Source organism: Paroedura picta, chromosome 2 (genome assembly GCF_049243985.1).
Source record: "Paroedura picta isolate Pp20150507F chromosome 2, Ppicta_v3.0, whole genome shotgun sequence".
Lineage (NCBI taxonomy): Eukaryota > Metazoa > Chordata > Lepidosauria > Squamata > Gekkonidae > Paroedura > Paroedura picta.
The window spans coordinates 80,737,580-80,809,668 of record NC_135370.1 but is presented as its reverse complement, the minus strand read 5'-3'; the positions used below and the strand labels follow the sequence as shown (position 1 = coordinate 80,809,668).

The 72,089-nt window shown below is 44.7% G+C and overlaps 1 protein-coding gene across 1 annotated transcript; it reads left to right on the top strand.

Moving 5' to 3' along the window:
- Positions 1–31,470: 31,470 nt before the first annotated feature.
- LOC143828738 (acyl-CoA (8-3)-desaturase-like) lies at positions 31,471–59,982 on the top strand. The gene is made up of 12 exons (XM_077318990.1): positions 31,471–31,692; positions 37,596–37,706; positions 41,047–41,244; positions 41,605–41,706; positions 45,633–45,761; positions 50,517–50,574; positions 52,669–52,745; positions 54,880–54,977; positions 56,928–57,024; positions 59,149–59,228; positions 59,432–59,557; positions 59,714–59,982. Exons 1-12 carry the CDS (start codon positions 31,471–31,473, stop codon positions 59,763–59,765), a joined length of 1,350 nt encoding a protein of 449 aa, XP_077175105.1. The 3' UTR covers positions 59,766–59,982.
- Positions 59,983–72,089: the final 12,107 nt, after the last annotated feature.

The window sequence follows — 72,089 nt, the reverse complement described above, 5'->3', positions numbered from 1 at the left end:
ACCTACAAAGGACAAATCCCAGTCTGTCACCAACAGAGAAAGAAATGATTGACTTGCAGGGTGATGGTGGTGGTGAGGCCTCCTCCCCTTCTACATATCAAGATTCAATCATCAGAAAGGCCAAAGCTGAGAGTTAGCTAAGATTGGCCAGGGAAGCCCATTGTAACAAGAAACAATTCTTCAGTTATGTGAGGAGCAAACCTAAAGTAAAGGAGGCAATAGGCCCACTGTTGGAAACTACAGACCAGTGAGTCTGACCTCTGTTGTGGGGAAGATAATGGAGCAGATATTAAAGGGAGCAATCTGCAAACATCTGGAGGACAATTTGGTGATTCAAGGAAGTCAGCATGGATTTGTCTCCAACAGGTCCTGCCAGACCAACCTGGTTTCCTTTTTTGACCAAGTAATAGGTTTGCTGGATCGTGGAAATTCGGTTGATGTCATTTACTTGGATTTTAGTAAAGCTTTTGACAAGGTTCCCCATGATGTTCTGATGGATAAGTTGATAGACTGCAATCTGGATTTTGAGATGGTTAAGTGGATAGGGAATTGGTTAGAGAACCGCACTCAAAGAGTTGTTGTCAATGGTGTTTCATCAGACTGGAGAGAGGTGAGTAGCAGGGTACCTCAGGGCTTGGTGCTCGGCCCAGTACTTTTTAACATATTTATTAATGACCTAGAAGAGGGGGTGGAGGGAATACTCATCAAGTTTGCAGATGACACCAAATTGGAAGGACTGGCAAATACTCTGGAAGATAGAGACAGAGTCCAACGAGATCTGAACACAATGGAAAAATGGGCAAATGAGAACAAGATGCAATTTAATAAAGATAAGTGTAAAGTTCTGCATCTGGGTCAGAAAAATGAAAAGCATGCCTACTGGACGGGGGATACGCTTCTAGGTAACACTGTGTGTGAACGAGACCTTGGGGTACTTGTGGATTGTAAACTAAACATGAGCAGGCAGTGTGATGCAGCGGTAAAAAAGGCAAATGCCATTTTGGGCTGTATCAACAGGGGCATCACATCAAAATCACAAGATGCCATCGTCCCATTGTATATGGCACTGGTCAGACCACACCTGGAGTACTGTGTGCAGTTCTGGAGGCCTCACTTCAAGAAGGACATAGATAAAATTGAAAGGGTATAGAGGAGAGCGACGAAGATGATCTGGGGCCAAGGGACCAAGCCCTATGAAGATAGGTTGAGGGACTTGGGAATGTTCAGCCTGGAGAAAAGGAGGTTGAGAGGGGACACGATAGCCCTCTTTAAGTATTTGAAAGGTTGTCACTTGGAGGAGGGCAGGATGCTGTTTCCGTTGGCTGCAGAGGAGAGGACACGCAGTAATGGGTTTAAACTTCAAGTACAATGATATACTTTCACTGGCTGATGTGCCATGGGGTTGCCTGGTACACCATCCCCTGCAAGAGGACAGTGAGTGTTACCCTCCATGCACCAAGCTTTCCAAAGCACAAGGCAAACTGTCCACCTAATGGCAGACCTCTGGAGAGGCCAGTACTACAACTAGCTCTCCCTCACTGCCCACTGGTGGCAACCAAAATAACTTGGTAGTGGGATCACAGCTGTGCTCCGGGAGGTGAAAGGCCTACTGCCACCTGGCTGCAAGATAGTTCTCATTCATGGACAGGGGATGGATGTGTGCCACAGAGCAGCAAACATTGAGGTAAAGATACAAATTAGCCTGAGGGAGTGGTTGCGCAGCAGGCATATCACCTGGTCATGGATTCTTGAGCCAATAAGTGGACACCAGTGAGGGGCATGCCTCAGTAACATCATTTGACTAGTGCACTGGCTGCATCTGGTGGTGAGGGATGCACTGGGGCTGCGGAGCACTGCTAAAGGAGAATGGGAGCCACCACCCTTGAGATTAGGGCCTACTGGAGAACTGCTAGTTCTGGCTGGCCACTTCTCTCACAGCATCAAGACCAGGTGTCTGCTTTGAGATAGAGGGGATGAAGAGAAGCAGAAACACTGGCTCATCCAAGGCATGGCCACCCAATGTCCAGCTATGCCATGATTGCACATTTGGTGGAGTAGAGGAACATGTTGCAGGATGTTATCTTCTCCATGACAATCTAGCACGGGGAAGAGGAACTCAACATCACTCCAGCATCTGGCTGACACTCTGCTAAATAGAGCAAGTCCTAAAGCAATTCCAGGACCTTCTCTGTACCCATCTGGCCAGCCTGGGGCAAGTTATCCCTATCATTTGTGGGCTAGAGTGAGTGCTGGACTCCATGATGCATCCCAACCCTGAGGAGATACCAGGTTGCCCCACAGGTCAGGGTCTTGCCAGACAGCTTGCAGTGAGCATCAAAAAGATTATAAATCCTCTCTGTGAGGAGTGGGAGTACAAGCTGGCCTGCATGTCTGGCCCTGCATAACACACAGCCCACTAATTCTGACTCCCTTGAGTACTGGGTGTGCAAGGCTGTCAAATAGCCAGATCTTGCTAGCATGACCATCAATCTCCTTTTCTGCCCTCCTGCCAGCAAGCAGAGCAAGCAGGTATTTACCTGACTGGGAGACATCCTCGGCCACCAGCGATTCTGCCTAGACTCACAAGTGTAGATGAGTTGTATTTTCTGAAGGTCAACCTCCCTGTGCTAGGCCACCATGCTTTTGACCTGGCAGAGTAAGATAATGGCTTTTGGTTGTCCTCTGCATGTCCCCTCATTGCTTTTCCCATTTACTAGAGGCAAACCCCATTGTACCCAGGAATACAACAGGCACTAGGCTGCACAACTGCAGTGTGGCTTACCTAGAGTCTGGCTACATGGCAAAATCTCCTGCTCACCCTTGGACTCTTGAGGCCCCACCTCCAAACCTCAAGAAGCATTCCTGACCCAGGGGTCACCAACCTCCAGCTGTGGCCTGGAAATCTCCTGGAATTGGACTATAGAGATCAGCTCCCTAAAGAAAAAGGGCTGTTTTGGTGGTGGTGGTGGGGGGACTCCAGGCTCCTGGAGATGAAAAGGATTACTTGGGAGGAAGGAAACTCTATGGAAGAAAGCTTGCAGGATGGGTGAGATTGGGACCTGGGGATCTGCTAGGATTGCAGGTTATTTCCAGGCAACAGATCAGTCCCCCTGGAGAAAACCCCTGGCTTTGGATCCCATGGAGGTGCAGGAGCCTGGCCTGGAGGTGCGAGGCTCCAGGTGGGAAACAAAGAGAAATGCTAGGTGGCGCTAATCACTAAAGCTCAAGTTGACAACTTACTCCCTACCCAATTGGCCCTCCCGGGGGTGTCACAAATAAGGAGAATGCTCTCTGCCAATAAGGGCCAATCAGCTCAAATTGCATGCAGATAACTCACTTCCTATGTTATTGCCCACCCCCGGAAATATTCCACCAATAAGAGACGGCTCTGAACCAGGAATGGCCGCCCTGGTAATTTAGCTCCAATCAGTGGGGAGCCCTTGGCCAGGAAGGACTAATAAGTAATCAGCTCTCGGCCTCCAACTTTCTGCCAGTTCAGAAATTGGCTGGGTGGAAGAGGAGGTAGCCTCAGAGCATGACCTGGTGCCAGTAAGTTGCCGTAGCCTCCTGGCCTCTTTCAACTCAGAGAATATGGGGGGGGGGGGGAGCGAGCTGCCTCCTGAGGAAGCCTATATGTGTCTGCTGGGGGGAGGGTGGCTGCAGGAGGCCCAGAAATGGCTCCCTGCTGGTCCTCTGAGACCCAGGGCATTCAGGAAAAGCCTCTACCCTAGGAACTCTTCAGTAAGACATAGCCCCTGCCCTAGGAACATTTATTCATGAGTAAGTCATGGTCCTCAGCCAGGAATGGCTTGCTCTGGTAATTTAGCTGCTGGTAGTTTAGCTTGGTGTAATGGTTAGGAGTGCGGACTTCTAATCTGGTGAGCCAGGTTTGATTCTGCAATGCCCCACATGCAGCCAGCTGGGTGACCTTGTACTTGCCACACCACTGATAAAGCTGTTCTGACCGAACAGTACTATCAGGGCTCTCTCAGCCTCACTTACCCCACAGGGTGTTGTGGGGAGAGGAAAGGGAAGGAGATTGTATGCCATTTTGAGACTCCCTCAGGTAGAGAAAAGCAGCATATAAGAACCAACTATTCTTCTTCTTCAAGAGGGAGACCTCAGCCAGGACAAGCTAATAAGGGATCAGCTCTTTGCCTCCAACTTCCTGACCATTTTTAGAAGTAGAGCTGGCCTCAGAGCCTGGAGGTGAGTATTCATTGCAGAGTCACTCCTTCAAAACAGCCGGGGGGGGGGGGGGTGATCTCTATAGTCTGCAGATGACTTTCAATTCCAGGAAATTTCCAGGCCACACCTGGAGGTTGGTGACCTCTGGGTCAGGAATGTTCCTTGAAATTTGGAGGTAGGGTCTCAATGAGGAGTGGGCAGGAGCTCTTGCCATGTAGCCAACCCCCAGGAAGGCCACAGTGCAGGTGTGCATCCTAGTGCCAATTGTTTCCCTGCATGTAACTGGCTTTGCCTCAAGTTCATTTATATTCTGCCCTTCCATGAAGGCTTAGAGTGATTACCAGGTCCACACCATTGAGGCACTGGTAAGAATATGCAGTGCTTCTATGAGATCCTTTGTAGTGGAAACAAGGAAACAACCACAGGTGTAAAGCCCCATGCATCCTCACCTTTGATAGCTTGGGGTTTTTAAGGCAGAATGCCATCAAACGGTGCTTGCTTCAGTACTTGGTGGCTCCCCTTCTCATCTGAGGGGGCCAATTTTCCAATCTATTCAGATTTCTGACCTAATTTTCCAATTTATCCAGATTAGAGTGGGTACTTATTAAATTTGCAGATGCTACTGAACTGGGAGGGGTAGCAAACACAACAGAAGATAGAATCAGAATGCAGGATAATCTTGATAGGCTCAAGAAGTGGGCTAAACAAAATTATGGCCTTCCTCATAAGAGTATGGTTCACTGACATACAATGCCACTCATCCCCCTTATTTTGTCTATTCATCTTTACACCGCTCCATGGGAGGGGTATAAATAAAACGCTAAGGGCTATGTGGGAGGGGTCGGTCCGGAGTGGGGGGGCAATGATTGGCCCCTTGCCCCCGAACTGACAAGTGGAGGGCTTCGCACCAGCCTTCCTTCCTTCCTTCCTTCCTTCCTTCCTTCCTTCCTTCCTTCCTTCCTTCCTTCCTTCCTTCCTTCCTTCCTTCCTTCCTTCCTTCCTTCCTTCCTCTAATTCTCTATCTACTTCCTGCCTCTCTCTCTCTCTCCCTCTCACTTGCTCTCTTTGGCCCTTCCTGTCTTTCTGCCTTTCTACCTTTCTCCCTTCCTTTCTTTCTGCCTTCTACCCATCCCTTCGCCAACCCCTTGCCCTTCTTTCTCACTCCTATCCCCTCTTCTACCTTCCTTTACTACGTACTTCCTCCCTATCCACTAGCGCCCACTGTATTTATCTACAGCGGGCTTACTTTCTAGTCCTATATAAATTATACCCCACAATTCTAATCATGAGACTTGTTCCACCAAGTGTTGGTGATGTCCAATATCATATTTGTTCTGCTGTAGTAATTCTAATTCATCTGACTCATTACCCATAGATCTGCTTATTTAAATTTATTCTCCCTGTACTATGAGGTTCTTGAATTCCTCACTCTGGTATAACTGCCAATACTGGATTATTATCTTTCCCACTATAAAAGATACTGCTCTCAAAAATGTTGCCTTCCTCCCCTGCCTCACTCAGTTTAACTCTCCTAATTACATTTGTTTGTTTCTTCAGAAAAATGTTTCTACCAGCTACTGTGAGGTGAACCCCATCCTTTGCCAGAAATCCACAGGGCTGGAACCACTGGCCATGATCATCAAAGCCAAATTGCTCTTGATGGCACCACTCACACAGCCACCTGCTCACCTCCATAATCCATGACTTACAACCAGGAGGAGGAATGAAATGACTACATTTGCATTAAGATGTTTCAGTTTTCTACCCAGCTCCTTATAATCCTTTGATTTCTTGAAAGCTATGCCTAACCATGTCATTAATTCCTATGTGAATCAAAAGGACAGATGATCTTCAGTACACTTAATAATTCTCAGCAACCTCTCAGTTACATCATGAACTTTTGGATCAGGGACACAATACATCTCCTAGGACATTTTAACAGACCTACAAATTATTGCCTCTGATCCTTTCAGCAGGTAATCTCTCACCACTATCATCAGTCTCCTCTGAGGTTTAGCAAGTGGCATGCCATGCCCACGCTGCCATAGACATTTGGTCCTTGTAGTGATACATTTAACTCATTCAAGATGGCAAAGATGTCAACCAAGTAAGCTATTTTCTGCAATTCACTTTTATCACTGAAAAGTGCTTCGCACTGCAGTCTTGCTTTCTGATTAAGAACATTTTGAGTTCATCATGAAGTTAAAAAAAAAAGGTTTAAAACTTTTCCTCTTGACCACCCTCTCACTTCAGTGTGAAATAGCAGAGCATTGCTCAGTGCATTCAACTCATTGCACAGTTGTAAAAACAGTCAATTGTTTAAACTGCTCACCTTCACAAAATTGACAGCACTTATGATGCTTTTCATTACTTCTTGCAACTCTTGTGGAAGCATCTTTGTTGCTAATATTTGCCAATGAAGCATACAGTGAGTTCCGATGACTTCTAGTGACTCATTCATAACCAAACGTTGAAATCCAGATTGACATCCCAGCATGGCTGGGGCACCATCTGTGCAAACACCACAAATCTTTTCCCAAGAGATCACATGCTCTTCCAGAAATGAACCTACTGTGTCAAACACTTCACATGCAGTGGTTGTTGTTTCAAGAGGTTTGCAAAAAAGAAACTCATCTTTAAAGGCACCATCATGAATATACCTCACGTAAACCAGTAACTGTGCACAGTTTGCAACGTCTGTAGATTCATTAAGCTGGATACTGAATATTGGAAGTGGAGCAGATTCAATATCCTGGATTACCTGATCATGAATATCAGCAGACATGTCATCTATTCTTCCTCAGACAGTGTCATTAGAGAGAGAAATTCCACTCAATTTCCCAACAAATTCATCACCAATCATAATCTGAACAATGTCTTTGGTCGCTGGCAACAGTAAATTCTCAACAATGGTGTGAGGTTTCATAGCTCCGGCGATTCTGAGTGCCACCGCATACGAAGCTTCAACAGCTGCAATGTTTTGTTTTTGGTACTTGCCACCAGTGTCAAGTCTGGCTTTCTTGAGTCCATCAGCTTTGCCTCTAAAATAGTTGGTATCCTTCTTGGCAAAGCTCGGATGCTTTCAAAATGGTGTTTTAGTTTGTTCGGCTTCATAGATTCAGTTGAAAGGACTTTACAACAAATGAGACATTACGGTTTCCCAATTCCTGCTGTAATTATTGAGGTAAAACTGTACCGTAAAAAATCCTCACAGTATTTTATTTTCCTAATGTACTTCTCATGATCCATTGTACTGGGATGGTATGCTAATGAAAATAATATATAACAATAGCTTTAATAATAATACAAAAGATGATACATGGCATAGTTCATACCATAGTTCAGAACTCAGTTCATGGAAGTATCCTATGATTTACCATTCTCTGTGTTGTTTTTTTCACATGCCCGTTATTATCACCAGGGGGCAGTATTCACATCAGTCACAGCTGAATACAAAAGACCGATCAGCATCCATATATAGTTCCCAGGTTTTTGTTTTTTTTGCAGTAGTTGATGATATACACCACTTCAATGGTGTTGCTGCAAAAGATCAACATGGCTATTTCTCTGAAATGTCACTTTGTATTTGGAATTTAAGGTACCATCATGCTCTCCTGATATCATCATTTACAATTCCATATGCCTAAGCTTAATGAGAAATCCTCAACCTCAGACATGGCATATATACAGGTTAAGAATGTGAATTAGGGAATGCATGTTTTAACTATAACATTGACTATTAACCCAAAATTTCAGCCTGGTGTCTCCTGTTTAGTAATGCAGATCTGAACCACAGATAAAATGGGACAAAAGTGTCAGAATTTGGGTATCTGTGACTCTGCTATTATTTTATGTCCCATGTGCAAGATGTAGGCACCATGTTTGAGGGGCCACAAAAGTCAGCTCCACGAATTGATTTTTGTTCCAGGTGAGCCCTCCTTATAGAAGGCAAACCACTGGTGACCTGGAAATGAAATTTATGGTGACCCAACAACCATTCTGAGTTGGAAACCTGTTTAAACCCAAATTATTTGTTTGTGTTTTCCCCTATAGTTCAGGAATAGGGCAGTAAGTTTGATTAAATATGAAATAACACTCAGGGTTGCCTGATCTCATCAGAACTCAGCCAGGGAATTGCAAACCACCTCTGAACATTTCTTGCCCTGAAAATACCACCTGCAGGGTTGCCATCACTCTGCTATGCGGGGGATGGGGAATAGAAAGCACTTTCCATATAAACTAACACTCGGGGTCATCTTGAGTAAAAGGTGGGGTAGAAAAAAAGGTGGGGTACATTTGAAATTTTAGTTATATTACATTGGATAATTTGTTAAAAACTTACAGTTTTAAGGAGTTGTTGACCTTGAATTTCAAGAAAATGTTTGTGTAACATTCGCACCCTGCCTCGAGTCCTCGCTAACACGCTGGTTTGGAGGCTCTGCGCCTGCGTGAGCAGAGGACTTCTGGAAATGGCTGGGTGGGGCATGTTGCTCTGCTCCCCCTCCCCTTCCTTCTCCCCCTCCCTTTCCTTCCCCTCCACGCTTGACAAAGGCGCACAGGCCAGCACCTGTGCACCTGCACCACCGCTGCTCTTCTTCACCCTCTCCTTCCTCCCCCTCCCATTCTGTGCCACACTCGACAAAGATGCAGCCACCACCACACTTCTCCACAGCATTCTCTTCCCTCTGCAGCGCAGTGGCGTCCAGGAGAAGTGCGCTATGGCACTGCCGCCGTCACAGCCAATGGCCCTGCGACCCCCGGGAATGGGTTCATCAACCCCACTTGGGGTCATCTCCAAAGTTGAGAAGTGCTGGTATAAAAGAAGGTTTCATGTACAACACAAGCTTTGTAAACACATGTGAATTTATGAATATTGTTTTAACATTAATGATTAAGGAATGTTATTGGTGGGAGTTTTTGTTTAATCACAGTTATGGAATACTAGGAATTAAGCCCATTGTAGTGATAATACAATGGGCGCTAGCAGGTGCTCCACGTTGTGGGGTGACACTGGCAGGGGTCCGTGGAAGCAGCCCTGTACCGTGCAGCAGCGGCAGGCCCCTCGAGTGGGTAGAAAGGGAGAGGGGTGGCAGAGGTGCCGCATCGGCAGCGGCGCGTAGTGTGGGACGCATCCCGGAGGCAAAGGGAGGAAGACGCAAGGGCAGCGTGAGGGTAGGGAGCTTACCGTTGTGAGCGGCCATTTTGGAGGGTGGGCGGCGGCTTGGCTGTGTCGTAGTCGTGGCGGTGGGCAGCAACAAGAGGTAAGAAGGGAGGCCGTGGGCTGCTGGGCCGGCTCGTCGGGGGCGTCCTGATGTCTCCGGGGAAGGTGGAGGGCGGGTGGCGGCTCGTCAGCGGGTAGTTCATCTTTGGCCGCTCCTTCCGCGGCTCGGCGGCGGCCTGGCGATGTTGGCAGGGATGTTGGAGCGGGGTGGGCGGGACGTGGGAGGGCTCCCCGGCCCTGCGGCGAACTCGGCAGCGAAGTTTGAGGACGGGTAATGGCTGGTGGGGGGGTTGTTGGTATTCACCGCCATTTTGGAGGGCGGGCCGGTCATTCCTTGGCTCAATGGCGGGCTCTCGATGTCGGAGCGGGGTGCGCGGCTCATTGGCGGGCTCTTGGGCTGCGCGGTGATGTTGGAGGGTGGTGCACAGTGGCGGCGAGCGCGGCTTGAGGCGGCGAGGCAGGAGTGAGGACCATAGTCAGGGAAGGGCATTCGCTGGGCGGCGGGGAAGCATTTTTCCCCGAGCCCAGGGAAGTGGGGCAAGGTTCCTCCCTGGCAGCCATCCGGGCAGGATGGCGGCTCGGGAGGAGTGGAGTCTGTGGCATGGCATTTGGGGAACGGGCTTTGCGCGCCTCCCAATTGGACACTTGGCCCTGGAGTGCCATTCAGAGGAGCGAATCAGGAGCCGCTTTGCGGCTCCTGATTCACTCCTCCGAGTTTTTATCCCAGACAGAGCCCACCCTAACTGCTCCCCACCATCCCTTACTTTTTTTATTTAATTCGCTCCACAGGAGCAGTTTAAAGATGTTCAGTCATGGAACATTTTAACTAGCAAGAAAGCCCATTGCAACCAGGAATGCAATTTGCGCTAGGACCCAGGGGACACTGGGAGATGCAGATCTTTCTTTCTTTCTCTCTCCCTCTCCCTCTCCCCCCCCTCTCTCTCTCCCTCTTGCTGAGGGTCTCTCCATGTGCCTCGCAGCAGAAAGCATAGCTGGTAATTAGGGCTAGTTTGTAGGAGGGAACTAGCCCTAGGGCTTGTGTGCAGTTTGGAGCAGCTCTCTGTCTCTGTATTCTCTCTCTCTCCATCGAAGCAGGGGCAGCTCTCTCTGTGTCTCTTTCTCCATGGCAGCAGGAGACATTGTAGGTAATTAGGGCTTGTGCTTATGAGGGAAGCAGGGATGGTCAGCAGCTTGGAGCAGCATTCTCTATGTCTCTCTATGCTTCCCTCACAGCAGGAGTGATAGAATGAGGGCTCATGTTCGGTCTCTCTGTCTCTGGTGCATCTGAGAGGAACGCGGCTAGCGACCAGGGAGGGAAGGAGGGAGCTGTAGGGGCAGGGCCAATCAAGGGGCAGCCAGGACACGTTCCACCCCCCAGGCTGTTTCACAAATATATAGAGGAACCATGGATAAGGATTGATAATTGTATACACAGGACCAAAACTGTGTTTTGTGTAAACAAGTATGAACTCCAGACTTTGTTCTGGTTGTGCTCCAGATTATTTGGCTCTTTACATATAAAAGTCTTGAGAATTTTGTTCCATTAAAAGTGCTTTATTGGACTGTAGTTTGGTTGCACCTATTTTTTCAGTTTTAGCCTACATGTGGGGCCCCTGGAAATACAGCTCATCTCGAGAGTATAGAGACCTGGTTCGCTGGAGAAAATGAATGCTTTGGAGGGTCATCTCGATGCCCATGTACCCCATGGAGGCCCCTGACTTCCCCAGGCTCCATTCCCTAACATCCAGGAGTTTCCCAACCTGGATCTGGTAACCCTATCCTCTCATCCCCTGCTAATGGCCATGGGGACCTGGCAAGTCTAATCAGTAACCATCTCTGCCTTCTCAAAGATCTGGCTTGTTTGGATACTCTGGTAAATCCCTAACTCATTAGGGTGTTAGTTGCCTGGTGTAAAATCCTTCTTCCCCCTTTTCTTGTCCATCTGCTTAAGACCTTTAAGGCATATTAAAATGTATATCTCATTGTTTCAGCAGACATTGCCCAGCAGACTCTCACCCGTTCCCATTGCCTTTCTCTAGTATCAATATCACATTTCTGATTACTATATCCTGATAGTTTATTTGCAGTAGTTTTCAAAACACTGCTTGTTGGATCTCTGTTTTCTGGGGAGTCCTTGCCAATGTGTTTTCAACATGAAGCAGCAAAATTACACATCTCCTACAGGCTTGTGGTTTGTTGTTTCTGGTTAAATGGCTTTTCTTTGGTTCAGCTTTGCATCAGGCCTTTCCTAATCTTACAGACTGATCCTATACACAACTCAGATATTTATTCTTCAAAACTGCAAGCATAATTCAGCAAGCTGCATTTACATGAAGTGAAACTGTCAGTGTTCATTCTGGATGTTTTTTGTCGATTATTGTATTACTGGGTTGTTGATTATTGTATCAGTATTTCTTGTCCATTTTAATGGGAGTTTTTATTGGACGCCTGTAACCCATCATGAGCCTGCTTGGGAGTGGCGGGTAACAAACAACAACAACAACAATAATAGGCACTCAAAATTTCAGGGAAGACTGGCCACATAGTGTAAAATTAGGGCATTTTTGGGGAAGAGACTGAACTTTAAAATAGAGCACACATGTAGTGTCTAATAAATCACATAGGTCTTCTACTTGCTATAACCTTGAACATGCCCTGAAAATTAGCGGACACCAGACAGATTGCAGCAGAAATTTAGGGGGAGTTCGTGCCCTAGAGCAGTGGTCCCCACCCTTTTTATCACCGGGGACTGGTCAATGCTTGACAATTTTACTGAGGCCCGGGGGTGGGGTAGTCTTTTGCCGAGAGATGTCGCCGCCACCTAAGCCCCTGCTCCACTTGCTTTGCTGCTGGCACCCCTGACTTCCTGCCATCCGCTGGGGGGCGCTGCCAGCAGCAGGTGTGCAATGCCAGGTCGAGGGGGAGCCCCAGCCATGGCGGCCGGTGGCAGAGTGGCAGGGCAGCCCCCGAGGCAGCAACCAGGGAGGAGGACGAGGAGGAGCTGCAGCCCGGTACCCACTGATCCACGGACTGGTACCGGTCCCTGGACCGGGGTAGGGGAACACTGCCCTAGAGCCAAGAAAGAAGATGTCTTCTCTTGTATCACTTGGTGGTTTATGTAAACTATATGGATCCTCATAGGAAGGGTGACTTGCTGAAAGGTAGTAAGGTGGATAGGGAACTGGTCAGAGAACCGTTCTCAAAGAGTTGTTGTCAATGGTGTTTCATCAAACTGGAGGGAGGTGAGTAGTGGGGTACCTCAGGGCTTGGTGCTCGGTCCAGCACTTTTTAAACATATTTATTAATGATCTAGATGAGGGGGTGGAGGGACTACTCATCAAGTTTGCAGATGATACCACATTGGGAGGACTGGCAAATACTCCAGAAGATAGAGACAGAGTTTAACGAGATCTGAACACAATGGAAAAATGGGCAAATGAGAAGATGCAATTTAATAAAGATAAGTGTAAAGTTCTGCATCTGGGTCAAAAAAATGAAAAGCATGCCTACTGGATGGGGGATACGCTTCTAGGTAAGACTGTACTTGTGGATTGTAAGCTAAACATGAGCAGGCAGTGTGATGCAGCGGTAAAAAAGGCGAATGCCATTTTGGGCTGTATCAACAGGGGCATCACATCAAAAGCACAAGATGTCATAGTCCCATTGTATAGGGCACTGGACAGACCACACCTGGAATACTGTGTGCAGTTCTGGAGGCCTCACTTCAAGAAGGGCGTGGATAAATTTGAAAGGGTTCAGAGGAGAGCGACGAGGATGATCTGGAGCCAAGGGACCAAGCCCTATGAAGATATGTTGAGGGTCTTGGGAATGTTCAGCCTGGAGAAAAGAAGGTTGAGAGGGGACATGATAACCCTCTTTAAATATTTGAAAGGTTGTCACTTGGAGGAGGGCAGGATGCTGTTCCAATTGGCTGCAGAGGACAGGACACGCAGTAGTGGGTTTAAACTACAACGGTATAGGCTAGATATCAGGGGGGGGAAATTTCACAGTCAGAGTAGTTCAGCAGTGGAATAGGCTGCCTGAGGAGGTGGTGAGCTCCCCCTCACTGGCAGTCTTCAAGCAAAGGTTGGATACACCCTTTTCTTGGATGCTTTAGGATGCTTAGGGCTGATCCTGCGTTGAGCAGGGGGTTGGACTAGATGGCCTGTATGGCCTCTTCCAACTCTATGATTCTGTGAATTTCAGCCAAAGAGTTCTTCCCCTGCTTATGTTGTAAAAGATAGACTTCAAACCAAAAGAGAGAATCTCTTGTCAGAAACTGAGAGGGAAGGCTCATACATGGTGTCCAGTAATCACCTCTGTGAAGTACAACCTTCCTTTCTGAGGAAGTCGCATACTTGTGATTGTTTGGATGTGCTTGGTTTCCTCCTGTTTAAATGGCTACTCACGTAGTAGTGGCTCAAAGGAAAACATATTTTGGCAGCCTGCAGCTGCTAAAGTTGCCTGTTCAAAAGCCCTGACACTGTCCCATAATGCAAAAATTATTTCAATGAGAGGGCACCTAGTATACAGTGTGCCTTGTGTGCATTATTCTTGCCTTCATCATTTTGTCTGCACATCAAACAACTCCATGATGTCAGCCGGACTAATCACTAGCTGATTCTTCCCCTTACAAATTCTTCCTGTTGTGAAATCAAGGAAAAGCATTTCTGGCATATACTCAACAATTGAAAAGGGAATTTGTAGAGGGAAAGTTGTGAATAATAGATTCACGTGTAAACAGTTTAATCCCTACATTGAAAAAGGACACTTTATTCATAGCTGCATGGAAGGGATTTGAACCTCTATGGCCAGTCTCCCTAATGTGCCACCTCCTCCCCCTGCACGATCTTCTTACCCGCTCCCACCATCTCTGCTCACCTCCGCTGCCCCGAACAAGCTCTCCCTCCTCCCCCACTACTATCTGGTAGTGTCCAGTTGCCACCCTTCCCCATCCCAGACAGGGCCCACCTCAAGGGCCCTTACTGCTTTATTTATACCGCTCCCATGGAGCGGTTTAAAGATGATGTTGTGTTCATATTATATTCCCTCTATTACATAATAATAATAATAATAATAATAATAATAATAATAATAATAATAATAGCTGGGTTTTTAATACCCCACTTTTCACTCCCCCAAACAGTCCCAAAGCAGATTACAAGCAAGTTTTCTTTCCTTTCCCCACAGCAAACACCTTGGGTTGTAATCAGGGCTGAGGGAGCTCTAAGAGAACTGCTCTGCAAGAACAGATCTAAGAGAACTATGACTAGCCATGGGTCACCTTAGTGGTTGCATGTGGAGGAGTGAGGATTCCTCCAAATTATCCACCACACAATGCTGAGTCTCATAAAGTGTGCTTATTTTACCAGGCTTAGAAAAAGTTGGGGAGCATGCAGATTACCTTCATTTGCTTATTTTTTCCACATGATAGGTCTTGTGACTATGATTTTATTATGTATGCAACTCCTTTTCTATAAGGCATAATTATATGATACCATTTGTGGTGCCGCTGTGTGAGTGAGTAATTCCGACTGTGAGCCTGGGAACTCTTTCAGAGGCACTGAAAAGTTAACCTACAAACTGAAAGGAAGATGACTTCATTGTCATTTTGCAGGCCCTCTCCAGACCATAACCAGAGACCATAACCAGATGCTATTTCATCCTTGCATGGGAAGGAGCTACATCTAAGAGGTATCTCTAGGCACAGTGTGTGATTACAATGGACTCCCACATTGCTGTGGACAAGTTTGAATCATTCTCGAGTTTTACACAATCACATCTTATTTCTTTATGAGTTCTAAAGTTAATATTCTTGCAAAGCTCCAAGGGGTAGTGAGAGAAGGAGAGGAGTAGGAAGCTAGAGGAGTTGCTACTTGCAATAGCTAATTATTCACCTAACTACAATCTTGTTTGCAACAGTAATTTTAAAGACAGAAACAGCAATGAAAGATAAGCATACATAGCTGCTTTTTAATAACTTTTTAATTGCATAATTCATCAACCAAAGTAAAAAAATTCTACTAAATTAGTAACACACATTTTAATATGAAAACTAAAATATGTACAAATGCGGTGCAGCCTGTAATGACTTGAGACAAGTGAACAGTATGGTTCAAAACACAGTATTTTTATTAGTTTCCCAGAAAGACAACCACAACAAAAGACTCCTGCTTCTACATGCACACACATAAAATAGCTAACCTATGCCTACTGACATAAGTCAATCAACTATGGCAACCTCAACAGCCCAATAACATATTCTTCCCCCTAACCCTTGGCCCTAACATACTCCTGCAAGTGTTTCAGCAGACTCTGTTATATTGTGGATGACCTGGCATTGCTGTTGGACCTTCTGATGGCTCAGACACTTCTTGTTCCATCTCACAGTCCAGGTCAGTACCCACTAGCACTTCTTCCTGATCTGGGACACCTGATTCCCCTTGCTCCACTACTGGTGCCGCACCCACAAGACTCTCATCCCCAGATCCAAGGACTGTTGGTGGAAATCACAGCTTATCCATATGTCGACAACATACCCAAACATCTTTAGTCTCTACCCTTGATGACAATGACCCTGTGACTTGTATAACAACAGCTGGGACCCAGCCCATAATTTTGGGTGTAGTTTGGTGTAGTGGTTAGGAGTGCAGACTTCTAATTTCGTGAGCCGGGTTCCATTCTGCAGTCTCCCACATGCAGCCAGCTGGGTGACCTTCGGCTCGCCAAAGCTGTTCTGACCGAGCCGTGATATCAGGGCTCTCTTAGCCTCTTTAGAATCTACCAGCCAGTGGCTCAAAGTTGCCCCCTACCCATAAGATGAAGCATCAACCAAAAATTAACAGGCACACTTTGATGAGACTCAGCCTTGTGTGGATTCACATACGCAACACAAGGTCTATTCTGGAATTCTGGATGAGCTTCAGGAACATGTCTGGAACCTGTAACAGGGAATAAACAGAAGGAAGAGATACTATAACACACAAAATATCACAGCAATGGAAGGAAGATGTATCTCCAAAATAAACCTGGCAGAGACGGTGGTAACACAAGTTTGTCATTTGACTGTCACACATTGCAGAGTTGCCAAACTCTAGTTGGGGCCTGGAGAATGATTTCACTTATTTTGTGAACAGAACAGCAAAGGGAGCCTTGGGTGGTATCTTCTCCCACTGGAAGAAAGCAGCCAACATTCAGGAGTGCAGAATACTGCCCCTGCTTCTCGCCCCTGTTCTGAACAGACCTATACATACATTGTAGGCTGGCTGGCTCCCTGAACTTCTTCAGCAAAGGGAGCTTGGGTGGCATCTTCTTCCCCTCCCCCCATATCCCCATGCTGTCTCGCTTTCCCCAATTGGCTTGCAAACCAGGGGATGCATACAAGGAAATTTTTGCAACCCTTAAGATAAGGTGACCAGATATTGGCCCTGCAAGACAGGATGCACTGCCGTGGCCTTCTTTCTCAAGCACGCCGAAATCTCCAAGGACTTCCCAAGATTAAGTTTTCAATTCTGTTTCCTCACAAATGAGCTAAGAAGTGCTACTAAGAAAAAATCTAAGAGTCAGACTAGATAAACTTGATCACAGATCTCAAAACACTGTTAAAATCAAGTTCCAAGCCATGTCTCCAGCCATGCTGTCATCTTGAAATGGTTGCAAGTCATTTCACCATGCTGGTTCCCATCCTTGGAAGCAGAGGAACTGAACCTGCATGCTGAAATGGCTTATAGCCATTTTAAACTGACAGCAGGGCCTTTGGAGCCATCTGATATAAGCCTATAATGGCTGCCAGCTAAACCTTGAACCAGACAAAAGTTTGTGAACAGTTCAGGGGGCACAAACTAGGACATATTAATGCGAAAATTTGGTTCATGATCTGATTTGAATTCATCCAGTCTTTAATTTTTGCCCCTGGCAAGCAACACAACTCTTGGGTTAGGGGGTTGGGCCCAGCCACATGGCGATCCATTCCTCTTAATAAGGAGTCTCCAATTACAAGTACTCTCCTTTTTTTCTCAACTCCATTTCCTTCTATCCCCGTGGCCTCTTTGTCTTAGACTTTGTTTTGGGACCTCTTCCCTCGTTGGCACTTGCACCTCCTCGGAAAGGGCCTGAAATCTATTCTGGAGCGCCAAAGGCCCCGAGAACCGTCTCACTCTACACCTTTGAGTCTTTTTTCTAACTGTCTCCTTAAGACAGAGGCTCCTTAAGGAGGTCAATCCCCATATCCTCTTCAGGACCAGTTGTATCCTCTTTATTCAGAGTTGCACAGCTCCTGTCTATGAACTTCTCCCCTTTCTTAATTTATTTCAGAGTAATAATCCTCTCTTCTAAGCCCCTAATACTTTCCTCCAAAAGTCTTACCAGTTTACACTTGAGCCAGATGTAGTCCATCTTGTCTTCAGGGAGGAAGGCAATCATGTCACACTCATTGCAGATGATGGGATGAGTGTCCTGGTCCATCATAACTTCTAGGCAATGCAACTACTAGGAAAATATAATCTACAGATTCTAATTGCTAGGCCAAGAGCCCTTTTGCTCACGCCTCTGGTGAGGAGCAGACCTTTTTAATCCTCCCAGCAGAGCAGAGGGCGGACCCCTGCTTCCTCCTCAATCACCACAACAATAGCCTCACCTGGTCAGCAGCAGCTCCCCACATGCTCCCAGCTTTCTGAGTTCTGCCTCTGGTGAGGAGCAGCCTTTTTTAATTCTCCCAGCAGAGCAGAGGGCGGGCCCCTGCTTCCTCCTCAATCACCACAACAATAGGCTCACCTGGTCAGCAGCAGCTCTCCCCAGCAGCTTTCTCCATGTGCTCCCAGCTGTCAGAACTCCAGTATGCATACTTCTCATCTTTGTGATCCAGATGTTGTTATATTCTCTCTCCTGCCGGAGCCAGGAGAATTGATGTAGAGGTTTGTAAGTTTCAACCCCCCCCCCCTCTTCCAGATAAGGCTCTGGCATTTCCTGCATTTCTCTGAAGTTTCTCTCACCTCCTCAGCCAGGTTTATTGCTCCAAGAGGAAGGTGACCAGATGTCCCGCAAATGGAGGGACTGCCCCGGGATCACCCCAAAAGTCCCACATTCCACCACATCTCCAAATTGTCCCATGGCGTCTGGCAGCATCGAGCCCAAGATGGTGCTCGGCGTTCTCCATGCTCCTGATTGATTGGCTCCACGTCCCGCCCGGCCGCACCTCGCCTGCCTTTTCCTGGCTGTTTTCTGCTGCTGGGCTCACCCCCATTATTTCTGAAGATACTATTGTGTAAAATGAATATTTCCCCCAAAAAAAACCTCTCAAAATTCATGATATGAAGCAGGAAACACCTATTTTTAATTGAATTATAGCCCCTGGAAATAAATTATTGTGAAAACATGTCCTTAGCATGCTCAAAGTATGAATATTTTCTTATATGTAAGAGAAGAAAGGTAAGCTATGAGTCTTTTTGAAGGACAGAGTGCAAAGCCATTTCTAAAAATGTATGACCAGCAAGAGATGTTCATGAAAATTTCTTGTTGTTATAGAGTCAGGTTTATTTGTGTCTGGGAACATATCAAAGGAACATCACTAGTGACCCAGCTATTAAAGAATGATTTATTTAAAACATTTCTGTTCCACCCATCAACCAGGATCTAGTTCCCAGAACAGCCAACTATGGGGGAGTGGATGAAAGCCAACCCAAAACCTAAAATATAAAAACAAAAACATTTCTAAAGCACAAATACAGCCCACAAAAGCAGCAAAAATGCCATGTATTCACAGCAAATCAACAGAACTAAAACCCAGAAAAATAAATGATCAGCATTCCCCCCCCCCTCCAGGCTATTTAAGGTGTACTGGTTGGGGGCTGGGTGACCAGCCACGGCTCCCCAGGCACGCTTGTGGAAGCCATGTGGTTGCACAAACAAAGGATCCTCAGGCAGGTAAAGAAATTAAGTATCTACCTGAAACTGTCTGTGGAGTTGCTTGATATCGCTGTTCAGTGCTTTGTAGTTTAAAGAATAAGGGTTTTTTTATTAGAGTAAGTTAGCTAATTAGATCTAGAGACATGGCTGGAGGTTGGCAACCTCCCAGTGTATAGAATCATAGAATCATAGAGTTGGAAGGGGCCATACAGGCCATCTAGTCCAACCCCCTGCTCTACGCAGGATCAGCCCTAAGCATCCTAAAGCATCCAAGAAAAGTGTGCATCCAACCTTTGCTTGAAGACTGCCAGTGAGGGGGAACTCACAACCTCCTTAGGCAGCCTATTCCACTGCTGAACTACTCTGACTGTGAAATTTTTTTCCTGATATCTAGCCTATATCATTGTACTTGAAGTTTAAACCCATACATGCGTGTCCTCTCCTCTGCAGCCAACAGAAACAGCATCCTGCCCTCCTCCAAGTGACAACCTTTCAAATACTTAAAGAGGGCTATCATGTCCCCTCTCAGCCTCCTTTTCTCCAGGCTGAACATTCCCAAGTCCCTCAACCTATCTTCATAGGGCTTGGTCCCTTGGCCCCAGATCATCTTCGTCGCTCTCTTCTGTACCCTTTCAATTTTATCTACGTCATTCTTGAAGTGAGGCCTCCAGAACTGCACACAGTACTCCAGGTGTGGTCTGACCAGTGCCGTATACAATGGGACTATGACATCTTGTGATTTTGATGTGATGCCCCTGTTGATACAGCCCAAAATGGCATTCGCCTTTTTTACCGCTGCATCACACTGCTGCTCATGTTTAGTTTACAATTCACAAGTACCACAAGGTCACACACAGTGTTACCTAGAAGCATATCCCCCATCCAGTAGGCATGCTTTTCATTTTTCTGACCCAGATGCAGAACTTTATACTTATCTTTATTAAATTGCAGCTTGTTCTCATTGGCCCATTTTTACATTGTGTTCAGATCTTGTTGAACTCTGTCTCTATCTTCCGGAGTATTTGCCAGTCCTCCCAATTTGGTGTCATCTGCAAACTTGATGAGTAGTCCCTCCACCCCCTCATCTAGATCATTAATAAATATGTTAAAAAGTAAGGGGCCGAGCACCGAGCCCTGAGGTACCCCGCTTGAGTACAGTTCTCTAACCAATTCCCTATCCACTTAACTATCTGAAAATCCAGATTGCTGTTCTTCAACTTATCCATCAGTACATCATGGGGAACCTTGTCAAAAGCTTTACTAAAATCCAAGTAAATCCTACCGAATTTCCACGATCCAGCAAACCTGTTACTTGGTCAAAAAAGGAAACCAGGTTGGTCTGGCAGGACCTGTTGGAGACAAATCCATGCTGACTTCCTTGGATCACCAAATTGTCCTCCAGATGTTTGCAGATTGCTCCCTTTAATATCTGCTCCATTATCTTCCCCACAACAGAGGTCAGAGTTTCCCGGGTCATCCTTCCTCCCTTTTTTGAAGATCGGAATAATGTTTGCTCTCTTCCAGTCCTCCGGGACATCTCCAGTCCTTAAAGAGGTCCCGAAGATGATGGACAAGGGCTGTGCAAGTTCTCTGGAAAGTTCTTTGAGCACTCTTGGGTGCATTTCATCCGGCCCAGGGGATTTGAACTCATCCAGTGCAGCTAAATGCCTCTCAACAACCTCTCTATTCATGTTAACCTGCCACCCAGACACTATCCTTTGGCTACTGCCATCTCTAGATGTGCCTAAATCCTTTGACCTGTGGGAAAAAACAGATGTAAAATAGGCACTAAGCCTTTCTGCTTTCTCTGCATCCTCTGTTAGAGTTTGTCCATCCGCCTCCTTTACTTTACTTTTGCTTCTCACATAACTGAAAAATCTTTTCTTGTTACAATGGGCTTCCCTGGCCAATCTTAGCTCACTCTCAGCTTTGGCCTTTCTGATGATTGATCTACAGTGCCTAGTAACCTGTAGGTACTCTTCTTTAGAGCTCTGTCCTCCCCTCCATTTCCTGGACATTTTCCTTTTCTTTCTTAGTTCCGCTTGAAGTTCTCTGTTCATCCAAATAGGCTTCTTAGAGCTCCTGCAGTGTTTTCGTCTTTCTGGGATAGTCATTGATTGAGCATGCAATAGCTCTTGTTTGAGTAGCACCCCCCCCCCTTCACATGCTCCCTTCCCTTCCAGCATTCTCGTCCATGGTATGACACTCATCATGTCTCTGAGTTTATTAAAGTTTGCCCTACGAAAATCCAACATCCGCGTCTGGCTACAAGCTTCCTTGGCTCCCCATCTCAAAAGGAATTCTATGAGGACATGGTCACTTCCCCCTAGGGTCCCCACCTCCTTCACCTCATCCGCCAACTCTTGCCTGTTGGTCAGTATTAAGTCCAGTATGGCTGAACCTCTTGTGGGTTCATCTACCATTTGATAAATGAAATTGTCAGCCAGGCAGGTCAGAAAGTTGCATGACTGAGGACGCTTTGCAGAGTTTGTTTCCCAGCACACATCTCGGAAATTGAAGTCACCCATGATGACAAGGTCCTGCCGCTTGGATATTTTTTCAAGCTGCTCACAACGTGCAGCATCCACATCCTCTTGTTGGTCAGGCGGTCGGTAGCAGACACCAACCACCACACTGTTTGTTTTCCCCTCGCTTATTTTCAGCCAGATGCTTTCCACTGTAGATATGCTCTCCTTCAGTAGAATTTCCTGACAGGTAAGCCCTTTCCTCACATACAGTGCCACTCCTCCACCTCTTCGATCTATTCTGTTTTTTTCTGAACAGTTCATATCCATCCACCATTACATTCCAGTCATGAGAATCATTCCACCAAGTTTCTGTGATGCCTACTAGATCATACCTGTCCATCAGCATGAGAAGTTCCAGCTCTTCCTTCTTATTGTCCATGCTTCGGACGTTAGTATAAAGCCATCTGAATCCTTTTACTTTTGGTTCCCTATGAGCTGGCCTTGCCGGTTGGGCTGCCCCCAATCGTTCTCCTTCCTTACACTCCCTATGTTGATCATCTCCTTCCCCTTGTGGCTTCAGTTTAAAGCTCTCCTGATGAGTCTCCCCAGGTTCCTGCCAAACACATTCTTCCCCAGCTTCGATAAGTGCAGTCCATCAGGTGCTAGTAGGCCTTCCTCAAGAAAGCTTATCCCATGGTCCCAAATCTCTCCTGCTGGCACCAACTACGCAGCCACTGATTCACATCCATTATCTTTCTCTCCCGACGCGTTCCTCTTCCCTTGACAGGCAAGATTGAAGAGAATACCATTTGTGCCCCCATTTGCTTGAGCTTCCTCCCCAGATCTTGATAGTCTTTTTAAATAGGAGCGATGGTATTTGCGGACATGTCATTTGTTCCCACGTGGACCATCACAAATGGGTAGCGATCCGTAGATTTGAGGAGTTTGGGTAGCCGTTCTGAAACGTCTTTAATTTTCGCCCCTGGCAAGCAACACACCTCTCGGGTTAGGGGGTCGGGCCCAGCCACATGGCCATCCATTCCTCTTAGCAGGGAGTCTCCAATTACCAGTACTCTTTTTTTTTCTTCTCAACTCCATTTCCTTCTATCCCAGTGGCCTCTTCCCTTTGTCTTAGACTTTGTTTTGGGATCTCTTCCCTCGTTGACCCTTGTACCTCCTCTGCAAGGGCCTGAAATCTATTCTGGAGCTCCAAAGGCCCTGAGAACTGTCTCGCTCTACGCCGTTGACTCTTTTTCCGAACTGTCTGCAGAGGCTTCATAGTGAGGTCAATCTCCGTATCCTCTTCAGGACTGGTTGTATCCAAGCTGTGCAGGCCTGAGGTTATTCCGGACCTCCAGGCCAGGCCTGTATGTTGGCAACCCCCGATCAATGGTGGCCCTCTTTATGAATCTTAAAATCTGGTCACTTTATCCAAGAGGCCTCTCCCATCCCCACTGTGAGGTCGCTGTGAAAACTCTCTCTCTTATCTTCCTGAGGTCTTGGGTTGTTTAATGGAGGCTAGGAATTTAATGCCGAAATCAACAGTAAGGGCAGACCAGATATCTCCAACTCTTTGCACCTTTTTAGATCAATGTTTTTTTCTTATGTGAACCCCTCTTCCCCCCTGAATCACCCCCTTATGGGGGCCACCCCTCTTCATCTCTACCAATTGATCCCCTGTGCCTGCCATGCTGTGTTTTGTATCATCTTATGGAACCTTTCAATAAAGACTAGCTTCTTAGCACCACCTGTGACGGGAGCAGTTGTATTTGAGAGGATCCTTCTGATCAAGCAGAGTCAGCCACGCTTCGTAACAGATGTAGATATCTTCCCATCTCCTTATTTAATTTTATCTTGTTCTCATTTGCCCTCTTTTCTAACTTGTTTAGATTTCGTTGAGGTCTCCATCTTCTGGGGTGTTCGCTACTCCTCCTAATTTGGTGTCATCTGCAAATTTAATGATGAATCCCATTTAGTCTACAGAACATCATGGGAAACCTTGTCAAAAGCTTCATCTACCATAACCAAGTATGAGTGTAGTGGCACCTTTAAGACCAACAAAATTTAATTCAGGGTATAGGCTTTTGTATGCATGCACACTTTTTCAGCGACCATAGTAATTGTGAAATTTGCCTTCAGGATGTCCTACTATGCAAGAGTGACTTCCTTGAGTTTGGATTCAGCTGTGTTGGCCCTAAGTAGCAGACCAAATTGTGAGTCCAAAGGCACCTACAAAGTTTTAATCAAGTTGTGAACTTTCTTGTGCATGCCTCAGACAATGGAACACATTTTTGGACCCTATGGCAGAAACATTCTATGTAGAGATCCATTGTAGATTGGGTCCATCTGGAGTAGTCCATGTGGAGTCACTTTTCTTGTAGTGTTGTCTTGTTGGTATGTGATGGTCAGCATCCTGTTCATCAGTGGGTTGGAGGGATGGTAGTTGTTCCCCAGTAGATTCTGTTATGTAGATGTTGTCTGTTCTTGCTTGTTCTGTTCACGTGTATCAATGGGACTAGAATGTTTTGTAAGTATGTATGTAATGTAATTTAGAATCTAACTCTCTGATCTTCAGACAGGAGAACAAACACAGTGGGGCTTCTCACTTGTGGCAGTTCTACCCTGAGGTATTAGGACTCACATTTCACTGTTGCCTGAAATAGATCCCTCGAGCGGAATTATAAGGAATTATTATTGTCAATTGAATATTCATTGACTATATTGGCAAGAGGCTGGATAATTGCAGGATTTTTAACCAATGTTTACAGGGTCCTTTCCCCAGGTAGAAACTCTTTTAAATAAAGGATGACAACTCAACTTTCACTCAAGGGGATATATTGGAGTATACACTCAAAGCACACAAGAGCAAACATACAAGTTCTTAAGAAATAAAATGGAGGAAATGGGGGGACTGACATGTGACCAGCAGTGTGACGTGGAGGGAGATGTCAGGACCCAGCAAAGAGTACACGTTTGCTAGCATACCGCAATGGGGCTGAAAGCCTACTTTTATTGCCAAAAATATATCCTGAGGCTAAGAGCTATGTGCTGAAAGCCCAAACAATAGGTTGATGGGTTTGTTACTGGGAACTGGAAGTCTCCCAAGGAGAGACAAGATCTGTTAAGTATTGGCAAAGATATGAAATCTGAATGCCTGCATATGCTGATAGACCCAACGTATTTGAAAGGGAGCGAGGGGAATCACTAGCAGGAAGCAGTGATTAATTATCTTGATGGCCCATTAATGCAGATGTGTTGGGAGGGTGGAGTATATGCCAGCCTTGTGAACACCCTAGTCTTTTGGATGAAATTGCTTGTCCCAGCATGTTCCATCTTGTTTGGCTCAATCTCCATTCTCTGAGCACAGCTACAAGGGATGCCTCTGGGGGGCAATCCAGGCTGTCCTTCTAACTATTAAAAGAGAGGAGAGTCAGAAAATCACCTTTTGTGATTTTGTAAGTATCACCTTTTGTGATTTTCTTGTTCTGCTCAGCCAACCCCTCTCCCTAAAGACTCTTGTCTTGGTCTGGCAGTTTGGGCTTAAAGTCTTTCTACCCTGTTGGTTTAAGCAAATTAGATAACCATCACAAGCCAAATATATTGCAACAGCACAGGCATGTCAGGAGGATGTTTGCATTTGCCAGTTGTTAGATTTGGGATTAGATGCACCTATGTTAATCTATATTAATCTATGAAGAAAATTGGAGATGTATAAAACTGACATAGACTGAAAGGATTAATCCCAAAGGACACACATATTCTGAGAAAGATAAAAAAGAAATAAATTACTAACATGGAGTACTGTCCAACTGGGAAAAATGACTGCAGACACATGTGCTAAACCATTGCCCAATCGTGCCACTGGAATGTCCCAATAAAGATTTTTTTAATTTATTATTAGACTTATATACTACCCCTCCCAGCCAGCCAGGTGCATATTGTGGAACAATACTGTTACCCAACCTGCACCCAGAGAGATATCTTTTCAAAGAGTTCCTGAAAGGAATAACACAGGTCCTTGTAGATCTGTGTATACCAGGATGAATCTCAGTGGATTATTTATACAAAATAAAGTGAATTATGTATACAAAATACAATTAAGAATAAGAGAGTGATTGTAAACAAAGACAATTTTATTGCACAGTATACAAAATTAAAATATGATGCTTTCCACTGTCTGAGAACTGTTCATCTATTTGTTGTATCCCCCTCCTAAGCCTTCACAGAGTCATTCTCTGCTGCCTGAGAAGGCTGGGGGGGGGGAGTGCACCAAGCCAGCTCTCCACTGCATGGGAAGGCTCTGTAGGGGAAAGATTAAAAGGGCACACTAAACAGCTGATCCTGGTAGATCAGCTATTTGAGCCCTTTCCCAGCTGAGCTTTCCTAGTCTGTCAAGAGTTCCCGGGAAGAATTCGGGGGGAGGGGGGTTAAACTGCCAGTTTAAACTGGCAGAATCATTGCCAAATCATGATTCAGATGCTGTTGATTCATCTGGTTTGAAGTACAGGGATGGGCAATTCAGCTTGGATACATCTGAAAAGTTTCCGAATCAGCTTCAATCAATCAATCTTTATTTAAATGGTCACCGACCAGCTTGGTTGTAGTGGTTAGGAGTGCAAACTTTTAATCTGGTGAGGCGGGTTTGATTCTGCACTCCCCCATGTGCAACCAGCTGGGTGACCATAGGCTCGCCATAGCACTGATAAAGCTGGTCTGACTGAGCAGTAATATCGGGGCTCTCTCACCTACCTCACAGGGTGTCTGTTGTGGGGAGAGGAAAGGGAAGGTGATTGTAAGCTGCTTCTTCTGCTTCCTCTTCTGCTTTTTCCTCTTCCTCTTCTTTTCTTCTTCTTTCTTCCTCTTGTTCTTATCCTTCTTCTTCTTCATCATCTCTTTCTCCCTCGTCGTCTTTGTCTTCTTCTTCTTCATTCAGATTTTATGGGGAAATCACCCTACCATAAGACGATGGACTTTACAGATGGCAGAACAAAACTTTGCTTAGACACAGGATTTATCAATTTAAGATGGATATCATTGTAAAAAGGACCGCATAATAGAACATGTTCTATGGATTCTAATTTCCTATTTCTGCATGGACATAATCTCTCTGGGAAAGGGAGTTTTTAATACTGGCCTTCAAGAATGGCCGATGGCAATGCAGAGCATCTTGAGAGCATAAAAACCAAGTATGAGTGTAGTGGCACCTTTAAGACCAACAAAATTTAATTCAGGGTATAGGCTTTTGTATGCATGCACACTTTTTCAGCGACCATAGTAATTGTGAAATTTGCCTTCAGGATGTCCTACTATGCAAGAGTGACTTCCTTGAGTTTGGATTCAGCATAAAAACTCTTCTAAGACTATGATGTGATGCCCCTGTTGATACAGCCCAAAATGGCATTCGACTATTAATCTCTAGGATTAAGAGGTATGCTGTCGGTGCCAGAATATATAGAGATTTATCAGAGGATAGAAAGGTAGGGGACCTTTCTACATTTGCTTGGCATCCAATATCCATAACTCTCAATTTAACCAATTGCTTTACCCCAACTCATGAAGAGATTGAGGAGGAAACCCCAACCTCTTGTTTTTAGTGGCCAGTTTCCATGATGACTGAAAGTCGTCCCTTAAAATCAAGGGTGACAGGCTATGCAATTTGTTACTCTGTCTGTGACATAGGAGGATAGAAGAAATCATAAACCTTTCCTCTACCTTCAACATCCCAGTTACAAGGTGCAGCAGGGAGTTTGGCACACAACAAGGGAGTTGCAATAATGCCCTAAGAAATTTGGCTGGCACTCTTTCCAGAAGAGAAATACGTCTAAGATCGGTCCCATAAAAAAGAAGGGCCAGAGTTTTGACAAAAAGTAATTTCAGCTCTGCAGGTACAAAGAACCCTCACTTGGTATGGAAAAATTAATTATAGTATCAGCAGGCCAATGACTTAATGCAGCAGTGTGCTGTGCAGTGTGCTATGTGCAAGCCTGGCTCCTGAAGCTTGCAAAACTATTCCCAAGTATCTGAATTTAGTGACAAACCTCTTGAATGCTCTATTTAACCCTATTGGCATTCTTGACAGAATAACAGCATCAACAGCATATGAAGTCAGGGTATATGGCAGTGTGCTAATTTAGGCAGATAAAGACCAGTGTCCTGAAAGCAGTGCACCATATTGCTGATGTAATATATGAACAATAAGGGAGCAAGGAGACATCTTTGTTTAACTCCTTTGTATAGAGCTAGAAAGGTATTTCTGTTTACTGGATCTCACCTTAAGAGCAGTTCTCTCATGCACCCAAATCAGCATTGATTCAAGTAGCAAACACAACTGAAGACAGCAACAGAATACAAGATGATCTTGAAAGGCTCGAGAAGTGGACTAAACTGAATAAAATGAAGTTAAATAGGGACAAATGTAAAGTTCTGTATTAAGGTAGGAAAAACCAAATACACCAATATAAGATGGGGGAGACTTGTCTTGGCAGTAGCATGTGCAAAAAGGATCTAGGAGTCTTAGTAGACCATACATTGAACATGAGTCAGCAGTGTGACTCGGTGGCTAAAAAGGCAAATGGGATTTTGGGCTGTATCAAACACAGTATCGTGCCAGATCATGGGAGGTGATGGTACCACTGTACTCTGCTCTGGTTCGGCCTCACTTGGAGTACTGTGTTCAGTTTTGGGCACCCCAGTTGAAGAGGGATGTAGACAAACTGGAGCGTGTCCAAAGGAGGGCAACAAAGATGGTGAAGGGTTTGGCGACCAAGACGTATGAAGAAAGGTTAGGGGAGCTTGGTCTGTTTAGCCTAGAGAGGAGACGACTGAGAGGGGATTTGATAACCATCTTCAAGTATTTAAAAGGCTGCCATATAGAGGATGGAACACAGTTGTTCTTTCTTGCCCCAGAGGAACGGACCAGAACCAATGGGATGAAATTAATTCAAAAGAAATTCTGTCTAAACATCCGGAAGAAGTTCCTGACAGTTACAGCGGTTTCTCAGTGGAACAGGCTTCCTCGGGAGGTGGTGGATTCTCCATCTTTGGAAATTTTTAAACAGAGACTGGATAGCCATCTGACGGAGAGGCTGATTCTGTGATGGCTCAAGGGGTGGTAGGTTACAGTAGATGAGCGATAGGGATTTGAGTGTTCTGCATAGTACTGGGGTTGGACTAGATGACCCATGATGTCCCTTCCAAATCTATTATTCTATGATTCTATGATTCTAAGTACTTTTCAGCTTATCTGAACCACATCACCCACCCCTAGACTGCTCCACTACCAGGCCAAACAAAAGTCCTCCAGTACAACTTTCTGAAAACCTCCTTTTAGGTAAGGTGTGAACAGCCTAACTTACTTCACAGGGTTGTTGTGGAAATAAAACCCAAAATAAGTGGCTTTGTGTTGGCTTTATGTTTATTACCTAGAAGTAATAAACATTTGTCTCCTAGAATTTCAGGAGTGTTTTGGATTTCAGACGAGTGCAGTGGTGGGAAGGAGAGGCAACTGGCACCATCAAACAACTGATTGGAAGTTTATGTGCCTTATAAAATTTATATGTCTTTTATTTTGGCAAACCACCTCTGCTCTTCGCTTGCCTTAAATACCATGCTTCAAGTCACCATACATCAGTTTATTTTCTATAGGAAGAACTTGCCATATTATGGAGTCCAGGTCTACTCTCATAGAATACAAAGACCTTTAAAGTGATAGGAGGTGCTGACTAACAGTTAATGGTCAGATAGTCCTGATTTCTTGATTCCAGGGGTCTGGTCTACCTCTCATGCCCGTTTAAAATTTAAATGTAAAGGGACTATACTATAGTATTCCCATCATTATGAATGGGTGTGGAAGTTGGATAATGAATAAAGTTGACAGGAAGATACAGGGATGTTTTGGTATTTGGACAAAAATTCTCAGTATGACTTCTATCATTGAGTCACTTCTGGTGTGTCCTGGATGTGAGGCTGATGGCAATACTTTTCTTTACTCCTTGCAAGTCGCCCCAACTGGTTGTCATGTAGTACCTGACAACCCTAGGTTAGAGAATCAGTCTTTCAATGTAAAAGAGGATTATAAACTTTCTGTCTCATGAACATTAATGGTCCTATACAGTTTGGGAATATTCCATTGACAATGGAAACAAAATAAGAATAATTTTATATATTATTGAGAAATTGCTTTAGAAATACATCTATAGTATACTCTATAGTATACATCTATAGAAGAACTCCTATTATCTTTAACCGCTCCTCGCTGAGCAGATAAAATAAAACAGTAAGGGCTCTGTCGGCAGGCACTGTCTGGGATGAGGAAGGGTGCCAGTTGGCCCGTTCCTGCAGACTGATAATCAGAGGGCCCTCTGATTGGGCCCTCTGATTGTCAGTCCGGTGACAAGGGACCAATTGCGAGCCACACACAATGTGGCTCGCAATTGATCCCTTGCCACCGGACTGACCACTCGGGAGGCGCTTCGCACCTCCCGATCCGCCCCCCTCCGAGCTTCGACACAGCCGGCCGACCGCCGCCATTGCTGAGTCTCCAGTCAGACTGGGAGATGCCCCACCCATCACTTCCATTGCCTGAAGTTGGCAGTCTTTAAGCAAAGGTTGGATATACACTTTTCTTGGATGCTTTAGGATGCTTAGGGCTGATCCTGTGTTGAGCAGGGGGTTGGACTAGATGGCCTGTATGGCCTCTTCCAACTCTATGATTCTATGAAAAACATTGGTGCAAAAGTGGTATAAGGAAAAAAATGGGGGGGAGGGGATGAAATTGGTCCAGCACTCTCTTACAAATGAGGTTGTCTGTAAGGTCAGGGAAAACGGATACACAAAGAAGCCAGGTAGCAACAAAAACACCATGTGACAGGTGGACAGTGAACAGAAGTGATTTCTATCAGCAGAGCTGATTTCCCTTCCATTCCACTATAGCATCAAATGTCCCCCCTCGCCTGAGCATGGGTAGTATGCATGGGAATTCAGAATTCTGCAATGGAAACAGGTAAAAAATCACCCATTTCCATGAATGTAAAAGTTTTGCAGGATCCCATCATAGTAGAGAGATCCAGGCAGTATAGTCATGGGGGCCCTTGAATAAAGCAAACCTGTTCCCAGAGCCTTCTAAAACAGCACCTAAGGGAACCCATCACAAGATGCAGAAGGCCATGACCTCCTGACTCTCAATGATTCTGCACTGCCGCAATCTCTAGGCTATCAAATTAACTTTCTGTAGTCTTAACATTACACAATTTTAATCTTGGGTACAAATGTTTACACACAGCTATAACAAATGAAGAAGATAATATCACTTAAAACCATCCCTCTGCTGAAGTGGTGATGTGTTTCTTGCACAATGCATATCCCCAGGTAATAGATGGTATTTATCAACTCATTTATTTTTGAGTTCATTGAAAAATCTTAATTAATTGAGAAACCTGTTTGCCCTACTGTAAGGTCTGGCAAGAAGCATGAACAGACACGACTGAGATATGATTCCAAAAGGGCTGGTGTGAGAATAAAGCTGAGAGGAAGGCAGTGTTGAAAGTGAACGCCCAGAGGAACATAATGGTAAGGGTGGTTATGGTTATAACATAGTTTTACCAAGTCTATATAAAGGACATGAAATTGGATGGAAAGGCACCCTTGTCTTGGAAAGGGTGACAGCAGGAATCCGAGTTCTAGGTGCTCATAATGCCTCCACAGTCAGGCAGTAGCCAGTTAAATCCAGAACCAAGTCCAGATAACCCACAGCTTTTCACCTGGGAAGAGGTCAGTCTCCACTCAGGTCAGAAGAACTCCAAGCAAGAAAAATGGTTGGTCATCAACAGGAAAATCTACGACATCAGCCAATTCTGTTGGCAACACCCTGGAGGCACTCGTGTCATCAGCCACTATGCAGGACAGGATGCTACGGTGAGATCTTTTTATGGGACAAGGATCCTTGAGAAGAACTATAGCTCCCTGAGACTGATTATGCATGGGGCAGGTAATCTGGGGTGGCGGCAGCAGGGCAGCCCCAATTGTGAATGATGCTGCCGCTATCCCAACCCTGGCCTGGCGCAGTGCCTGCAATATGTGAATGCAGGAACTCCTGCATCACCCACGATACCATGGGCACCATCCATGGCCTTCTAATGCCAGCCTCATGAATAATTGGAAAAGGCCCAGATCCACCCAAGACCTCTGGTGTCCCTGCAGGGATACTGCATACCTGTGTCAGCTCTCTGGAGCTGTGAAGCTGGACGGGGCATTCCCAAACCCCGACCTTGGCAGGAGAGCGGCATGCCATTCCCCTGCCATTGTGCAGGGGAGGGCCCTTGCCCCCCTCACCCCCTGCCCCCTCCCCCGCCTGCCCCCTCCCCTGCTTCTGCCATACAGCGCACCAGGCTCTTCCAGCCAGGCTCTTCCAGCCACGGGGCAGTCCACATACACTGGGGGATTCCCTCCCCCGTGCATATGTGGGAAGTGGTAGGGCATGTCACACTGGAGTAATGCATAATGGGTCTGATAGACTAGAGCACATACTTTCTGGGCAGGGGATTGCAAGTTCAATTTCTGGCTACATCCTCTCATTCAAATGCTAACAAACCAATAATCCAACTGTATAAACCAATTTCAAATGTTCATTTATGCCTACTTGTCAATTTTCTATAACTAGAGAAGAGCAAGTTAGAGCACTGAAAGAAGGACCAAAATAGGCAACCCCTCCCTTCATTTAAAGGTATTTGGACTATGTTTAGGTGTGAATTAATAATGAAATTGTCTTTTCCCAAGTGAGGATAAATAAATTTATAGTCAGCAATTTTCCAAAGCCAGGTTATTCAATCCAACAACCTTCATCAAGATTTCAGCTCCAAAACTGTATGCAAGATTTTTCTTAAAAACATGGAGTCCTCTTCTAATCCATTTGATTTCAATGTATTTAGTAGCTTGTAACTCTTTTCAGGATTGCACTGCCTGCCTTTTAGTTCTCTTCTAAGCATGTTATGCATAACTAGTAGTAGTATTCTTTATTATGGTCATAGACCAGCAAAATCAAAACAATTTCAGAATTACATAAATAATATGGCTAAAACACAGTTTTACTCATAAAATAGCATTATGTTAAACACAGACTATGAGTCTGCTAAAATATAAATTAGAATTAAATGGAAATATAGGAAATTGTTCTAAATGCTCTCAGGGTCTGTTAAGTTTTAGTCAACTTCCACCGCCTTTTCATGGCTGCAGCACAAAACCTGGCAACACTATATGTGATGGAACAATTTGTGTCTGTGAGCAGCAGGGAGATATAAAATTGTCCTGAGCACCCAGGGACTCTATGTAACCATGGTGTGATAAATATGGAACGAATGTCATTATAAAACTGACAATGCAAAAGGATATGTTCCAATGTTTCTATCTGACCAGAGCCACAGGGGCACTTCCTTTCACCATAGGGAGTTTTCTTGTATCTCCCTTCAAGTACAGCTGAGGGAAGGACATTGCAACGAGCTAAAGTGCATAACTAGTCTTCAAAAGCGGAGCTTAATTTTTTCATAGCATTCATTTTGTTCCGACTGAGGATTTGTTCCATTAAAAAAAAAATCTCGGGTGGTCTTGCAGTATTCAGTGTTGCATTTTATTTGGAAACTGCTGTTGATGTATGCTCATGGTTATTGTCTTTCTTGGATTCAGCCTCAGCGTTATTTTGGACAAGCCATGCTCCGTTTTTTAAAATAATACATTTTATTGTGTGTGATTCTTTTTGTCATAGCACATTCAATAGCCTTCATTCAGTAGCAGTGACCATCAAATTGCTGCATGGTCTGGATTGACTGGATCAGACTACAATTCCCAAGTGACAATGCAAGGATGCATCAAGTATTGCAATGCAATGAAATCAAATATGTTTGATATTGGTAGTCAGACAGCCCAAATGAGCAATGCTACAATATCAGACCAAAAAAACCTATGCAATTTTCCCAGCAAGTAAGAACAAGGAACATGCTTTTTTTTTTGTGAGATCCTATGGCACAATAGTGCAACAACATGCTTGCTTAAAATACTTGTTATCTAGACGCAAACATTTCCATGAATGAAGACTGAGTCAGCTAGGCAAGATGGGTAAGGCTAGAATAAAGAGATAAGACAGCCAGCTTCCTCCATGGGCACATAGGTAGCTCAGTGGGAACATAACTCCTCTTGAGTTAATCATTAGCATCAATGGATGCCGGAGGGGGATGGTTACATGAAAAGCAGCATATGAATATGAATGCACAAAATATTTTGCAAGTAAATTTAGAGCAATTTCAGGCATTCAAGAAAAAAGCAAACTTTTTGTAGATTTAAGGTTGGCGATCATAGTTTGTGATCTGAATAGAGGGATGCTGACTTATTTTTTGTTACTCAAAAACAGGTTCATCCTCAGGCAAAACAGCTGAGAAATTTTATACCACAGTCTCATTAAGAACAGTGAAATTAGTTAGAGAGATTTTGTACTCTGAGTACTCTGTACTTTTGTACTCTTACTCTGATTTTGTACACTGAGTACAAAATTATTTGTTTCCTGGTAAATTGCTTTTAATGTTAGTCTTCTATGACATCTCATTAGAGAAATCCTTTCATTTCCTCAAATTATTTGTTGGCAAGAGTGAAAATGTTTTTATCTGGCAGGGGGAGGAGTTTCAATTAAATCAAGATTATTATCTGGGGTGACGATATTTGGAGAAAGGCATTTTAAGCTTGGGATTTGTTTGAACTGAGCAGGGAACACTGTTGGCAGGGATGTATTCTCTTGTGAAATGATATGTTGTTTCAATTGAAAAAAATGAATGCAGCATCAAGTTGAGTGGGGAAACAGTTAAATTAATTTCAGACTAAGGTTGCCAGGTCCCTACTGGCAATGTAGCCAGGGATGTGTTAAGGTTACTTCTGGAATATACCAGAAGTGATGTTATGTCATGACATTGTGGTGATGCTTTAACATTTGGCAAAACCTCTGTGGCAGAAATGCCTTCTATAATAGTGTTTTTGCCAAAATACCAGCGCCTCGCAGTTACATTGTGTGTACCAGAAGTGACATCATCACAATGACAGTGACAGCTGCCTATTCCTGCCTCCTCTGCCAGAAAGTCCCCCCCCCCCACACCAGCCAGCTGATTGGCAGTGGATGTGGGGCCTCGGGGTGGGTGATCTTCTGCCTCCAGTGGGGGGGGGGGCTGAAAACTGTTTCAAATTGAGAATATTTTGATTTGGATTTGCTAATGTTACTATAGCATGATTATGAATTTTAGGGGAAAATATATGACTACTTTTTCAGTATACTCTTGTTGCTATTTCAAAAATTTATGCAGAGGCAGACCTAAATTTAGCAAAGAGAAAATAATGAAGAGAAACGGCAACACAGCCACACTTTGCTGCTGAGCATGTTGTCTGAGATCTACATTGACATTTATGTGAATGCAAAGCACATTTAAACTTTTTAGGCATACACTTAGAAATATTAGGCCTATGTACAAAAATGTGATTGTGGTTTGGAAAAGGAGATTTCTAGAAGAAAGATGAAGGGCCAAGGGGCAGAGCCACTCAGTGTGTGTGTGGGGGGGGGGGGGAAGGCAAGAAATTTTGTGTATGCTTGACGGCCATTTCTGAAGTTAGTTACTACATTTTTAATAGATTATAGATTATATTATTTTTGTAGCTAAATTCCTTGTTCAAGTTGAAGGAAGGAAGGAAGGAAGGAAGGAAGGAAGGAAGGAAGGAAGGAAGGAAGGAAGGAAGGAAGGAAGGAAGGAAGGAAGGAAGGAAGGAAGGAAGGAAGGAAGGAAGGAAGGAAGGAAGGAAAGATTTCTAACATCACACCAGAGTTGCCTGAAACTCAACCCCTCCAAGATGGAAGTCCTGTGGCTGGGAAGGAAGGCCAGGAAGCGCGTTTGTCCAACCTGGCCATGGTACAACTTAACGTTTCACCCTATGCTAGGAATCTGCATGTGAGCCTTTATGCCTTCTTTATTATGGGGGTGCTGGTCATGGGGTTGCATGTCCAGAATTTCCCCACCTTCACAAACCAAGGCTATTAACACCCTACCTGTCTCTGGAATACCTGGCCATGGTGATCCATGTGATGGTCACCTCCAGGACTGACTTCTGTAACTTGCTCTATGTGGGCCTTTCCTTGTCCTTGACCCAGAAATTGCAACTGGTGCAAAATGCAGCAGCTAGGATACTCACAGGATCATCTTGGACGGCCCGTACTCAGCCAGTACTGACCCAGTGCATTGGTTGCCAGTTGCAGCCTGGATGAAGTTCAAGGTTCTAGTGCTAATCTTCAAGGTCCTTCAAGGTCTGTGAGCCACATATCTGAGCGACTGTCTACCACCTTATGCTTCCTACAGGACTTTGGGTTCTGCGGGTACTAACTTGTTAGTGATTCCTGGCCCACGGGAGTTTCGCCTGGCCTTGACCAGGGCCAGGGTCTTTTTGGTCTTGGCCCCAACCTGGTGGAATGGGCATCTAGAAGAGCTGAGGGCCCTGCAGGAACTCTCACACTTCTGCAGGGCCTGTAAAATGGAGCTCTTCTGCCAGGTCTTAGGTTGAGGACAGGGCATGGAAGATTGAAGGGCCCCTCCACACTTAGGAACTATATTAAGCTCAATCAGATTTAAGGTTTTATCTGTATGAGGGATAGTCAGCAAACCTGGGAGTTTATGTTCTGGGGTTCTGGGGGGGGGAGTGAGGGGAGGAGGGAGGATATGGGGTGGGTTCTTATTTTTCTTGCTGATGGAGTATGTTGTTTTAAAGTTTTTATTTATGTGGGATTTTATTCTTTATTATAACCTGCCACGAGACAATTTTGAGAGCAGGGGGTAAGAAATCGAATGAATGAATGAATGAATGAATGAATGAATGAATGAATGAATGAATGAATGAATGAATTTGATGTGCTAACAACAACATATGAAAATTTATCAAAAGTTTACAACTTGGAGATGAGATTGAATGAAATAACCCATTTTATGACCACTTTTACTGACAAACCAAATCAGGAATAAGCATTTTTACTGTAGTTTAAATATGACAATTACATGGATAATGGCTAATATATTTCAAAGATGTTGGATTCTAAACTACATGCCAAATTCTATATATGAAAAAAGCTTTCACTCAGTTATGGCTGAAGTCTACCTTGACTGATTGGTATGGAAACTCAGGTCATGTGCAGTAGAATTCCATTTATGTATAAAATAATTCATTTTATAAGAACATCTAGTAAAATATGTTCAACCCAACTTGAAAGGTTAAAATCTAAAGCTATATAAGCTGATATTTCATCCTATGCATATCTGAAAGGAAAATAGAGAAAGAGGCCTCTCCCAGGCAAAATACTTTTTTGTACGTTTTACTTTTTCAACTCTGTCCTTTCTTTTCCAACTACCTGTTTTCAAAATCCTTTGTAATAGATCCTCTTAGAATTTTCTGTGTCCTTCATACTTTGATTTGTCTTTTGGGCCACTTCTTTCTGCTTTCTTCTCCTCCCATACCATAAATGGCTGTCATTCCACCTCCTGTCTTTTGACCACCAATTTTAACTGTCAAAGATGTTTTGCAGTTGTTACACACAAACTACACACATCTAATATTACACATTTAAATGCATCAGCAATTCTGATCTGTCACCATTTACAAAAGCTCATACATCAGGTATCCTCACTCTATAAACTACATGTCTGCTCCTGAACCAAACAGATATTCCCAACTGAAATAATCTCTGATTTCCATGCTCATAATTTCATGTCTTCTCCGTTTCATAATCTCATTCCCTTATGTGCCCCCAGGATGCCTTTACAGCTTTCCACAAGGATGAAGACCTAGTAAAGAAATACTTGAAGTCACTGCTAATTGGGGAGCTGGCACTTGATCAACCCAGCTGTGAGCCCAACAAAAACGTGAGTTTTCCCCAGGGCTATTTAAAAAAACCAACCTTGAATATGGAATCCTCCCTATCAGATCTAGGACCAATATTCAGAATGAATGTGCAAAATTATATCATATATAGATTTATCTGGAGCAGCTTCACTGTATAATATAAAGAGCTAAGGCCTATTTATTTATATTTATATACCGCCCACCCCGGGGGCTCAGGTGGGCAGAGAGTGGGTGGGGCCAGTCCGATTTTTGTGCCTTCCAATTGTTCCAAAGATCAGACTGGCCCCGGCCCCAGGACTTGGGACCAATACGGAGGTGGCACAGCCTACCCCTCAGCCAGAGGAAATCTGGTGACATCGCCACCAGTCAGCCTCTGACCACTACAGGAAGAGGAGGTTTATAGGACTGCTGAGGGAAGTGAGAATGGAGGCTTGGACAGGCTGGACCAGGCCTTTTCGCCCCAGGGCTGACCTAACTGTCACATACAACAACGTCCCTCACTTTGCATCAGATCTGGCAGGGGGCTCATGAGTGCGCTTCTCCCCCCTCCCTTCAGGCCTGCTATGAAGGAGCCTGACAGCCCCTGACTGAGGCGAGGGAAGCTTTTCCAAGAGCAATACAGAGGAATGCCTACTGGATGGGGGATACGCTTCTAGGTAACTCTGTGTGTGAACGAGACCTTGGGATACTTGTGGATTGTAAGCTAAACATGGGCAGGCAGTGTGATGCAGTGGTTAAAAAGGCGAATGCCATTTTGGGCTGTATCAACAGGGGCATCACATCAAAATCACAAGATGTCATAGTCCCATTGTATACGGCACTGATCAGACCACACCTGGAGTACTGTGTGCAGTTCTGGAGGCCTCACTTCAAGAAGGACGTCGATAAAATTGAAAGGGTACAGAGGAGAGCAACGAGGATGATCTGGGGCCAAGGGACCAAGCCCTATGAAGATAGGTTGAGGGACTTGGGAATGTTCAGCCTGGAGAAAAGGAGGTTGAGAGGGGACATGATAGCCCTCTTTAAGTATTTGAAAGGTTGTCACTTAGAGGAGGGCAGGATGCTGTTTCTGCTGGCTGCAGAGGAGAGGACACGCAGGTATGGGTTTAAACTTCAAGTACAATGATATAGGCTAGATATCAGGAAAATATTTTTCACAGTCAGAGTAGTTCAGTAGTGGAATAGGCTGCCTAAGGAGGTGGTGAGCTCCCCCCCACTGGCAGTCTTCAAGCAAAGGTTGGATACACACTTTTCTTGGATGCTTTAGGATGCTTAGGGCTGTTCCTGTGTAGAGTAGGGGGTTAGACTAGATGGCCTGTATAGCCCCTTCCAACTCTGTGATTCTATTATTCGAATCTGTGGGGGTACTTGTGCTTCCCTTTTGAGGGGGGGAGCTTATCCCTTCTGCCAAATTGTTGGCTGACAGGGAGGCCACAGAATAGCCCCTTCTCACTTAAAATACTGCTCTGGCCAGCCTTAGTGCTGGAGGGAAGATGCAGCCAATCAACTCTCTGCAGATTTGAGGCCTACTGCAAAGGGTTGTTGTGCAAACAAAACTGGATGCTGTTGCAGAGGTTCTTTTGCTTCCTGTTTCATCTGCACAACAATCCTGTGCAGTAGGCCTCAAGTGTTTCAACTCAACAACAACCTACGTAGAAGACTTTAAATGTTTCTTTTCCACAACAACCCTGTCCAAACTCCAAAGCAGCCCTTTCTGCCTAGGGAGCTGAACTTTATACTCTGCAGTTGAGCTGTAATTCCAAGAGCTCTCCAGGCCTCACCTGGAGGTTGGCTACCACTGGGTGGAGCGCCTCCAGGGAAAGATCTTGTTTAGGTCTGGTTTTGCTTCCCCTGCTTTTAAGTGGCAGTGAACAAAACCAGAGGATTAAATGGCTTCCAGTCATTTAAACCCTCCCAATCATCCAGCCATTGAAACCCTCCCAATCTTCTCCCATTCTTCTTTATTCTTTTATATAAATCCAAACGTGTTTATCAAGGGACTTCAATTTTCATATTTTGAAAAACTCCCTCGATAAAGCCTAAGAGCGAAACGTATTAGGATTTATATAAAATAATAAAGAATAATGGAAATTTGAAGACTCTATAAAAGTCATTTTTGTACATTTGATTTGCCATATTGGTATCCCAGTGCCTCTGTACTTGCTCTGAAATTGCAGAGAGCAAAGCACTTCACACGCGACTCTGTTCTGCCTGTCAATCAAGCCAGGCAGCCAATCACCTTTCACAAAGTTGTAAAGGGCTCATGATGCCAGCTAATTTTTTTAAAAGTAAAACATCTGCATTGAAATGCCTAACATCTAATCATAGATGCATAGTGCTTTTTATAATGCCAACCCCTTATGGAATCATGAGCCTTGAATCTTTTAAAAATTAATCTCATTCCCAATTTTTTTTGGGGGGGGACTTTAGAGAGTCATGCTTTGTGATTTAACTGGGAAGGAAAAGTTTTTTTTGCTTTGCCTGCATGATTGAATGCCTATTTGTTGCTCCACGCAGTTTGCTTTAAAAAAAAAAAACACCCATCCCCGGGAGATGGGAGAGGGAGGCCATATGCGAGGGTGGGAATTGGAGGTGGAGATAGTGCTACTTAGGCTCCTCACATTTCCTTAGTGTGTGGCTTGCTGGTTGCTCTCCAAAAAAATGGCAGTTGCATAAGGTGAGCATTTCACTATATTTATTGAGAGCATTATGGCCCTGAAATTTCACTCCCAATAAGTGTCTAAATTAGGAACTATGTCTGGGAGGCAGCAGGAATAGTCAGGAAGGAAGGAAGGAAGGAGCTGGGCTGTGGGGCATTGAGCCCTTAAACTGTAAAGAATCATTATTGCCAGAGGTCAAGTCTACTGCCAATTTTCAGCAAGCTCAGTTGAGCTGTAGCACATTGACCTTTAAACTTTAAAGGGCCATAGACCTGAATGGATCCTAGACCTGATGCATCGTGATGCGCTGATGCATCGTGGAATAACTGAAGTGTGCTTCATCTCTCTGCACCTCTCCCTTCTCCTGTCGTCTTACAGAGGGGAGCAGGAATTTTAAGTTATTTTAAGAGGCACGATTATCATTTTGGGATCATTGATATTGTTCCAATAGTCTGACATGACTTTCTAATATAGCAATAATACTGCCAATATTTAATGAAATCAATACATGACCTTGCTGTCTTTCTGATATAGAATTAAAACGATAATTTTTGAAGTCCACACCACTACAGCAGAACCTATAAGTTTCCTGGTTCACTTTATTGCCATTTTGATACCTTTGGAAGAAGAAAGCATTCAGAAGCAGTTTACATCATACCTATCCAGAAATGGGAGAGCTTAACTGTTTCTCTCATCACAGGAAACACTAGTAAATGATTTTCGCGAACTACAAAAGTCTGTGAAGAGGATGGGACTTCTGAAGCCAAATTATTATTTCTTCATGTTCATATTTCTTCATACCATACTGCTTGATGCTGCATCCTGGCTCACTATCTGGTACTTTGGGAAATCCTGGATACCCTTCCTTGTTGGTGTTGCATTATTTACCACATGCCAGGTAATGAAAATGTGTCACTGAACATGGCAAGTTTCTAGATCATCCCTTAGCACTTCTAATGCCAGTTAACTCTTATGTGGTTCATAATATTCCTGCAAACCACTCAATAAAGCTTGTTTGTTGGAGTCTGGGACATTAACACCAAAGGAAACTAACTCAGTTTAACTGTCCTAATGTGGAATGTTGGGAACTAAAGCAGCAGAATGACAAATTGTTCTTTTTAAATTATTTGTCTCCTGGGAATATTGTATTTAGGAATGTGCTGATGGAAATCTTTATTTACTAACATTTAATTTAGTGATTAATTCCTACAAAAATGTCTTGAAAGTAATTATACTGCCATGGCTTATTGCATTCCAGGTCCAATATGGGTTTTTCCAGCATGATCTTGGACACATTTCAGTCTTTCAGAAGCCCAAATGGAATAGACTGTTTCACTTCTTTGTGCTAGGAATACTTAAGGTAAGGATCTGGTACCGTGATAGTTTTTTGCCAAGTAAGTGTAGCAGTACATTTTTATATGCAGTGTCTATTCCAACAGAGAAAGAAGACTTAGTTGGGTCATCATAAATGCAATTCTGGCATTCAAAGAGCTCTAAGGATCATATCAATTCTTAAACTGGAGTATGATGTGAATCAGTACTATTCCTACTACTGCAGGAAATAAAGCTGGAGAGTGCTTTATTTCCTGCAGCCAGATCAAGCCAGGGGAAGGGCAAGTGGACCACGAGACTGCTTGTTTATCTTTCTTGTCCTGCAGGAGTGGGGGGGGGGGCATCAACCTCACAGCAGCCTCACAGAGGAGGGGGAAAAAATTCCAAGAGGCAAATCTCTGCTCATAGAAGTGTGGGCTTTTGGAGTGCAGTCACTTTAAAACAGATCCCAAAATGAGGGCAAAAATAAGTCTTACGAGGGAATGGCAACCAGGAACCAGGCAGTCTTTGAACTGACACCCTGACCAAGGGCCTTTTCGCACGGGGATCTTTGTTGCAAATTGGTCACTGAATGAAAAATCGCCATTTAAAATAGTGGAATTCGTCGTTATGCATACCTGGCTTTATAGTGGAATCAGTTGCGTTTTTTAGCGTTTCCCACAGGCTTCCGGTCTCGGCAGAAATCGCTAGAAAGGAAGCGCTATTGCCAAGCTCGTCCCGCCCCTGGCTGTCAAGCAGCCAATGGGCAGCCGTTAGCATGCTCCCAAACAGCCCCTTTCCCTTTAAGGAAGGTTTTTTTTAAAAAAAAAAACACACCCATTATAACGAATCTGTGATGATTCGTTGCTACGGAGAGACCCATCCAGCTGCCTGGGGTGTTTGAGCTGTCGTTTGATCGGTTGATCGTTAACACGCTGCCTCCGAGTGAAAAAAAAAATCCCCCCCCCTCTCACGGGCCGATTTTCGGCTGAATGGAATGTGTGAAATGTGTGTGCTTAGTGACTGAAGGGGAGGGACTGAAGCCGGGAAGCCTCTGTTTGAGCTGTCATTTGATCGTGGCCACGCTGCCTCCGAGTGGGGAAAAAAATCCCCCCCTCCCCCCCCCCCTCACGGGCGCGATTTTCAGCCGAAACAGTGTGAAAAATAAAGGGAAAATACATCAGCAAACGGGCTTCTGCGGGCTTCTTGTGCTTAGTGACTGTAAACAGCTCTGAGGAGGGACTGCAGCCTGGGAAGCCTCACTGGCTAAACGGAGGCTCACCGGTGCGTTGATCTCCACTCGCTCGGGGGAAAAAAAATGGTGATCGCTTCGCCGGAAGTTTGGAGGACAGGCTCAGGAGGAGGGACTTTGAAGAAACCGCAACAATGTTAACGCACAGGTCTTTATCGCTATTGTTGCAGATTGGTTGCAGGAGTGTATCGCTTTCCGGAGGGTGAATCCACTTTTTGGGATTCCCCTGAAAGCGCTACAACGAAGCGCTTTTTGCGGGTCGGTTTCAGGAGTGTTGCAGATTGTCTACGACGTCGTGGGTTATTCCAAATTAGTAGCGTTTTCAATTAGCAACCATTGTGCTATTTTGAAGCCGTGCAAAAAGCCCCCAATTAATAACAGACTGTTTCACTATGTCAGCATTGGAGGCACCAGGGAGAAAGTTAATCCAATAAAATGCAGAGGTCAAGCCCCACCTGAGGAGAGGGAGGTCCCCAGGATGCCTAGCTGAGCTATGCATGTAGTTAAGGAATAACCTACCAGTCCAGCCTAGACAGGGCAGCCTTGCCCATGCAATGTTACACCTGGCCTGCTCATAGTCTGCCTGCTCATAGCAGGACACAGAGAACTGATTAGGGAGGCTGCCTCTTTCTTCCTTCCTTGGTTCATTCAGATCAGTAACTTAAGATATGCAGATGATACAACTTTGTTAGCGGAGAATGGAGATTTGTTGGAACCCATCAGGAAATTATAATTGGAAAGTGCAAAATTTGGCCTAACACTCAATATTAAGATGACAAAAGTGATATCAAATTTGCCTCTGAGAGATGTTCACTGAGAAGGACTGGAAAGAGTGGACAATTTTATATTCTTGGAATTCAGGATACATAGAAATTGACAGAGAAGTGAAGAAAGACTAATCCTAGGAAGAAAAGCTTTTACAAACTTGGGAAAGATTGGAAAACAAAGATATATCAGTAATAACAAAGAGCAGAAGTGTCCAATAATGTTTTTATCCCCCTGTGGTAATATATGAATGTGAAAACTTGGAACCTAAAGAAGTGTGAGAGAAAGAAGATAGACTGTGATGCCCAAAGTGGGATCCAATGCTTGATGCTGAACTCTGCCATCATGGCACCTTTAAAAATGTTGGCATGCACTTTCTTTTAATCAATCCTCTCTTTATTTCATTTCACGTGTACATGGCTGGTTTGTTCCCTCACAACATCAACCTCACCCTGTTGTTCTGCCTCCCTTTTATACTCTGCCATTTCCCCTCCTTCCCCTTTTTCACCCATAAGTCCACACACACACCTGGCACTTCCCTGTGTAGGCACTTCCTGTGTGTCCTTCACATCTCTGTTGGCCTTCTGGTCAGCGAGCCTCTCTTCTCCCTGGTCAGTGTCATGTGGCCTTTGCTGTGCTTCTTGCATTTCTCTCAGGTCCTTCTTGCTGGGCCCCTTGGAGAGGCATGAAAGATGGGGTTGCCTTCCACATCTCAGCCCTTCCTATGCCTGGGCTGGCATCTCATATCTCCACACTGGTCCAGCACAATACAGCTTCTTCTCCTGAGGAGGGGCTTGTCCCACCCCCTCTGGAGAGGCTGCAAGGGATGCTGTGCCTGGTAAGGTAGACTCTGGTTTCCTTCCTTCCCCTGACCTCAGCTTCCCTCCTCCATCACTCTCCTGAGCTGCAGTGTGTCCTTTTGGGCAGGGGTTGTCAACCTGTGGTCCTCCAGATGTTCATGGACTACAATTCCCATGAGCCCCTGCCAACACTGGCAGGGGCTCATGGGAATTGTAGGCCATGAACATCTGGAGGACCATAGGTTGACTACCCCTGCTTTTGGGGACCAAATCTGCCCCTCTCTTCCAGCTGTGGCCTCACCTCACCTGATCTGGTTATAGGTACATTTGGTCCCACTGCCTACAGCTCACCTGAGCCTGGTGACCTTGGCACACCACCATGTATGCCATTGGTGCTTCCCAGTGGGGAGGCTCTCAGTACCCCCAGGAGGGTCTGCAGATCTTCTTCCAGGCTGGGAATGGGGGCTCTCTTGCCCAATGTCCTGGACATAGATGTCTTTGAATTATGGCCCTGGATGCGATTACTGAAAATACAGTGGACTGCATGAAGAACAAATAGACCTGTTCTGGACCAAATTAAACCTGACAGCTCTTTTGAGTTAATGATCTGTAAACAAAAACAACCACACTAATAAATGCTGCTGACAATAAGGGAGCAGGCAAATGTTAGTTTGGTGGAAGGGTGGGGAGGATACAAGGAAGCAGAGAAGGGTGGACATATGGGAGTTGCCAGGAGGAAGGTGAGAACACAGTGGGGTACCCCTTGCAAGTACTTATATATTTCTCACAGTGCAATTGGGCCTACCCTGGTAACTGACACCCCACAACCGAGCCAAGGTATTTTTGGCTAGAAGTTGCCAGGATTAGGGAAAGATGGAGAACAAGATGTAGAAGAGGTGAAGATAAGTTGTCTGGTAAAGGGCATCTCATAAACGTTTACATAATTGTAAGAAAGACAAGGATGCCACAGAAAGGCAATGGAACAGGATGGCCACAACTGAGGGGGTTTTTTATCCATCTTACCAGAATCCTAGTCAAAATTGAACAAGTTTATAGAAACAAATTCATATCTATGTACTCTGTATGCAAGAGAAAAGATGCATGCTATAATTCATTCCATGAATAAACAAAGTATTTCTATTTTTGTTGGATATGCAGGGTGGGCCACCAAGTCAATGGACCTTTATGCATAACCAGCATCATGCCAAACCCAACTGTTTTCGTAAAGACCCTGACCTCAACATGCACCCTTTCCTGTTCACCTTGGGGAAACCACTTTCTGTGGAGGTAAGAAGGCAGAAACAGGAACTGCAGACGGTTATTTATTTATTTATTGGTATCTTTGTTTGTTTCACTAAATAAGACCCTGTAAAACTCCATAAAACCCAGTAACTATCAAACCCCCTAAAACCTCCCCAGTCAAACAAGATTGGTAGCATAAGTCCCCCCCCCCACTAACCTCACACCAGTCTACCCTGGGGTAGGGTATGCAAGACCCTGAGGAGGGGCCAAGTTGATCTTGATTTTGGCCTCAACTGAAGACCTGGCAGAGTTTCATCTTACAGGGCCTGTGGAAATGTGATATCTCTGTCAGGGCCTCAGCTGTCCTGGGAGCTCATTCCACCAGGTTGGAGACAGGACCAATAAGGTCCTGGCCCAGGTCAAGGTAAGGCATGCTTTCTTAGGGCCAGGGACCTCCACCAGATTAGCACCCATAGAGCAAAGTGCCCTGCAGGGGGCATAAGGAGACAAGTGATTCAGATAGGTAGGACTCAAGCCTCGGATCGCCTTAAAGATGAGCACTGGAACCTTGAATATGATCTGAGCTGCAACCAGCAACCAATGCAGCAGCCTCAGCACAAGCTGGATATATGCCCTCCAAGATGTCCCTGTGAAGACTCTAGCAGCTGTATTCTGCATCAGCTGGAGTTTCCAGGTCTAGGACAAGGGTAGGCCCATGTAGAGTGAGTTATAGAAGTCCAGTCTAGAGGTGACTGTTGCATGGATCCTTGTAGTCAGACAATCTGGGGGCAGGTAGGGGGCTAGCAGCTTCAGCTGGTGAAGATGCAAAAACGCCATGCGGGCTACTCCCATGACCTGGAACTCCATTAAAAGGAGGCATCCAGAATCACCCCCAAGTTCCTTGCCAAGAACGAGATGTTAAGCTGTACCCCAGCCAAAGCAGGTAAACGGACTTCCTGGCCCTTCCACCTTTCTGCCAAGCCATAGGACCTCTGACTTGGAGGGGTAGAGTTTCAGGCAACTCTGCTCTAACCATCCAGCAACAGCTTCCAAATATCTGGCAAATGTATCCTGGGGGGGGGGGCTGGGTGGCCATCCATGAGAAAATAGAGCTGGGTGTCATCTGCATATAGGTTCAACCCAGTCTGTAGCTCTGGACCAGCTGTGGCAGAGTGCACATAAAGATGTTGAACAATGTGGGTAGCTATATGATTGTAATCTAAATAAGACATTTGAGATTGCATGCTGGTACATTCCTCTGAAATAGTAGAGGTGGTAGTAGGAAGAACTTTGAGTGAACAAGTAGTTTTTAAAAAATTAATGCAGGAGTCGCTTATAAATCTATTCTACTCTTTTGGACTTACTAGCAAAATAATTTCATACTGTTCTCCTTCACCATGATCAAAATTCAGGAATCTTATATATTTAACATTTAGATATTATTAATGCATGTTATTATACACATTATTTCATTCTTATTTAATCACTTTAAACATTTGTGTGCCATTTTTCCACTAATTAATGTGCTACCTATCTAGCCTCCAATGATAGGGTTCTCTGAAAATGGTTGCATAGGTTTTTAAGACAGTAGGTGCTCCTTAAGGTATGCAAGTCCCATACCATATAGGGCACCTTGAGTTTAGGTCCAGAAGCAGATTGGAAGCCAGGGCACATGGAACAGGACTCCAATCCATTCCAAACAGCAATCTTGCCATAACATTCTATACCAACTATAGCTTCTGGACATTCTCCAAGGGCAGCACTATGTAGAAAGCATTGCAATAATTTAATATAGATGTTACCAGGGCATGTACTCAAGAAATGGCTTGGCCATCTGGTTGGTGTACCACCCACCCAATATACCTCCGGAATTCTTGTCGAGCCTCCTGGAAGTGGTGAGTGCCTGGGCATTGCAGTTTCCCAAGCTTATTTTATTCGGGGACTTCAATGTCCATGCGGATGCGCCATCTTCAGGTTCAGGCTTGGACCTAGTGTCGGCCATGGCAACACTGGGGCTCTCGCAATTTGTTGCTGGGCCTACTAATCACACCAGCCATACCCTCAATGTGATCTTTGGTGCCGGGGTAGAAGTGGGTTTGGTGATGAGATAAGTTGTTCCATGGTCAGACCACTATCCCCAGCAGGCTCGGCTCAAGTTGCCACCCCTTCACCTATTTAGGTGAAGGGCATGGAGACTTATGGATTCCAGAATGTTCTGCCAGACCCGATGCCTCCAGGTCTTGGTGGAGGACTAGCAGTCCTGCCTTTTAGCTGCCATAGACAAGATTGCCTCTAGAAGTCCTCTCCCCCCTGAACTCAAACAGGCTCCTCAGTATACCAGGGAGCTTCAGGAGAGGAAAAAGAAAGTGAGACGACTAGAGTGAGTGTGGTGGAAAACCCATGATGGAGTGGCAAGAACATCCTATCACATGCTTATGAGGGTATATGAGATGGCAGTGAAAGTGACAAAACAGGATTTTATAAATCGCAACATGAATGAGTGAATGAACGAATGAATGAATGAATGAATGAATGAATGAATGAATGAATGAATGCTACTGCTGGCTCACCAGCTGAAACTGGTGGAAGGTACCTCTGGCTATCATTGTCATCTGTTTATCCAACAAAAGGCAGAACCTCAAACTGCAAACCTGATCTTTTAGGGGGGAGTACAAGCCCATCTAGAACAGAAGTCACCTTCCTTCCCAGACACCAGTAGCTCATCCTCTTCTATTTATTGATCATCTGTCTAGGGTTGGTTTGTACACTCACACACACCACACTTATTGTGACTAAAGGTTAATCTTTGGTCCACTTAGCTATGACAGGCAATGGGAGATGATGGAGGCCAGGGCTAGATCAGCAGGCAGCACAGCCCAGGCCATTAAAGAGCTCCATGATTTGGTGAAAAATGTAGTTGTCAGTCAGCAGGCCACATCTAGGTTCTGTGCAAGAGCCAGCAGGGCTAACTCCAGGAGAGATCACCTGGCACATCGAGGCTTTGTAGCCACATGGAAAGTGCCATTAATTACAGGAATGTACAGCTCTCAGGAAGAGCCTCTTGTGGCGCAGAGTGGTAAGGCAGCAGACATGCAGTCTGAAAGTTCTGCCCATGAGGCTGGGAGTTCAATCCCAGCAGCTGGCTCATGGTTGACTCAGCCTTCCATCCTTCCGAGGTCGGTAAAATGAGTACACAGCTTGCTGGGGGGTAGAATCATAGAGTTGGAAGGGGCCATACAGGTCATCTAGTCCAACCCCCTGCTCAATGCAGGATCAGCCCTAAGCATCCTAAAGCATCCAAGAAAGCTGCGTATCCAACCTTTGCTTGAAGACTGCCAGTGAGGGGGAGTTCACCACCTCCTTAGGCAGCCTATTCCACTGCTGAACTACTCTGACTGTGAACATTTTTTTCCTCATATCTAGCCTATATCGTTGTACTTGTAGTTTAAACTCATTGCTGCGTGTCCTCTCCTCTGCAGCCAACAGAAACCGCATCCTGCCCTCCTCCAAGTGACAACCTTTCAAATACTTAAAGAGGGCTATCATGTCCCCTCTCAACCTCCTTTTCTCCAGGCTGAACATGGAGGCTGGTAAATGGTAATGACTGGGGAAGGCACTGGCAAACCACCCCGTATTGAGTCTGCCATGAAAACGCTAGATGGCATCAGACATGACTCGGTGCTTGCACAGGGGATACCTTTACCTTTACCTTTACAGCTCTCAGGCATCCAGCCTAAGTTATGTCAGGTTGGAATTCCCATCCCGTTGTGATTCTGAGGCTTTGCAAAGAAACTGTCCAGGGAGTAGTGGAACCATTGAAGTTGACACAGCCTTGGTCTCCTTCTGTTTGCTGAATGAGACAGACACTCATACCCAAAACTGCCTCCAGCCTCTTAAGGTTTCCACAGCCTGTCTGAGTTTTGCTGGAAGCACAATACAGAGCTGCATTTTCTCTGTACATTATGTAGAAGCTAAATAAAAGTTGCTGTCAGGCCTCCCAGAAACTCCTTTCCCCACTCACTCAGTACCCTCTTGTCATTTCTGGCCTCTCACCTGTCCTGAAGAGAGTCACAATCTGGGTCCCAGCCCACAGTTAGTGAACCACTCATGGAGAAGATTAACCATTCCTTCCCTTAGGTTTATACTGGTGCTATATAGCAGTGATCCCCAACCCCTGGTCTGGGGACCTGTGCCAGTCCGTGGATCAGTCGGTACCGGGCCGCGGCTCCTCCTCGTCCTCTTCTCCGGCCACTGCCTCAGGGGCTGCCCTGCCACTCTGCTGCCGGGTCACCTTTGGTGCTCTCCAGTGGCCGCCATGGCTGGGGCTCCACCTTGGTGTGGCACTGTGCAGCTGCTGCTGACAGTGCCTCCCAGCAGGTAGCGGGAAGTCAGGGACACCAGTGGGAAAGCAAGTGGAGCAGGGGCTCAGGCGACAGTGGCGACGTCCATTGGCAAAAGACTACCCTCCCCCAGGCCTCAGTAAAATTGTCAAGTGTTGACTGGTCCCCAGTGATATAAAGGTTGGGGACCACTGCTTTATAGTAATTCTGTACCGCTTTTATTGCAGGTAACTTGGTGTTCTTTCCTATATTGAATTCCATAGGAATAACATGTAGTTTGGCAAAGAACAGCAAATCATTAGATTTGGCTCTTGTATACCCTAAGGCTTTCTTGAAACTATCTTTCTTAAACTCAGTTTTTATCTATCATTGTCCAGGTTGCATCAATATTTCACTGTATTATGAACGATGTTTTCTTTTCTCCCCAATTAAATTTTTGTGCTCTGTTGTCCATCTATAGCTTGGCAGAAAGAAGAAAAAATACATGCCTTACAAGTACCAACATTCATACTTTTCCCGTGAGTACCCATCATTTTGCTTAAAAGTTGAAGGTCAAGGAGCCTGAAAAAGAAAACATATCTAAACTCAACAGCATCAAACTAAGTCAATCAGAAATAACCCTATACACTGTTATGAGGGAGTAGCTGAAAGCTCTTGGACAATTCTGTAGCATTAGGCTGCTTCCATGCAGCACTGCTGAGAGCCACCATGGGCCCCAGACAAAGATTCCATCTGGCCCCCACACATGACCAAGATCCAAATTCGATGCCATAACAAAACAAATCACTTGGCTAGCTGTTAGCACACATCTATAATAAAAGGATCTGCATGTCCACCTGTCTGCCCATTTGTGGCAGGCATAACTCACCAGAAAATAAAACTAGGAATTGGCCACCAGCTTTAGGATGATCTTGGGTATTCCAGGCCAAAAACAAGGTTTGGGAAATCTTGGCCCAAGTTATATCCAAGCCTCCCCCCCCCCCAAAAAAAAACACACACACACATACACACACATGCTATTTGCAGTGCAAGTTAAATTGTGTAGTGGTTTTGATATGCACAGAGCTACATATGGAGATTTCCCTTCAGTCCAGGAAAGTTTTACAAAAAAGTGCCTACCTTGGGATTGTGAATTATTCCCTTAGCAATATAGACCCAGGATATCTGCTGGCACCTCTGTGTGGTACAGACTTTTATTCAACCTTCTTGGCTGTAAATGGTTGAGGCCAGTACGCCCAGGAGAACGAAAACATCATACAGGCTTCCCCTGCCTGCTGGGAAATGGGTTCTCCTACCCTACTAGTTAGGAGACTATTTGATAATGACTCTGTTCTAAACTAAGATCTTAATGTTTTTATTGTATTAATATTTATACTGTATGGTTTCTTTATATATTGTTATAAGTCACCCCAAGATGACTTGGATAGAAACGTTTTAGGTCATTATGTTATCTGGGCATATTTTGTGTCTACTGAGCTTTTAATACACTGTTTTTAATTGCCTTTTATTGTTGTTGTTAGGTGTGAAGTCGTGTCCCACCCATCGCGACCCCATGGATAATGATCCTCCAGGCCTTCCTGTCCTCTACCATTCCATGGGGTCGCAATGGGTCGGACACGGCTTCGCACCTAACAACAACTGTCCATTGGGTTTTCATGGCAAAGATACTGGAGTGTTTTGCCATTTCCTTCTCCAGTGGATCACCTTTTGTCAGATCTCTCTGCTATGATCTATCCGTCGTGGGTGGCCCTGCATGGCATAGCTCATAACTTCACTGAGCTATGCAAGCCCCCTTGCCATGGCAAGGCAGCGATCCTTGAAGGGGAATTCCCTTTAGCACTTTGCAATAAAATGTGTATTTAATATATTTGTATGATAATAATGTTTACACTTCTCAACCTCTTTGGCTCCTAGCTAGTTTTACAGGTTGGGCTTGTTTGTTTTCCCTTCTCTTTTTTGTTTTCAGTACGTTTTTTAAAAAGCAAGTCTCTCGTTCTTTATATTTCTGCAACCAAAAGGGCTAGGGCCATGTTTCAAAGGCTGGGAGTTCAGAGGAATCAGAAGATCATGCCAACAGACTGTTCCAGCATTTCATCTGCAGTGAGCAAGCAATTACTCATATTTTTAAAAGCTGCAGAATGTCCTCTAGTGGTGAAGGCGTAGAAATGGGAATGTGAGGCAAGCAAAACAAGGGAGAATATGCTGTGTGGACATTTCAGTGCAGCTATGGATGCCTCAACAGCAATGAGAGCTACATGAAAAAGCACCACCACTTGACTTCATGACTCCTATTGGAGTCATAGTTCAATGCTGGCATGAATGCAGAGGGTCTCATGTACTATCTCTGGCCTGGAAATTCCACTGACAGCCAGAGTATATAATACTCAACAAGGTGGCCAGTGGTCTGACTTGGAAGCAGGTAGTTTCATATGAAGCGGACATCAAGTTAGATTAATCTATAGCTGGACTAATATCTCAACTATTATTTTGCCATTTTAACACTAAGGTGAAAATACATAAGAAATACGCTGCCAATTTGCATTTGAATGGAATACATTTGAAGACAGATTTTTAACTTCCGATGGTTCTTGTTTTCTTTTTTTTCACCACAGTCTTAGCTCCATTGACTTTCATGCTTTTTGTCCAGGGGGCTGTATTCCGTTACGTAATTAACAGGAAAAAGTGGGGGGTAAGTAGTTTGCAAACTAAAAATTGTTAAAAGTTGTAAAATGTTCCAGAGAGAAATAGAAATGGTTTTTCCAACTGTGCAAAAACTTAAAAGATAAAAACAAACAAGCATATACCCTTAGTCTTAAATCCTGTAATGCTTCTTTTCACTTAATTTGGTAATGTTTCTTTTTACTTAATTTAGACTTCATCGTACTGCCACCTACTGGCAGAAAATATGTATTAGTTCTCACAGACCGTTTCCGCATGAGGAATCTGCCTCTGGATAGCCTCTGGTTGCTATTGGGTTTTAGATCCCCCTCTACATGATGTTGTCTGCATCCCAAGGCTTTCCAGGGTCTTGCTTGTGATTTGGCCAAATTTGCCTTGGGATGTTAGAAATCATTAAAACTGGATTTGCCACCTCCTATTGTGCTTCTCATCAGGGAGCAACCAGGGGTAAGCCCGTATGGAGGAGGAAATGTGCAATAGTTTCTGTAGCATTGTCCCACCCTTGCACCCGCCCTCCTCTCTCCATTTCCTGCACCAACAATTTTTTTTAAAATGGCAGGATTTGCATTGCTGCAGAATCACAAAGCTACTTTGTCAAAGGTAAAATAAAAACTTCTGTAAAGTGTCCATGGTCTTTTTGGGATCATGCAGGCAAAACTCAGTCCCATTTGTGTTTTCTGGCAGTGGGGAATGAACAGAGAAAGAGGCGGGAGGCATGTGATGAAACAGCCATCTCCCGGTCAGCCAAATGTCTGTGCACTTTGTTTTTAAGCCCACTGTTTACACTAAATCACTCTTAGGGGCCCAGTTACCATTTCCAGCATCTCACAAATCTTCCCAGACATAAATAGTGTCCAAAACACCACAAATCCCCCCCAAAAGGGGGGCGGGAATGCTGAATTATTCTGGCATTTATCCATAGCAATATGGAAGTGTTAACTTTTTATTAAAAATCTTTCCGTTTTGTGGCATTACTGCATAGCAATGCAGAAGTGCCTTTTTAAAAAAAGAACATTTGGTGCTCAAGGGGGAAGAAATTTTCAGTCTGTGAGAGAACCAGTGATTAGCGGCTTGCTGTGATTGCCAAGTCAAGGGGTGGGGGGGGGGGAAATTCGGCTTGTTTTCCCTTGCAGCCTCATCAGGAGGCAAAAAACCACCATGAGGCAGAAGGAAAATGCAGGACAGGTCTCCCATGAGGAGGCATGAGAACACACGGCTTACAACCATATGTTTGCAAACAGGAGGCAGCACAAGAGTTGGTTCTTATATGCCACTTTTCTCTACCTGAAGGAATCTCAAAGTGATTTACAATCGCCTTCCCTTTCCTCTCCCCACTACAGACACCCTGTGAGGTAGGTGAAGCTGAGAGAGACCTGATATTACTGCTCCGTCAGAACAGTTTTATCAGTGCCATGGTGAGCCCAAGGTCACCCAGCTGTTTGCATGTGGGGGATCACGGAATCCAACTTGGCTCGCCAGATTAGAAGTCCGCACTCCTAACCCCTACACCAAGCTGGCTCTCTTGAACAAATTCCACACTATTCCACACTATTTCATTTTTCATTGTCTAACTTAGATGAAATGTGCTAATAAAGTGGTTAAACATTATGAATCCAACAGTGTTTATAGTCATGATTAAATCCTTCAGGTGATATTTTTTTGCTTCAGAGATCTGAGTGTCTGGTCACAAGTGGCAGAGCAATTTAACTGTTACTTGTCTCCATAGAATGTCAGGAATCTGGAAGGAAATGGAAGAATACATAAAATATGTATTTTAAGTCTTTTTGTCACTGGAATTACTTTTCCCCCCAGTAGCATAAAATATAAAGGCCAGTCTGCCTGGATTCACTGTGGTTATGTAGGGTTTCTACATCTGATGCATACGATTCAGACTTGTCTCATCTGAAAGGCAACTGGTTCCCTTCATGCCATTATGGGTGTTCTTAGTAGCATGGTAACAATCTTCAGAAATGTCTATGTATGCATAGAGTGTTCCCTGTCATACTGTATAATAGGCTTTGGAGTCTCTGTAGTTGCATAACAAAAAGTTTGTACAGAAACTGACAAAAAAATTGTAATACATCTCCAGTCCCTCCCTTCCCCCCATGAACATCCCCCCTCCTTAACACTATTCTCTTTGGCAGGAACTTGCTTGCATTGTACTCTACAATATCCGTGTCTGTCTCATGTATGTTCCTTTAATGGGATTTAAGAGCTTCATGGCATTCTACTGGCTGGCCAGGTAATACTCATGATGCAACATTTCCTTGTGATGGTTGATGCTCCCCAGCTCTAACTTTAGTTACTCTACACTGGGTTTGGATCCAGCAGCTTTTAAATAGCAATTAAGAGTGCAATCCCCTTTCCTGGGCAAAAGCCGAGACAATCAACTGAATAGACCTCAGTAAAATTCTGAGCAGATCTAAGGCTTGATCTGTAAATGTAGTGGTCATACCCTGTTTTTATTAAAACCTTAGAGAAGCCAGCCATAGACAACGATGTTCCATCTGTATTTTAACAATGAATGATCAGTGGTACATCCGATGAACATCTGCTCATCCATGCAATGGAATGTGCATCGGAACAAGTGCTAGTGTAATGACTGGGCCATTTTACTTATGCAGGGTATAGACATTCTGCTTCATAGTATTACGGATTTTAGAGGAAGGATGCCCTTCTTCAAAATTTCTGCCTTACATAGCAATCAAGGATGACAATACAGTACACACAAATCTTATGACTGTTGTACTTAATGATAGCCTCCACTAAAATATCTATCTGTTTTCAATTAACTGGAGAGAAACCTGAGAAACCAAATGCACACAACTAAAAGCTCAGAAGGTAGGTCATCAGATAAAATGAGAAAGTAATAAATATTTCAACATATAAAATTGAGTCTCAGGAGGTCACATTGACCTACCAGGAAACAAACTCCCGGTTTTGTTATCTCTACAATCTGTCCAAATGTTACCAGTTCAAGTGCAAACAAAATTGAGGAACCAAGCTCTCCAAAATCACAGAATTAGAATGGAAGTTAAGCTTCTGGGTATCATGAAAGAAATCACCCTATTTGATATTAACGAGAAATTAGTGAATCTTCTCATAAAGTAAAAAATGTGCTGGCAGCTAAGAGGTACACATCTGCAATGTGGGGAAAAGGCAGACTTTTCTAAACCAGTTTTTAATTATGTCACATGTATAATCCATTCCTGATACATGTGTGAATTTTTACCATGGCACTTAAAAATGTAATGTGGGACAGGTAAAGAAACCATACAATTAGCTGTTTTTGGTTTGTTTCATGTGTTGCTTGTTGGTTCATTAAAAAAAATCATTGGATTATTTGACAGACTTTTAACTGGTAACTTGTTTTATTGTTCCTAAGGAAAACATAGTTTTCCTAAATGGTCAGCTTTCTTGTTGGAACTGCAATCAGCAAGTAATTTTGGTAAAGTTAGCTCTGAAGGGCTGTTGTAGAGCTGGTTAAGCAGCTCAGCTGCACCTGTGTGCTCACTAGTGGTACAGGGTGATCAGTACTGAGATTGCAGTAATGAGAAGTGGAAAAAAACTGAGCACATGCTTTGGGATTTCCTTTATTTAAGGTGGGTTCCCACCCACTTCCTGCTTTTTCAGAAAGAGCAGCTTTGTTTGTGCCTTATCTGTAACAAGGAGCGGACTCCATTAGATTCTAATCTCTCTCCATCTGCTGATGTTTGGGGTGTAGTCCTGCTTACAGCTTAGCCATAGAGTCTTGCAATGTGCTGCTTTTGTAACCACTCTTTAAGCTTTTGTACTCTGCTTCAGTAAGGAGACTGAAGCAGATGGATTTGATATATATATATTTGTAAGTAATCTTTCCCAGTAAAGATTACTGTCTTTGAAACCTCAAAGCATGATGAGTCTCGATCTCTGCCTCACCCACAAAGGTACCTTTCAAATGCTCTGCTACTCTGCAGCTGTATTTCTCTGGAGTGACTCAGGAGCAAGCCAAGCCCAAAAGTCCCAACATTAAAAACAAATCAAAGATTATCTGGTTTCCTGAATTATTTAGACAGGTGTCAAAGAGTTTATGAGAACTGGCCCCTAAACTATAAATATGCCCTAGTTTGGACAGATGAGCAATATTCCTGTTTTAATAGGCAACACCATTTTGAAAGTATCTTTAGTGATTATTATCATTTTGTTTCCACAGGTTCCTGGAATGCAATTGGTTTCTCTGGGTCTCACAGATGAACCACATCCCAATGAATATTGATTATGACAAGAATCTAGATTGGGTCTCTGCCCAGGTGAGCTATTCTAGCTAGAGGCACTTCCTTTATTTAATTTTATAACTTATTCACAAAGGAGTATGGCCATGTCATCAGGTGAAATTGCTATTGCTAAATTCCTCATGCAACCGTTTTATTTACAATATATACCAATATACACTGACTACAGAGTGAGGAACAACGAAGGTTCCCATGGCCAATTTGCAGTTGAACATTTTGCATTCATGACCAGGACAGCTGTGGCTTCTCAGAATCATAGAAGTCACAGATGAAAGCCACCATACATACATACCCAGCCTCATCCAATCAGGACTTAATGATAACACACCAAGGCCGATTCTGCACGGGCTGAAAAGGCAGAGAGTGCCATCATATGGAAGTGGGGATTTGCCCCGCTTTCACATGATGAGGACACTTGGCAGGCCCCTCCCAGGCTTGCTGTGGATCAGGAATTCAGTTGCTAAGGCAACATGGGAGAAGCCTCATTCCCTAAGCCACTGCAGGGGCCAACAGGGGCTGTCCTGCAGTCCTCTCTGCCCTGCAGTGGCCCAGAGGGGGCAAAAAAAAAAAAGCCCCAGTGAGCTTTGCAGCATTTTGCCCCGTTGCAGGGCACACTGGAGCATTCATTTTTATTGTGCAGGAAGGTGGAGTGTGTGAAATGCAATCCCACCTTCCTGCATAATAAACCTCCCCCCCCCCCCGTGGCCCCCTGCATGGTGGAACTATTCCATGCTGCTATGTTTCCTGGGGGGAACATTTCAGCGGGACACCAGGTATCCCACTGAAATGTGTCCCCCATGTGGACACACTTCAGTGCTGGAGTAGACGGCAGCCCGGCACAGCCGCTGCTGTGCAGAATGGGCCCAAGTCAGCTCACTGTTTCCCCATGGTACAAAATTAGAGTCCAGTGGCACCTTTAAGACCAACAGAGGTTTATTCAAGGTTTTAAATTTGTCCTACTGCTTCAGACTAACACAACTGAGTTGCTAGGAATTTCTCCGCAAATTTGTTCAGCACTTGAACTTTGTTGTTCGATGCTCACAATCATATTGGAACCCTATCAGGGATATGTCCAGATTACATTCAGCAACTTTAATAGCTGCTGCTGAATAAGTACAGCTTCCCGTTGATCAGAAGCTGACTGAAAACTAATTGGAGGTCAGGTGGGAGTTAGGTTCTTATTCTGTCCCCACAGCAAAAGAATAACAAGGTAAGTTGTAAAAAGGAAAGGAGAAAGCTCTTTTCTCTGTACTCCTCTCCAAGCTGGCTGGGGACAGAAACAGTGCTTCTGAGCCTCCCCATTCCAAAAGAGAGAGGAGAAAGAGCTTGCTTTTCTCTTTTTCTCTGTAACTCAAGCTAACAGCCTGAAGAAGGGATGGCAGAGAGGAAATCGGCTGGGTTTATGATCAAGTTCCCTGTGTTTACTGCATCTCACCAAGTCTGGGAGGCAACAATTTTTTTCAGATCAGAAGAACCCTCTTTCCAACTACTGACTCCCTTCCTCTAAAAAAAAAAGATTTTGCTTGGTAAAGAGCAAAATTTCCCCAACAAAAGATCAGAAACTGATTCTTAGTTAATCCTTTGTGCTCTGCAACTTGATGCTCATGGCCACAAGTAGCCTGTTCCTGCAAATATACATGAAGAGGTAGCAAACTGCACATAGATTAACCGCTGGTGAATGGAAAGTGAGCTGAATTGGTAGGTATTCAAACATCCCTGATTTATGTGGCACACTGAAGGGCTAAGAGGCACATTGCAATAATCCTACTGGTTAGAATACCCTCCAAACATGACCAGCTATCCTTACAATCACCACTTTATACACATGGCTCAGGCCAGGCTAACATAGCAGCATCATATAGGCTATGGACCCTCAGGACACTTACAATATTGGGGGAGGTGAGAATCACACACAATAATACAGCCTAAAAAGATATGGACAGTTAATCAGTTGCATTCATATACAACATTTCTCTCAAAGCAGTTAATTTAAAATAATTGCTTATGATCTAAGAGATATAATGGAGAAGTAGATGGAGCAGTGGCTAGACATACATCTAAGTGTAGACACTGTTGATATAAAATTTATTATATTGGCAACAATGGAAGTGAATAAAAGCCTTTTTCTTATCATCCACTTAGCTTGCGGCAACATGCAATGTGGACCAATCTCTGTTCAATGACTGGTATACGGGGCACTTAAACTTCCAAATTGAGCATCAGTAAGTATGACAAAGGGAGAAAGACTTGTTATGGAACGAGGCACTTCTCTGAATGTGACTGGGAGAGACTTTCCATGAAGTGTTGGATGACAGGCATGTTTGGTGTTAAGGGGTTTGAGATCTTTAGCAAGGATAGAACAGTTTTCACTGTTTCAATGCTCTGTAACACCCCCTTTGATCCATCCTTTGCTCTCCCCCTGCAGCCTTTTCCCCACAATGCCTCGAAACAATTATTGGAAGGTGGCTCCTCTGGTGAAGTCCCTCTGTGCCAAGCATGGTGTTCAGTACCACTGCAAGCCCCTGCTCACTGCCTTTGCAGATATATTGCAGTAAGTATCACCCAACCCAGTGGGAAGGAGGAAAAGGCTGGGTATGAGAGGGTCAGGGTTGCACAGGAGAATCACGAAAGTACTAGTGGCAGGGCATGGAAGAGCCAGATATTGGGATATTTACCAAAGAGACTCCTTTTCCCTTTCTCTTGGCAGCTCTCTGAAGGAATCGTCAGAACACTGGGAGGAGGCCTATCGCCATGGCTAAGAAGAGGCAGGGCCTCAGGAGGACGTCTCCTCATGCAGTCCTCTAACATTACAGCACAAACAGATTTGCTGGGACAGGGTGGTTTTAACAATGTAGTTAGGGAATAGGTCAAACCAAAGGATAGCGTGGAATTTCCACTTTTGCACAAGAATCTTGATTTGCTAGTCTCTCGGGCATGGAGGCCTGGAGGGTGGCTTCTCCTGAGACAGAGAAGGAAATTTAGAACTTTAGAAAGAATTTAGACTGAATTTAAAATAAATTTAGAAGGAAAGCACAGCTTCTCACTGGTCCATTTGAGTTCATTGGGGAATAAAAGCAAAACAGCTTCGGTTTTAATGGCCCACTATGTTGCGCACTGCAGGATCAGTGTGTCTAGGAGGAGGAAAGAAAAACAGTGCAGATTGCTTTGCTTCTGGTTTACTTCTAATCAAAACAGTTAAAATAGAGTGCAGGTACAAGCGTAAGAAGTAGGGAAGGCCTGAGATATTGAGCAGCTTCTTAGGTTTAGTCTGCAAGATGCACTCAACCATGGGGAGTTTTTGGGTTTCATGTGACTTATTTTTCATTTTAAAACATCATCATATTAGGTGTGTTGGGGTGTTAGTTGTTCCCTCAGGAATCCGCCTCAAGAATTCCATAATGATTTCATAATTAGAATGTTTGTAAGTAAAATAATTAGTATGAGTTGGCCATTAAGAAATGTCTACAGTAGAACAGCTAGATTCAAGTTCAGTAGGAATATAACTTCTCAAGAGTCCAAGCTTCCTTTGCCTAATTTCAAGATACTTGATGTAGGGAGCTTTGACTCCTGAAAGCTTATTACCTTCCACACACCCACCCCAAATCTTGTTGGTCTCTAAAGTGCTACTGGACTTGAATCTAAAAGAATGGAGACTATCCAGCCATCTGAGGGTCTGTGGTTTTCCTTCAATGTGTCTTTTACAACTCTCCATAAGTAGTCATCAATGAATTGTGGGATATGAAATTTCCAGTTCTCCATGCAAATAGAAGAATGAGAACACATTTTGATTTATGTTTTCAAAAACCTTCTACAACATGCTATGAGTATTATTATAACTTGCAGCAATCAACTGTCATGCAAGTACTCTTGCCAGACATATCATCTGCCAGGACCATGGTCAGCTATCTCATGTATGAGGTCCTATTTTTCCTGTTGTTTCTATTCCTTTTGACTACTTTATTTAGAACTCTCATGATTCCACAAGCTTCAAGCTGCTCTGTCTACTGATATTAATCCAGCTCATTTCAAGGATATAAGCTGTCTCTTTAGAACTTCAGTCAAGTTGATCAAGGATATTATGGTTTGAGTTTACCATCTTCTGATATGAGTCCATGGGATAACTTGGCTCAGCACAGCAATGTCTTTGGACTGAACTTTCTACAACTTGGGGGGTGCATAATGGTGGTCCATTTGTGGTCTTCCTCAATGGCTGCTTGCTTTTTGGAATAACCTCCCCAAAGAATTCAGGCAAACCCCCAACCAGATGACATTCTGAAGAGCTAGCAAAATGGAACTATTCAAGAAGGCACTGGGGGCTTTTTAATGTTAAATAGTGTACTTTATTTTAATTAATATTGTGTGTCATAACTTTCTTATCTGCCTTGCGGCCCAGTTGTTGGGGCAAATGAAGATTTATAAATATTTTAAATAAATGCAACTTGATGACCATTGCAATGAGTGTACAGTAAGCTGACAGCAGATCTGGGGCATTCAACAGTATCAAATTGTACATATTTAACCATATTATCATATACTTTTTATTTCAAGGGTGAAAAACTCCCCACTAGATTTTCCATCTTAAAACTGTAGATAAAAGAAAACCAGAATAGCTGTTCTGTATTTCTCCTCATTGAGAATGATTTATAGTCTAATGTAAGCTCATCTGATTTGCCATTTTTTTGATTCCAATGTAAAGTCCAAGTTTAAGCACATTATTTCATCCTTAAAGTACTTAAAATTAGTTTCAGTAGACCACTGAAACTTTTATTTGATCTTTCTTGGACCCCTTATAAAGGCCTCTCAGTGGTCAGAAAAGCTGCACTGGACATTTTCATTAGGATATAAGAGCAGTGAATTATTTTTTCCTTGCCACCATCACTGCCATACATTAAGGCTTTAAATGGGCATTACTTCCATGTGTGTATTGCAATGGAACACAGTCATTTGGCATTCCTGGCTGCCAGTATGTCTCATGGGCATTCAAGCTTCTTCCATTGTTCTCAATGGGCAATCCTGCCAATTGCTTTAGTATATCTCCTCTTGATGCACTCCTGTCTGTCCCCAGTGAACTGAGTGAGATCAGCCATCTCATTTCCCTCTTCCTCTCCCAAAGCTCCTGGGAATACCAGGGGGCCTGTCTGAGGCAAAGGCAGAGAGGGCACTTAGAAGCAATCTCGTTAATGGCAGCCGACAGTCGGGACTGCTAGTCTTCCACCAAGGCCACCAATGAGATGCCAGAGATCATCAGGTCCTGCAGAACATTCAGTAATCTTTCAGTCTCTGCAGGTGGACTAAAATGCGCCCATCGCCCAACTGGAGAGGGGGCGGTATCTTCAGCCTGGCCTTCAGGGCATGGTGGTCTGACCATGGGACGTTATTATTCACCACCAGATTCACCTCTACACCTGTGCCAAAGATCAAAATGAGGGTATGGCCAGCCTGATGGGTGGGACCAGCAACAATTTGCAAGAACCCTAGGGTCTCCATAGCAGACTCCAGATCCAGGCTACATCCTGGGGACAGCACATCCGCATGAACATTGAAATCTCCCAAGATCACAAGCTTGGGGTGCTGCATCATCTAGGCGGCCTCCTCCTCCAACAATGCTGGCAGTGAATCCGAGGGTGTGGTGGGTGCACGGTACACTACCCAGACAGCCATGTTCCCACCCTAGGCTGACTCATTCCACCCCCGGGATTCGATGGCACAGGGAGCGCCCTGAAGCGAAAAGAATCCCGGACCAGGATTGCCACCATCCCTCCCCTACCCTGGAGCCAAGGTTGGTGCAGGACCAAAAACCCATGGGGCACCAGATCTTTCAGGATGACTGTTACACCCTCACGTGCCCAGTTTTCAGTCATGCAAGACAGGTCAACCTCGTGCCTTTTGAAGTAGTCTCGCAAGTTTGAGGGTTTGTTGTTAATTCGCCTGGCATTGCAGAGCATCAACAATGGTTCCCCCCTAGCCCTCACATCAGTACATCTAGGGATGGAATGGAATGGAGACTTGAAGGGCAGTGCAGGTATTGACCAGGTCACTGCCCATGGGAACCCCATGAACCTCCATACTTTGCCATCCCCCTATTGTTGAGACTCCCTCCGCCGCTATATCTCCCTTGGCCCAGAATCACTGGTATATGAGTCCTAGGCAGGATCCCCTCATTATTACCCCTGCTCCTGTCACCTTGACTGCTTACAGATGACCCAATAGGGCAGACCATAACCTAACAAAAAAACCGAATAGCTGACTAAACATCCACCCACCCACATCCTTCCCCGCCTAAAAAAAACCCTCCCACTAGCTACAGCTAAAACAATATCTACCAGTGAGCATTGTACCCAGGTAGCCCACTGTGTAACCAGTGGCTCTCCACTGCTTAAACTATCTAAGTTAGGAAAAGGGGGAAAATCCTCCTTCCAAGCTATGAGATGTTCTCAGCTGGAAAACACTTCCATTGTTGGAGATGGTGCCACAAATCCTCTGCAGACTCCTCTGCAGTTGCTGGTGATCTTCCAGTGCTCCAGTCAGTCCCACACTCTTCAGGCTGCTCAACACTGCTGCAGTTCCTCTCCACAATAGCCAGATCACAACACAGAGGGAGGGGGAAAGCCAACAATGAACTCTTCCTCCTCCCCGGCTGACTGTGAACAGCCACATTCTTCCTCTCTAGCCCCTGCGACTTTCCCTCACTCTGCCACAGCCAGGGGGCCAGTCAGGGCTTGGCAATCGTCCTGAGCAGTTCCACAGCCCAGACAGGCCAGCAAAGGTGGGGTTGTTGATCTGAGACTCCAGTCCTCCAAGGTCCCAAGGGGGGGGGGGATTGGCTCTGCAGGGAGATACACTCCAAGGAGGGAAAGGAAAAACGGGCGGGATGGGGGGGGCAAACAGCATGGCGCAACCTCGGTTGCACAGCATTCTCTCACCACTCAGCTCGTCTGCAGTGTAACTTGGGCATTCTTCCAGCATCCACAGCAGTTCTCCTCGTAGCAGAGCTTCCAAATCACCAGGGCAGCCATTCACAGAAAGCAAGATCCCACTGCCATCCCAAGAAGATGTCTCCCAGTAGCCTCCCTCCCTGTTTCTCTGGTCGCACAGTCCCCAGCCCCGTTCTCACTTTCGGCTCTCATATCAGTCTCCTCATTCCAGCTCTGCATTTCTTGGGCATCTGCTGAGACTGCCACAGCTTGGGTTGGTTTCTGCCCACACCCCGAGGTGGAATATGGGAGAGCTGAACAGTTCTAAGACTCAAAAAAGAAAAAAAAACAAAAACAACAACAACCCTTTAAAACTCCAAAGGACAGAGGAGCAAAATGCTCACAAAAAGCCCAGTCACCATCTTGAAGTCCTGTTACCTCCCTTGTGCCATGGAGAATAAGAAGAGCTGGGGGGGTTTGTACACTTCCAGTTTGGTGTAGTGGTTAGGAGTGCGGACTTCTAATCTGGCAAGCCAGGTTCGATTCTGCACTCCCCCACATGCAGCCAGCTGGGTGACCTTGGGCTCGCCACGGCACTGATAAAACTGTTCTGACCGAGCCGTGATATCAGGGCTCTCTCAGCCTCACCTACCTCACAGGGTGTCTGTTGTGGGGAGAGGAAAGGGAAGGCGAATGTAAGCCACTTTGAGCCTCCTTCGGGTAGAGAAAAGCACCATATAAGACCCAACTCTTCTTCTTACTACCACAAAGAACCTTAATGTGACTTACGATCACCTTCCCTTTCCCAACAATAGACACCAGGTGAGGTAGGTGGGACTGAGAGAGTTCAGAAAAAAAATGTGACTGGTCCAAGGTCACCCAGTGGGCTGCATGTGGAGGTGTGGGATCTGGTTCTCCTGATTAAAGGCCACTACACTTCAAGCTGACTCTCAGCAAGGTTAGCAAGGTACAGCATGCGTCTAAATGGGCTGGGATTGCACGTGGATCTTGAAAGGGTTGGCTGGATATTTTGTTTAGACATTAATCAACTTTCCTACCACATACTGATGACCCACACATTTCAGTCTTTCAACTGTTTATTAAGGGATTGAGAAAAATTGGAATTTTTCTAGTCCTTCTAGCTCTAATTTCTCCGTATAATATAAACTTTTGAAAGATTTGGATTCTGCTTAAACTATTGTGATTTTAAAAGTAGCTAAAGTGGAAGGTATGGCAATTTTGAACAAATCTGACTGTGATGATGTGGTATTAAGGCAACTAAATGATTGTACTGCTTATAAGAAGCTGCATAATGATCCTACTGATCACATACTTAGTATTATTAAAACGGTTGTATAAGAAGCTTCCACTTTAAATTTAATTGGAGAAAGAATTGCCAAATGTTTAGTCATTGAAACATCTAGAGTAGTGATCTTTTATATATTACTGATACTGAAGTATTATAAGCCTCAGAGACCTCCACAACACAGAACGATTGTGTCTGGCTCAAATTCTCTTTTTGAACTTTATATATTTAGATTATTTTTTACAACCAGTAGTGCAGAGAACATGAACTTATATTTGTGATACTGAAAAATTCACAAATATGAATTATGTTCCTTTAGAATCCACCCTTGTTACAATGGATGTTCAATCATTGTACACTAGCATCCCACATGTGGAAGCTAGGCATGTTTTGGAAAGCACTTTAGAAGAAAGAACAAATAAATCTCCTTGTTATTCCTTCTGGAATTGATAGATTTCGTTTTTGATAAGAGTTTCTTTAGAGTTGGGCAGGAATTTTATTTTCAGATAAAAGCCATTGCCATGGGCAGTGCTTTTGCATCAAGTGTGTGCAAGGCCAAGTCGTTGCCTAATAAAAGTGAATCACCTAGTTTCCCCCAAAGTCTCACTGCGTACTTTCCCTGTAAGGCTAATTCCACTTGAAATTCTGGGCCACTTATGCCTTTGAGTTCATAGGACCTTCCTGGCACATACTGTTTTTTGTTTTTTTTTTATTTACCAGACTTGAATAAAGTAACTTTAGTTCCCATGTCTCTCCAGCCATTTATTTGTTCACTATTGATAGTCTCGGGCTGTAAGTATTCTTTGTTTAGATATTCCTGCACTTTCCAGACTCACAGGACTGAATACAAACAGTTGCTGGTAAGGGCTGGCCATAGCCCATAGCCCAAGGGGGAAACACCCACACCAACTGCAGTCTGCATGCCTCTACCATCATCTCTAGTTCACTACTCATCTCTAGATTATAATGATCAGCTCTGCAGGCAAAAATGGCTACTATGAAGGACAGACTCTGGGGCATTGTATGATTTTGAAGTCCCACCTCCAAACCTCCAGGAATATTTGGTAACTAGCCTCCAGGTGGGGCCTGAAGAGCTCCTGCAGACTATAAAGATCAGCTCCCAAGCAGAAAGGGCTGCTTTGGAGTTTGGACAGGGTTGTTATGTTACGGCTGACAGTAAAGCCCCTTCTCACTTAAAATACCATTCTTGCCAGCCTCACTGCTAGAGGGGAAAAACAGCCAAGCTATGTGTATTTCTTCTGTGCAACTCTTTGCAGATTTGAGGCCTACTGCACGGTTGTTGTGCAGATGAAACAGGAGGCAAAAGAACCTCCACAACAGCATCTGTTGGGCTGGGAGTTGGGTGGTGTGAGGGTTTCCTTGCCTAAGGGGGAAAGCTGGCCACTCCCCTGCTCCTGCAGCCCAATTACTGTCATCAGCCAGGGGCAAACTATCTGCAAGCTTGACAGATTGCCCCTGGCCAGGCTGGGGGGCGGGCTGTTTCACCTCCCTATTGGTCCAAAGTCAGGGGATGGGGCCTTCTGATTGGTCCAAAAATTTAACTGACCCCGCCCACCTAGGCCTTAGCCTTTTATATTATACAGGAAAGCTTTTCTAAATATTACTATAAGACTTGCTGCATTTATGTTTTTTCCTCTTTGAAGTTAATTTTCATTCTTTCTTTTTGTAACTGGAAGCTGGGGCCTCTTTCTCTCCCTGAACAGCCTAGCAAGCAGCTCCCACCCACCCACCCTATATCTCATGGGACTTAAGGTGTGTTTGGTCTTGGTGTTGTTATATTTGTATGGAATTGGAGTTTGATGCATATGTTCATTGTCACAGCTGGTGGAGGACAAGGGAAAGGAGCCTAAACAGGGAAGGGGAGAGCAAAGAGAGAGGGATAGGACTCCCCTGATTGTGGTCCCTCAGGAAGAGGCAACAACACCGAGCAAGGCTGACCTGGATGAGTAGGCCCAAATGCTCAAGGTCAGGTAGACTGGAATGGGCTGAGGGAGGTCTACGCTTCCTGAAGCATTCCATACTACCTATGCTCAAGCATACCCATGGCAAGGGATCTCATGGCCCGGCAGGGGTCTGGGACAGGATACCCAGGGTGCCATTGGGTAAATTAGGGCCGGATGACCCACTAACTAAGTTTAGGCTCCTATCCCCTTGTTGGCCAAGACTGTTGTTGAAATAAGAACACTGTGGCCTGTTTGTCAAAAATAAAAAGTGGTGAGCGTCATTCTTAGCCCAACTGCATGCCTGCAAGTCAAGGTTCCTGATTTTAAAAGTATGAGTCCTGAGAACTATTGAGATAACTGACGGAGAAAAAAAAACATCATCTGGGATTCAAAGAGCTATTTTTGACTAGTATTCCCAGTGGACCAGAAAACAACCATACCTTCTTAGAAACTGGATTTGCCTGCATTTTCTAAAGCAATTTTCTCCATGGTGTGGGGTGACTGCTTTGAAAGAAACCTAAGATTAAAATTCTCTTGAATGCCTAGAACTGGTTAAGCGGCTTCTAGAAGCCAGGCTACCAAAAATAACAACAGGCTTCAATGGCAATTAAAAATCTACATTCCATTCTGACAATCACTGACTTTGATTTTGGAAAACGTAAAGCTATGTGAGTGCTGACAGCCATCATTTTTAATGACTGTAGTAGAAAGACTGATTTTGCAATAAGGATGCCTCTTCCAGAAGCTCCTTCTGTACTTTCAAATCTCAGTTACGAGATGCCTCAGGAAATATTCTAACAACAAAAATGCTGAATACAGTGCATAGTTTTACCTAATTATTCACAAAACGTTCTAAATATCCTGTTTCTCGATTTGCCCATCCCCAAATTGCTTTTTAGAAAGGAAGCCAAGTGTGTTACCACAGTCTGCCTGAGAAGGTACATGTTATATAACATTGGTTATTATGGGCTTAATAATTGCTGGCAGTTTCCTGCATGTGGGAGAAGTAGGTGCCAAGAGAACCTATAAAAGATATGCATGCAGGGCTATTAGTTAGTTGCCAGTTGCTGTTATACTGCAAATAGATTTGTCTAATATATTGAGAGTGACATGATAATACTGACATAATACTGATGACGCAGGGCAATCTGGAGGAGTTTGATCCAAGCAAACTGAGCCGATAGGCAGACTATGCGGCTTAGTTCGAGCTGTTGGAGGTCAATGTAATGGGAGTGTATTATGTGACCTTACCAGCATATGACGAATTGTTCCAGAAATTCCCATCCATTTTTGATGGGTCCCTGGGACAGTATATGGTACCCCATGTGACTCTCGATTTAGACTCTGAGGTGTCACTGATTCAGCTGAATCTGCGGGGGGTACCGTTTGCCCTCCACCACAAAATAGAGGAGAAACTGGAGATGGGGCCGTTAGCCAATTGCCAGTGGCTTCTATATTGCCAATACCGTTGTCTGTTTTATCAAGAGTAGCCTCATCTTAGAGGCTATGTTCCAAAGTCCCATTCACATCAGTGCCATTGTCTTGCCACTAGTCTCTTGCAGCTACTAGTTTTCATAGAATCATGGAATCATAGAGTTGGAAGGAGCCACACAGGCCATCTAGTCCAACCCCCTGCTCAACGCAGGATCAGCCCTAAGCATCCTAAATCTTTTGTTTTCCAACATTGTCATTGGAGCGATATATATATATATTGCCAATGGAGATATATCATAGAATCATAGAATCAATCATAGAATCATAGAATCACAGAGTTGGAAGGGGTCATACAGGCCATCTAGTCCAACCCCCTGCTCAATGCAAGATCAACCCAAAGCATCCTAAAGCATCCAAGAAAAGCGTGTATCCAACCTTTGTTTGAAGACTGCCACTGAGGGGGAGCTCACCACCTTCTTAGGCAGCCTATTCCACTGCTGGACTACTCTGACTGTGAAATTTCTTTTCCTGATATCTAGCCTATATCGTTGTAGTTTAAACCCATTACTGCGCGTCCTTTCCTCTGCAGCCAACAGAAACAGCATCCTGCCCTCCTCTAAGTGACAACCTTTCAAATACTTAAAGAGGGCTATCATGTCCCCTCTCAACCTCCTTTTCTCCAGGCTGAACATTCCCAAGTCCCTCAACCTATCTTCATAGGGCTTGGTCCCTTGGCCCCAGATCATCTTCGTCGCTCTCCTCTGTACCCTTTCAATTTTATCTACGTCCTTCTTGAAGTGAGGCCTCCAGAACTGCACACAGTACTCCAGGTGTGGTCTGACCAGTGCCGTATACAATGGGACTATGACGTGATTTTGATGTGATGCCCCTGTTGATACAGCCCAAAATGGCATTCACCTTTTTTACTGCTGCATCACATTGCCTGGTCATGTTTAGCTTACAATCCACAAGTACCCCAAGGCCTCGTTTACACACAATCTTACCTAGAAGCATGTCCCCCTTCCAGTAGGTATGCTTTTCATTTTTCTGACCCATATGTAGAACTTTACACTTATCTTTATTAAATTGCATCTTGTTCTCATTTGACCATTTTCCGATTGTGTTCAGATCTCGTTGAACTCCGTCTCTATCTTCTGGAACAGTGGTCCCCAACCCCCGGTTCGGGGACTGGTACCAGGCCGCCACTCCTCCTCGTCTTACCCGGCTGCTGCCTCGGGAGCTGCCCTACCACCGGCTCACCTTTGGTGCTCTCCAACGGCCATCATAGCTGGGGCTCCCCCATGGCATAGCACTGTGCAGCTTTCCCAGCGGGTGGTGGGAAAGCAAGTGGAGTAGGGGCTCAGGCGGCGCTGATGTCCCTCGGCCAAAGACTACCCCCCCCCCGGCCTCAGTAATATTGTCAAGCATTGACCGGTCCCCGGTGATAAAAAGGTTTGGGACCACTGTTCTGGAGTATTTGCCAGTCCTCCCAATTTGGTGTCATCTGCAAACTTAATGAGTAGTCCCTCCACCCCCTCATCTAGATCATTAATAAATATGTTAAAAAGTACCAGACCGAGCACCGAGACCTGAGGTACCCTGCTACTGACCTCCCTCCAGTCTGATGAAACACCATTGACAACAATATCTATCTATCTATCTATCTATCTATCTATCTATCTATCTATCTATCTATCTATCTATCTATCTATCTATCTATCTATCTATCTATCATCATCATCATCATCATCATCATACTGAGTAATTATAAGTAATTATGAATTTTTTCAGAAGTTCTCTATGGCAGTGGTCCCCAACCCCCGGTCCGGAGACCAGTACCGGTCCGTGGATCAGTCGGTACTGGGCGGCAGCTGCTCCTCGTCCTCTTCCCCGACTGCTGCGTTGAGGGCTGCCCTGCCACTCTGTCACCAGCTCACCTTTGGTGCTCTCCAGTGGCCGCCATGGCTGGAGCTCCCCCTCGGCATGGCACTGCGCAGCTGCTGCTGGCAGTGCCCCCCAGCGGGTGGCGGGGAGTCGGGCGCCGGTGGGAAAGCAAGTGGAGCAGAGGCTCAGGCGACGATGGCGACGTCCCTCGGCAAAAGACTACCCCCCCGGGCCCTCAGTAAAATTGTCAAGCGTTGACCGGTCCCCGGTGATAAAAAGGTTGGGGACCACTGCTCTATGGCACAGTGGCTTTAAGGGCACAAGAATGCATTAAAATCAGAAGATCTGTTGCCTTTGCGTTTACATGAGGGATGAAACTAACATGAGGAATGTTTGAGGGGGGGGGGGTGTATGTGTGTGAGAAGCCTAGGAAGGATTCCAACACTGCTCACTGGACTATATGCTGAAACATTCGGCCCCCAAGTATAGTCACAGATTCTTGAAGGCAGGTTGAAACCAAATCCCAGCCTCAAGTTAGTGGATGTGGATTCCAACTTCCTTTTCCATGTTCCATTATTGATGGGCTGGAAATTCTCAGACTAGGGTTGCCTGGTGGGCAAATGTTGGGGGATGGATAAATTCTTCAGCATTGCACCAATGCACATCAATTCCTGCAAACAACCAGAAGCAATATCATTACAGCAGTGTCCCACTGAAGGATTCACCAAAAGTGTTATGATTAATCCAGGGACTTTTGGGTAAATCCGAGTGTATCACACCAACAAAGTGATGTCACTCCCAGTTTCACTTCAAAAGTGACATCATGTGTTCCTGTGACACAAAATTGCCTCCCCTCTGGAATGTTTTAAGCTAGGAATAGCTGTTTATCAAATTGTTATAATAGTCTTATTTTCTGTTAAGAGATTATTGTTCTAAATTGAAGTTTCCAGTTGAAAACAATTTGAAATTGATGTCCCTTGATAAAGCGATGCAGCAAAATGCATTGGGATTTATTTAGAATGCTGAATATTAAAGAATCAATTGAATCTTGAAGACTCCCTAGAAGTCTATTTATTATATTGAAATATTAGATGTACCATATTGGAATCCCAGTGCCCTATTGCTTGCTTTGCATCTGGTCCTTCACTGGGTCCTACCCCTCCTGTTTCATTCCTGCTTTCCCTTCAGAGTGGCATGCACCACCCAGTTGCCTCCCAATCCATGTGCCAGCCCTCCTCTTCCTCCGCTGCCCCCATTTTTTTGTTGGCAAGTTGCTATTCCATACACCCACTCATGGTTTCTGTTTGGAAAAAATGCCAAGCTGGTTAGTGCAAGTTGGCAGCACTGACCACTCAGCTCCAGCCCCCCCCCCCCAGTAGTGACTTTGCCAATTATTGCTGAGCTGTGGTTGGAGGAGGCAGGAGGGGGGAAAAACATCATGCCTCCTCTTTGTCCACCTTCACAGACATTCAGCCACACCATTACACCTAATCCTCTAAGCCTCGCCCCTAGCCTTTTCCTTTCTATTTCTTAACAGCTTTAACTACACCCACCACATTGTATGCATCCACAAGCCCCACC

Bases quoted from the DNA above. Each gene is read 5' to 3' on its own strand.
- LOC143828738 (XM_077318990.1), top strand. From the start codon at position 31,471: ATGCCTCCACAGTCAGGCAGTAGCCAGTTAAATCCAGAACCAAGTCCA. The intron at 45,762-50,516 runs GTAAGAAGGCAG...GTCCATCTATAG, and splicing joins GGAAACCACTTTCTGTGGAG to CTTGGCAGAAAGAAGAAAAA. The intron at 50,575-52,668 runs GTGAGTACCCAT...TTTTCACCACAG, and splicing joins CCAACATTCATACTTTTCCC to TCTTAGCTCCATTGACTTTC.